General features: G+C 40.4%; 1 pseudogene; it reads left to right on the top strand.

The window, feature by feature from the left end:
- Positions 1-45,258: 45,258 nt before the first annotated feature.
- Positions 45,259-45,846, top strand: LOC147465872 (uncharacterized; annotated as a pseudogene).
- Positions 45,847-72,089: the final 26,243 nt, after the last annotated feature.

Here is a 72,089-nt window from a genome sequence, read left to right as displayed (position 1 = left end):
TGAATTGACAATTTCCATGCAAAAATGTTGCAAAAGTAAATAATCGCGATTATTTACTACAGTGACAAAAACTTTGCATTTCATATAAATTCTGACCTAAACATGTTTCATACACCTAATACAAGTCCTAAATTGAATTTAGTCAAGTTTGGTCATGCTTGCATCACTTTGTGCTCTGTTGACTTTGAAATCACTGTTTTTTTGTGACTACTCTGTCTGTTGGGTTGGTCGGTCAACTTTGAGGCTTTGGACTTGTCCGTAACATCATCGTGAAGTTACCTATCCAATTCTGGCTTTACTTGATGGATTTCTCCAAACCAATCATATACATTGTATATGAACCTTATTAGCAGGCATCTGTGGAGTCAGGTCGAAATTCTGGCCTTTCCCAAAAAACCCTAATTCTTTACTGAGGACCCCCTTGACCCCAACCGAATGATCATCTGATGGTATGGAATGGTTCTATTATGTTAGGGAATGCTATGGTTCAAATCCCACCCGATTTGGTCAAGCTGGCAGGCCGCTATGGTCACTTTTAGGTCGTAGGTCTTCGTGCACTGCTCGGCTTCTAGGGTCTTTTCTAGGGCTTTAGACTAGCTATCGGCCGTACAAAATGAATCATTGATTAGTAAGGAACTTACCCCTCATGTCTCGTGTGAGACGGTGCTGAAAAAGGTCAACTGTGAGCTCCGGAAATGACGCGCGAAAGAAGCCGAAATGCTCTCTCTACAAAGCTCCAAGTGGAAATGAGGTGGTTTTAGCCTACTCTGGCTATCTATACCCGGACTTCCCGAACCAAATTTCCCTAGATTCCCCCATTAGTCCTATAAGACCGTGAAATCTATGTTACGCTCAAAAATTTTCCAAATCGGTTTCCTGTAGCTCATTCTGCAAGAATTTTGCAAAAGTAGGCTTGGCCGCCTAATTTACGCTTCCCGCTTTCATCTTTTGATTTCGTTGAAAATTTTTGTGCTTGTCCGACTCGTCTTTCTAATCACCATCTTATCTTCCATTTTTCCATCTGAGCTTTCCTGCTAATTATTATTAATTTTTGACCTTTTTATTGAAAAAATCGAAGAAAATAGAAAAATGCTCTAAAAAGGCAAAGTGAAAATCCAATAATTAAGAAAATCCCTTGAAAAACACAGCTTTATTGTTTTTTGTCAGATTTCTCCATTTTTAGGCCTTCCTATCAGCAAAAATGATGAAAAATACCCAAAAAAGGACTATTTTTTAATGATTTTCTGATAGTATATACACTATTTACACTCATCGGGAAGATATTATCAGTGACTTTTTCCCAGATGATGAATTTTAAGGGCATTATTAGGTAATTTTGCAAAAAATCACACGTTAACATTAAACTTTTTCCTCCCTCTTCAAACATTGCCCTTAATTACTTAGTATTTAGTAGTATCCTTCCACCCCTCCTAGATGGCATTCTCTGGGACGACTGTGTGCATGGGTTGAACAATTGTGTCTATGCATAGCCGTGATTGGCTCTACCATGATATGAAGATCCATGCAATTCAACTCAATATGCTGTGCAAGAGTTGGATCTTGAGTAAATAACTCGAGGGTTTCCGATGTCCAGGTTTGTTGTTGGTGTCTTCCAAAGAGAAAATCCTATAGCCTTTGTGCTCTCTGCTTGATAGTACCACCAGGGTGTTTAATCACGCTGATTGCTTGAGCTGTTGGTAGCACTTTAGACGGTTGTCGAGCTTTTTCTCGCCATCGGTAGCTCGGTTTGCTTGGTGCATAGTGTTTGAGAGTCTGTTGAGTCTTAACTCGCCACTATTTGATTGGTTTTACGTTGTGTGGGGAAGATAAGTGCTCCTTTTTCTTCCAAACTTTTTTCATGTTAGGTTCCTTATTCATAGATGCTCGATTTTGTGCTTGAATCCTTGGAACCGTCTTCTGTTTCTTTGGTGAAGTTTTAGGTACCCAGATCTGATTTGGTTTATCCACAAGTTGTAAGGTTTCCAGTTTCCGAAACCTTCAAAATTGTACTAAGCTTGAAAAACTTAATGAAAAATGCTATTGCAGGACTCCAAACACTAATTATTTTGGTAAATTAGTAAATTGATTTCAATTGCTATAATATATTTATCAGTGGTTAATTGAGTGCTAAGGAACCCGTGATAATTAGGAAAAACACAGATAATGAATCTAGCTAATTAATTATGCAGAATTACTCTGTTTTTTGAGCTATTTAAATAGGGGAAATTAGTAAATTGATTTCAATTGCTATAATATATTTATCAGTGGTTAATTGGGTGCTAAGGAACCCGTGATAATTAGGAAAAACTCAGATAATGAATCTAGCTAATTAAGTATGCAAAATTACTCTGTTTTTTGAGCTATTTAAATAGGGGAAATTAGTAAATTGATTTCAATTGCTATAATATATTTCTCAGTGGTTAATTGGGTGCTAAGGAACCCGTGATAATTAGGAAAAACTCAGATAATGAATCTAGCTAATTAATTATGCAGAATTACTCTGTTTTTTGAGCTATTTAAATAGGAGAAATTAGTAAATTGATTTAAATTGCTATAATATATTTATCAGTGGTTAATTGGGTGCTAAGAAACCCGTGATATTTAGGAAAAACTCAGATAATGAATCTAGCTAATTAATTATACAGAATTACTCTGTTTTTTGAGCTATTTAAATAGGGGAAATTAGTAAATTGATTTCAATTGCTATAATATATTTATCAGTGGTTAATTGGGTGCTAAGGAACCCGTGATAATTAGGAAAAACTCAGATAATGAATCTAGATAATTAATTATGCAGAATTACTCTGTTTTTTGAGCTATTTAAATAGGAGAAATTAGTAAATTGATTTCAATTGCTATAATATATTTATCAGTGGTCAATTGAGTGCTAAGGAACCCGTGATAATTAGAAAAAACACATATAATGAATCTAGCTAATTAATTATGCAGAATTACTCTGTTTTTTGAGCTATTTAAATAGGGGAAATTAGTAAATTGATTTCAATTGCTATAATATATTTATCAGTGGTTAATTGGGTACTAAGGAACCTGTGATAATTAGGAAAAACACAGATAATGAATCTAGCTAATTAATTATGCAGAATTACTCTGTTTTTTGAGCTGTTTAAATAGGGGAAATTAGTAAATTGATTGCAATCGAATCGAGAACTTTGTCAAAGGTTTATTAGACCTCAAGTAACCTGTGATAATTATGCTACCTTTAGGAAATTAGTTTAATGATATATTCCAATAAAATTACTCCAATTTTGGGAAAAATAAAAAAGGGAAATATAGTAAAGTAAATAGAAAACCTTTGATATCAATATCAGAGAAGGAATAGACCTTGGAAAATCTATTATAATTATCCTAACCTTAGATAAATAGTTTAGGTACATATTTTGGTCAAAAGTAACCAATTTGTATATAATGGATAAGAAAACTGAAGAAATAAAATTATCTAAGCACCAGAGAATTAAACAAGGTCCAAAACCCTTATTTTTGGATAAACAAGGAAAAATAAATGTTATTCAATAAATCCTCTAATGGATTAAGTCTTTTTATAAGGCCGCCGAGATGGCCCCCAAGAGAACCAGGGGAAACCCATTGACGGAAGATGAAGATACTAGTAACAAACGCAACAAAGCCAATAACGACCATGAAGCAGGGCCTAGCCATAGGCCCACAGAGGAGAGTTTACAGGCACCTGGCCCACAGCAGATGGACGACCAGTCCCAGGTGGTTTTCAATTATGCTACTAATAAGCTTTTAGGATTCAATTTAAGTTAAGCATTGCATACGAAGGTTTAAGAAGGAAAACACTGGCTGAAAAAGGAAGGTAACTTCCACGAAACCCACGATCAATAAGTGTAATTAGGAAAGGAATGATTGGGTTATTACTGGTTGAAATAGGAAAGAAATGTTTGACCATTCTTAAGACAACTTGTCTCAAGACACCTCTGATTCCTTGGAAATATTTTTACTCCAGGTAATGAGTAATGATGGAGATACCATCATGGAGGAGTCGGTTACCTCTGCACGTGTGGAGTTTTTACCCCGTGCTTGTTTATGTTTATGGATAGTACTTTTAAGTTTATCCTAGAGGAACCGCCCGGTTGTATGGGCAACTGGTTTTTGGCGTATGGGCGCCCGGACTTTGGGTGAAGACTTTTTCCACCCCGGTTATATGAATAAGGAATGGGTGTCGTTTTTCACCCTTGTATAGGTGGGCTTGAGACAAGTTAGTACTGGTCAGTGATACTTTAAAATGACAGTACCTTGTCTTAAGTATAAAGATGTCTGTTTTCTGAAAGAATGCTTTCAATGCTGTCTTCAAGGAATTACTGTGATGGAACATTAAAAGAAACCATTATTTTAAATGTTAAAACAATGTAATAATAAGATAAATGAATCTTGTGTGAGTGCGGGGTGGTAAGTGGGGATTGACTCAGGTTGTCAATCATGGACGGGTGGACCTGATTAGTCAGGTAACTATCCATTCCCGCGCACTAAAACGTGTAGAAACTTCACTTGGATGAGGAATCCACCAACGGCTGTGCCCTCACATATGTTAGAGGGAAAAAAGCGTTGGTTAAGGAGACCTTAATCTAAAGGATGAAGATTTAGGGCCGGAAATGTTGTTTTGGGTCCCGTTTCCATTGCGAGACAGGACTAGGTCTCTTCTAGGGCTATAAACCTAAACCATTGCCAATGGTAAGGGGGAATTCCCTGGAATTTTTCTTGTTAAGGACTTCGACTTTAGTAGGCCTAGAGACCTGTCAACGGTTCCATCCCGCTTTTGGGTGTCGGCGGGTTTGGAGACCTTACAAGTGGTATCAGAGCATGGTTTAATAAGGTCCTGACCTTAGAAGGGTAAAAGTTGGGAAATAGGCATAAGTTGTATTGCACTTTTAATTATAGTATATTGTGGAATGAGAATTTCCCTATCAATACAGGAAAATATCTGCCAAGCTTACCAAAAGTTTGTGATTTTCAACATCATGTTCGAGGCTGCTTGCAGCTCCAACAACTTTGTACTTCGCAAGAGCATCATGAAATTGTTAGATTTAATGTTTTCCCCTTCTCCTACATGGGGAATCAACTGGTCACAGTTTGGCGGAATTTTCCTGATTGATGGGAACAGTTAGAAGGGTTGACACTCAATCTAAAAAGACTCAAGTGGGCAGAAACACTTCGGACCATCGAAGTTTTCTTCTTTAGTGGGACTGAAGATCCAGATCAAACCATTGTGGTAGATGGGGTAGAAGTGTTACAAAATCAGTGGGTCTATGATCAGGTAGCCACAGTAATATACCCAGGTAGGATTAGGCCCATGAGGGTAGGCCCAAGGTTTAGGGGACCAAAAGACGTCATCTTTTTTTATCCCCTGTCAGACCCACCAGTGGTAAAGAGGTTGTTGATTTAGGGAATCACACATTGTATATAACATGAGTCCATCTTGTATATAGTATGAGCCCATCTTGTACATAGTATGAGTCAGTGTTGTATCAACCTTTGTATATACCATGGTTTTATGACATGCTTGTGTAGTTAAATTGAAACGATGTTAATGATTGTCAGATTTCTGTTTTTATTATGTTAAAAAGTATACACATTAGAGAGCTGCATGACAAAACAAAAGTAGTATAAACACTAAAAACTCTTCATTAATTACAAACCCAGGGAATTGCCAAAAGTCTCTATACTCCCACCCAGGAAAAGAAACTACTGTTAAAACAAGTTCAACTCCGAACTTTCAAAGGAGAAGGAACCAATTTAGAGCGTGATGCCGAAGCATGGCTCGACGCCATGGATGATTATTTCTTGGCAGCAGGAACTGCTTCAGAGAATCAAGCAATGTTAGGAATGTTCCGGCTCACCGGAGACGCCAAACTTTGGTGGAAACAATACTGTAGAGATAATCCTTCCATTAGTCCCTCTTGGGAAAGAATGAAGCAGACAGTGAAAGAAAGATATCTTCCTCCAGCTCACCAAGCTATCAAGATGAATGAGTTCTTTGCCCTCAAACAGTTAGGGCTTACTTTGGAAGAGTATTATACCAAATATGTGTCTTTACGACGTTATGCCCCACCAATGACTATGGAACAACAGATTGCTCGTTTTTGTCAGGGTTTAAACAAACCCTTGAGTAACCGGCTGGAAGCTATGAGACCCACTTCTATTCAAGATGCTCTTCTAAGAGCTAAACCACTTGCAGCGGAAGGAAACCCTCCTGCCAGAAACTATTACAACTACAATAACTCTAGAGGAAGAGCAAGGGGAAATTATAATCAAGGAGGTCAGCGAAGGGCAGTGTCAGCTGCAGCCAATATAGAGCAGACTTTTCCCAACATCAGATGCTATGGATGCAATAGAATGGGACACTACAAAAGCCAATGTCCTAAGGGACAAAATCCTCAAACGGCTACCAGAGCCCCTTCTCAGACGCAAATAGGACAAGGGAATAATCAAAGAGGTAGAGGCAATGGAGGACGAGGCAGAGGAAGAGGTAGAGGAGCCAGAACTTATGCTGCATTAGGAGAACCTACATTGCAGGATGAGGAAGATGAAAGAGCTACTATTTTTGCTGCCATTGATAATCCTGGAGCTCGGCAACAGTACGCTGTCATCCAAACCACTGCAAACAGAGAAGGTGAACAATTTGAACTACTTATAGATTGTGGCAGCACACACTCTTTTCTCTCCCCTAATGTTTAAGAAAACTTAAATTGAACCAATATCCTACCAAGAAATTATTAGTAGAATTAGCAAATGGGAAAGAGGTTCTATCTCAATTTACAGCTGGGAAAGTTGAGTTTGAACTAGGGGGAACCCTGACTTCATCCTACTTCCGAACTCTTCCAGTAGGAATCTATGATGGTATCCTAGGAATGGATTGGCTAATCAAAAATCAAGCCCAAATTCACTGTGCTCAAGGGAACATAACCTTCAAAAATCACTTAGGTGAAGAAACCTTAGTACAGGGATTAAATGGGAAACCTAAGGCTCATATAGTCAAGGCTAGCCGACTTCTGAAGGGGTTACGAAAAGGGCAACAGATCTTTGTAGTAAAACTTAACAAGGCAGATGATTCAATGGACAACCCAATTCCAGAATGGCTTAAAGAATTTTCGGATATATTTTCGGAAGATCTTTCGAATTTACCTCCTCCCAGAGATATAGACCACGAAATTGAAACCTTCCCAGGTAGTGAACCAATTTCAAGAAGACCCTACAAAATGTCCCTCCCTGAAGCTATTGAATTAAAAGAACAGCTTCGTCAGCTTATTGAGCAGGGATTCATAAGACCAAGCATTTCACCTTGGGGAGCACCTGTTCTATTCCAAAAGAAGAAGGACGGATCCTTACGTCTCTGCATTGATTATAGGGGGCTTAACCAGGTATCAGTAAAGAATAAGTACCCTATTCCTCGCATCGATGAATTGCTTGACAGGTTACATGGAGCCAAGGTGTTCACAAAAATTGATCTCAGATCAGGTTACCACCAAATCCGGATTAAGGAGGCAGATATTTACAAAACTGCTTTCAACACCCGGTATGGGCATTATGAATTCATAGTGATGCCTTTTGGCCTTACGAATGCTCCAGCCACTTTGAACCGTCTCATGCAAGATATATTCAAAGAATATCTGGATGACTTTGTGTTGGTGTTTTTCGATGATATTCTGGTATATTCTGAGGATGAAAAAGATCATGAAGACCATGTACGTAAAGTACTCCATCTTCTACGCCAACATCAGTTATACGCCAAGATGAGTAAATGTGTGTTCTCCACACCAGAAGTTAGTTATCTTGGTTTTATAATCAATCCTGAAGGAATTTCAGTAGACCCCGCAAAGGTTAAAGATATAATAGATTGGCCACAACCCAAAACAGTCAGTGAGATTAGAGGATTTTTGGGCATTACAGGATGGTATAGAATCTTTGTCAAAGATTATGCAGTTATCGCCGCTCCCCTGGCACAGCTACTTAAAAAGACAGCCAAACTTACATGGGGGAAAGAACAGGAAGATTGTTTCTTCAAACTAAAACAAAATCTCACATCAGCTCCCGTACTCAAACTTCCTGACTTCACTCAAGAGTTTGAAGTAGTAACAGATGCCAGCGGTCTTGCTATAGGAGGAGTCTTAAACCAAGAAGGTAGACCAGTCGCCTTTACTTCGCGAAAATTAAGAATCCACGAGGTGAACTATCCAACTCATGATTTGGAACTTCTCGCTGTCATCCATGCTCTAAAACTATGGAGGCATTACCTTCTAGGAGGAAAATTTCAATTAATCACCGATCATCAGAGTTTAAAATGGATTTTCTCACGAGTAACACTCAACATGAGGCAGAGAAGATGGATTGAACTGTTACAGGAATATGACTTTGAGATAAAGTATAAACCAGGGAAAGAGAATGTGGTTGCTGACGCTCTTAGCCGTAAGGTTTTTCTTGGGGCTATTTCCACAATTGACAATCCCATCCTCTACAAGGTTAAAGAAGTTTCCCTGGAAGATAAGGATTATCAAAAACTTTTACAGGTTATCAATCAACCGGATCTAAAAGAAAAAGAGAAAGACAAGATCAAGGATTATTCACTTGAAGAGGGGCTTCTCTATTATAAGTATCGGCTTTACATTCCTAAAAATACAACGTTAAAGGATTTAATCCTTTATGAAGGACATAATGCTCCAGTTGCCGGCCATCCCGGCTATGCAAAGACCCTTAATGCCATAAGGAAAAGCTATTTCTGGCCAGGAATGAAAGGAGATATACTTCGCTACATCAGACAATGTCTTTCCTGTCAAAGGATTAAGGCTGAACGAGTCATGATGCCAAGAAAACTTCAACCTTTGGACATTCCTCAAATGAAGTGGGAACTCATAAGCATGGATTTTGTAACAGGACTTCCCACTGTTCAAGGGGGTTATGACTCCATTATGGTGGTAGTAGATATGTTGACTAAAGTCTCCCACTTGATGCCTGTAAAAACAACTTATACCGCATCAGACATAAGCCGTCTCTTTATCAAAGAAATCTTCAGATTGCACGGGCTTCCTAAGAGAATAGTCAGTGATAGAGATGCAAAATTCACCTCAAAATTTTGGAAAGCTTTATTTGAATCATTAGGAACTAAGTTATGTTTCAGTACATCCTATCACCCCCAGACAGACGGCCAGACAGAAAGAGTAAACCAAGTCATTGAAGACATCCTTAGAGCCTAATGTGGCAGAGAACCCCGGAAATGGATCCAATTTCTTCCTCTGGTGGAATTCGCCTATAACTCCGCTTTTTAGCAAAGCATTGGGATGTCCCCATTCAATGCTCTTTATGGGCATGAATGCATATCACCCCTAAATTTTTCCGACCCTACTACAAGGGTAGAAGCTTCAAAACAGATGTTAGAGGAAATGGATGCCCAAAGCAAAGCCATAAGGCAAGACATTCAGGCAGCCAAAGATCGCCAGAAACAATATGCTGATAAAAAACGGTCTGATCGGGTTTTCAAACAAGGAGATAAAGTGTTTCTAAGGGTTCGGCCAAAAAGAAGCACTCTATCCTTGGGAAAATACAAAAAACTAAGCCCCAGATATTGTGGACCATATGAAGTGATTAAAGTAATCAGTGATCAAGCTTATAAACTAAAATTACCTGAGCATCTCAAGGTCCATAATAGTCTTCTAAAACCTTACATCCCAAATCCAAATCATACCCTAGATGACGAACAAATTGTGATGCAAAAGCAAGGAATTCTTGAACTCCAACCAGATTGTATTCTCGATACCAGGGAAAGGAGTTTAAGAAACAGGGTTATCAAAGAATATTTGGTCAAATGGAAGGACTACCCTACAGAGGATGCCACTTGGGAGGATGAAGTATCCCTTCACAAGGATTTTCCCAATTTCGGTTGAGATGAGGACATCTCAAATCCTTAAGTTGGGGTGATTGTAAGGTTTCCAGTTTCCGAAACCTTCAAAATTGTACTAAGCTTGAAAAACTTAATGGAAAATGCTATTGCAGGACTCCAAACACTAATTATTTTGGTAAATTAGTAAATTGATTTCAATTGCTATAATATATTTATCAGTGGTTAATTGAGTGCTAAGGAACCCGTGATAATTAGGAAAAACACAGATAATGAATCTAGCTAATTAATTATGCAGAATTACTCTGTTTTTTGAGCTATTTAAATAGGGGAAATTAGTAAATTGATTTCAATTGCTATATTATATTTATCAGTGGTTAATTGGGTGCTAAGGAACCCGTGATAATTAGGAAAAACTCAGATAATGAATCTAGCTAATTAATTATGCAGAATTACTCTGTTTTTTGAGCTATTTAAATAGGGGAAATTAGTAAATTGATTTCAATTGCTATAATATATTTATCAGTGGTTAATTGGGTGCTAAGGAACCCGTGATAATTAGGAAAAACTCAGATAATGAATCTAGCTAATTAATTATGCAGAATTACTCTATTTTTTGAGCTATTTAAATAGGGGAAATTAGTAAATTGATTTCAATTGCTATAATATATTTATCAGTGGTTAATTGGGTGCTAAGGAACCCGTGATAATTAGAAAAAACTCAGATAATGAATCTAGCTAATTAATTATGCAGAATTACTCTGTTTTTTGAGCTATTTAAATAGGGGAAATTAGTAAATTGATTTCAATTGCTATAATATATTTATCAGTGGTTAATTGGATGCTAAGGAACCCGTCATAATTAGGAAAAACTCAGATAATGAATATAGCTAATTAATTATGCAGTATTACTCTGTTTTCTGAGCTATTTAAATAGGAGAAATTAGTAAATTGATTTCAATTGCTATAATATATTTATCAGTGGTCAATTGAGTGCTAAGGAACCCGTGATAATTCGGAAAAACACAGATAATGAATCTAGCTAATTAATTATGCAGAATTACTCTGATTTTTGAGCTATTTAAATAGGGGAAATTAGTAAATTGATTTTAATTGCTATAATATATTTATCAGTGGTTAATTGGGTGCTAAGGAACCTGTGATAATTAGGAAAAACATAGATAATGAATCTAGCTAATTAATTATGCAGAATTACTCTGTTTTTTGAGCTGTTGCTACCTTTAGGAAATTAGTTTAATGATATATTCCAGTAAAATTACTCCAATTTTGGAAAAAATAAAAAAGGGAAATATAGTAAAGTAAATAGAAAACCTTTGATATCAATATCAGAGAAGGAATAGACCTTGGAAAATCTATTATAATTATCCTAACCTTAGATAAATAGTTTAGGTACATATTTTGGTCAAAAGTAACCAATTTGTATATAATGGATAAGAAAACTGAAGAAATAAAATTATCTAAGCACCAGAGAATTAAACAAGGTCCAAAACCCTTATTTTTGGATAAACAAGGAAAAATAAATGTTATTCAATAAATCCTCTAATGGATTAAGTCTTTTTATAAGGCCGCCGAGATGGCCCCCAAGAGAACCAGGGGAAACCCATTGACGGAAGATGAAGATACTAGTAACAAACGCAACAAAGCCAATAACGACCATGAAGCAGGGCCTAGCCATAGGCCCACAGAGGAGAGTTTACAGGCACCTGGCCCACAGCAGATGGACGACCAGTCCCAGGTGGTTTTCAATTATGCTACTAATAAGCTTTTAGGATTCAATTTAAGTTAAGCATTGCATACGAAGGTTTAAGAAGGAAAACACTGGCTGAAAAAGGAAGGTAACTTCCACGAAACCCACGATCAATAAGTGTAATTAGGAAAGGAATGATTGGGTTATTACTGGTTGAAATAGGAAAGAAATGTTTGACCATTCTTAAGACAACTTGTCTCAAGACACCTCTGATTCCTTGGAAATATTTTTACTCCAGGTAATGAGTAATGATGGAGATACCATCATGGAGGAGTCGGTTACCTCTGCACGTGTGGAGTTTTTACCCCGTGCTTGTTTATGTTTATGGATAGTACTTTTAAGTTTATCCTAGAGGAACCGCCCGGTTGTATGGGCAACTGGTTTTTGGCGTATGGGCGCCCGGACTTTGGGTGAAGACTTTTTCCACCCCGGTTATATGAATAAGGAATGGGTGTCGTTTTTCACCCTTGTATAGGTGGTCTTGAGACAAGTTAGTACTGGTCAGTGATACTTTAAAATGACAGTACCTTGTCTTAAGTATAAAGATGTCTGTTTTCTGAAAGAATGCTTTCAATGCTGTCTTCAAGGAATTACTGTGATGGAACATTAAAAGAAACCATTATTTTAAATGTTAAAACAATGTAATAATAAGATAAATGAATCTTGTGTGAGTGCGGGGTGGTAAGTGGGGATTGACTCAGGTTGTCAATCATGGACAGGTGGACCTGATTAGTCAGGTAACTATCCATTCCCGCGCACTAAAACGTGTAGAAACTTCACTTGGATGAGGAATCCACCAACGGCTGTGCCCTCACATATGTTAGAGGGAAAAAAGCGTTGGTTAAGGAGACCTTAATCTAAAGGATGAAGATTTAGGGCCGGAAATGTTGTTTTGGGTCCCGTTTCCATTGCGAGACAGGACTAGGTCTCTTCTAGGGCTATAAACCTAAACCATTGCCAATGGTAAGGGGGAATTCCCTGGAATTTTTCTTGTTAAGGACTTCGACTTTAGTAGGCCTAGAGACCTGTCAACGGTTCCATCCCGCTTTTGGGTGTCGGCGGGTTTGGAGACCTTACACAAGTTGTGCTTTTGGTACCCAATTTTGCCTGACTCCTTGCATGCTACTTGTAGCATTTGTTTGTCGAGGGGATGGAGAAGATTTGCTTCGTAGATTGGTCCTCTGATTGCACCTTTTCCATTCCTCTTTGCTTGGTGCAATGGGAACAATGAGCTGCCCTCCTTTAAGTGATAGCTTTTAAGTTGATTTGTATCCCAATCTGGTACTTCTTTGTATGTTCGCATCCAAGGAATACCAAGAATCATAGTCTCATTCATGTATTCATCTGGCAAGCATACAAAATGATGCGGACATGAGCATCCATGTACTACCACGTTCAGGTTGACCACTCCCAATGTTGGAGTCGAATTCTTGTTGTATCCTTTGATTGTCGTTATCCTGCGGTCAATGCTTGACTTATTGCTTTCTTGTATGTGGAATAACTGACTGCATTCACTCTAGCTCATGTGTCTACCAAAGCATTGGTGCTATGATTATTGAGTTGTACTTTGATGCGCAGATCCATTCCATCTAACCAATCATCATCTGTTGAAACTGCATCTTTAGGTAATTCCTATTGTCGGTCATCTATTTCCAAAGTGTTGATGGGAATCGGTATCTGTTGATTCTTGAGAGCAGCTTTATGCTTGAGTACCCGAAGTCTAGCTTCCTCTTGGGCTTCATCAATAACCTACTTTCGCTTCATCTTCCTTAGTTTGGCTGCATGCATTCTCTCTAGCAATTCATTCGTTAGTGGTAAATTGTATTTCTTTAAACGACATCCACTAATCCAATTAGCCACTGGTTCACCATCTAAGGTTGACAATTTCACTGCTCCACTTGGAGATACATCTTCAATGATAAATGGTCCATGTCCCTTTTTCTTAGACTTGGGAATGTGTTGCTTAAGGCAATAGACTAGAACTAAGTCCCCTTTCTTGAAAATTTTGGTGATTAAGTGGGAATCAAAAAACTATTTTTGTTTTTGCTTTTGTGCATAGATATGAGCTACAACAGTTAGCCTTTACTCATCTAGCTTCTCCAACTCTTCAAGTCTGTATGACAATTCATGTCCAGTCCACTTGAGAGTCTGTGCTACCCTTAATGTCGGCAATAGAAATTCTATTGGTAGTATGGCATCAAGACCATAAACAAGGTTAAGGGTGTAGCATTTAAAGCTCTTTTGAATGAAACTCGATAAGCCCATAGAGCAACATGGAGATTCATTTCCCATTCGGTCCTTCCTAAACTAACCATTTTGGTCAGTACTGAGCTAAGAATTTTATTCGTATGCTCAGCTTGTCCGTTTGCTTGTGGGTGATAGGGAGCTGATTTGTTATGGATAACCTTACAAATACATACTCATATAAGAATGCAGCAGTGGTTCTGGCATCATTCTTTTGAGTCGCTTTAGCGTCGGCCCATTTGGTCAAATAGTCTGTAGCTACAATGATATATTGAGCTTGGGTTCTATAAGCAGGTGGTTGTATCGGTCCAACAAAATCTATACCCCATTTTGCAAAGGCTCTGGCCCCCATCATTGGTCTTAAGGGCATGTTGTCTACTCGTGTTGGCATTTTTTTCTCGTTGACAAGCATCACACCTTTGAACATATTCTTTGGCATCTGCAAAAAGTGTTGGCCACCATATGCCTACCATCAAGATTGCTCTTGTAGTGGTCTCACTAGAAAAGTGACCTCCAACTAATCCAGTATGTGCTTATTCTATAATTGGAATATACTCGTTTTCATTTGCACAAAGACTCAAATGTTGATCTTTACCTCTCCAATATAATTGGTTCCCAATGAGAGCATAGTCTCTTGCTTCCATTTCAATTGCTCTTTGATGGCGTTTACTCATATCCTCAGGAAATGTTCGGCTCGATAAGTGAGTAACCAAATAGTTACTCCACTTAGGAACAAGTGACATTTGAAACAATGTTACATGAGGAATGGGTTGTTGTTTCTGACACTGAGGGCAATCTCTTACAAAAGATCAAACATCTCTCCTCATAGTCGGCCAAAATACTCCAAGTCTTAAGATTCGTTGCATAGTTTGATCTTTCGCAAAGTGAAGTCCTACTACGGTAACATGTGCTTGAACTAGGTATTGATCCTTTTCCTCAGGGTTAATGCATAAAAGCAATATCTCGTCTCGATTTCTTTTATATAGCCTCCCAGCTAGCAATTGATACATAGCCGATTGCTCGATTAAATCAACTGTGATAGGGAGTGGTGAATCCACTTGAGCTATTGTCATCAATGACAATTTTTTCCGCCCATCTAGGTATCATTTCCACGGAGAACAAATAGGCATTTGGTAGATCATCATCTACCCCTTTAGGTGATTTCCCTAAAACAATCCTTGACAAATGATCTACTCGTTGATGTGTAGTGCCTTTTTACACAACCACAGTGAAATCAAATTCGAGAAGAATGATGAACCATCTCACTATTCTCCCTGTGCTGCATGTTTTGTTGACCAAATATAACAAGGCTTGGTGGTCCACAAAGAACACAAACTTGTTGGCCAATAGGTAATGTCTATACTTTTTAACGGCATAGATCATTCCTAGTCCTTCTCTTTCAGTGGTGGTGTAATTATTTTCTGCCATATTTAATTGCTGGCTAGCATAAGAAATAGGAAAGTCAATTTTCCCATCTCCTGGTTGGGCTAGTATACAACCAATAGCAAAGTTTGAAGCATCTACGTGTATGTGGAATACCCTATCCCAATCGGGTGCTTTCAATATTGGAGCTGAGGTGAGAGCTTGCTTAAGCTTCAGGAAGGATTCTTCACATGCCTCAGTCCATTCAAAGTGCGTAATCAAGCTATACATGGGTTTTGAAATTATAGTCGGTAATATCCACAATGTCCCATGAAGGCTTGTACCCCTTTGACTATTGTTGGTTTAGGCAAATCAACAATGACATGAATCTTTTCAATATCGGTAGCTATGCCATTTTTAGACACTATATGTCCAAGAATTTTCCCTTGTCTTCCCATGAATGTGCACTTTTTCGGGTTTAAGCAAATCCTGTAAAGTCTACACTTCTCGAATACCTTTTTAAGGTGTTCAAAATGATCAGCTCGGATTGACGAATGTACACATAAATCATCCATGTATACTTCCAAGAATTTTTGAAGATACTCTTTGAAATAATGGCTCATCAATCTCTGAAATGTGGCTAGGGCATTAGTTAACCCAAACGGCATAACCCGACAGGCAAATATACCCCATTCTGTTGCAAAAGCAGTTTTGTGATGATCTTTTGGGTCAACCAAAAGTTGATTGTATCCCAAAAACATGCTCCGTTATTGGAAGAGGAAACTTGTCTCTAATGGTAGCTGCATTCACTTTTTTGAGATTAACACACACTCGTAATTTCCCATTCTTCTTGGGTACTACCACAATTGGAGACACCCAATCAGTGTGTTCAATTTCTTAAATGAATTTAGCTTCCTTTAGTTTTTCAATCTCTTCTTTGATCTTCTTGGCGAATGTTTCGTTATAAGTGTATGGTCTCTGTCTACTTGGTTTTGCATCATCTCTCATGGGTATAGTATGTTGACAGATTTCTGGATCAACACCCTTGAGATCCTTGTAAGACCAACCAAAGATATCCCGGTATTCCTTTAACAAGCTTAGAAAAATCTTTTCTTCTTCTTCTGTTAGGTCATTCGTAATGTAAGCTGGTCTAGGATCTTCTCCTGGTTCAACCAAGTCTACCCTTTTAGCGTTTTCAGGTCCTTCGTAAGACTCACCTTGTTTTCGTAGTTCCCTAACAGGTTGTTCGATTATGATTTTCCAATCTTGGAGAGTATACTTTTTGTAATGGGATGGAACATGCATTACATCTTTCCCATCCTCTTCCGTGGTTTCCATTTCGGTGGTGTATATCTCCTTTAGAGCTTTTTTACACTCTTGATATTTCTTTTTCCCCTCGACTCGGGTCATGAGTGTGGTCTTTTATCTTGATGTTATTCTTGAGTACCCTTCCTTGTTTTTCTCAATGTCTGAGACATTTTTGAGTTTCCGTTTGAAGGATATCTGTCAGTTATTTTGTCCTTGGCACAATCATTAGCATCTAGCTGCATCAAGAATTGTGTTTTACTGGAGACTAATGGCATAGGTCGTGCTTTCACAATTTTAGTGTCCCTCTTTCTTCTATACCATTTTTGTCGTCTTGATTTCTGGTTTGGAAAGTCAAAAAAACTTTTCCTCCCTTCTCCTTAAGAGTAGTTGAGCTCTCGTATGTTCTTTTTCGGATCCCAAATCTTCAGAGGTAGCCGAGCGTTCATCCAACTCATCAGTTGCATTGTAATAGAGGTCAGAAAAGACTTGTTGAGCTTTCATCAAGTCCTTTGTTTCCTCATCCTTGTTTTCAATGTTAAGGACTGATATCATTTGGATGGGAATTATGTCGTAGCCATCCTCATTGCAAAATTGAGTAGGCATAGACGTATTCACACATACATCCATTATCGCTAAGATTTGAGTCCACTCGAATGGTTCAAATAAATGTTCTAGAAAGGGTTCAGGTATGTAGGCTTCGTCTGTATAGTCCCTTTCTAGGATACATTCCTCTCGTCTTAAGCTTCCATTTTCTGAATCTCCGCACATCCAAATAGGAGTGTCTTTGTTTAGCCAAGATGGGAGTTTAGTTTCAGCCAAAGAGACTGGGTCAAACTCTTGGATGGGTGTTTTCAAGACATCTCCATAGATGTGGTCTTTTAGATTGACTCTTGTTATAGATCCCACTTGCTTCAAGTATAGCTAGTCATTTCTCCAATCTTGGATAAGCCGTACCTGTCGCATGAAAGGTCTTCCCAATATGATTTCATAGTTGAGTTTTTTCCCAAAGTCTACTATGGCAAAAGAGTGTTGATATTCAATTCCACAGGAGTTGACTATCAATTTTTCTAGTAGCCCTAGTGGTCTTTCAATATGTCCGTCAGCCAATTGCAATTTCATTCTCGTTTGTCTAATGCCTGGCTGTCCCCAGGATTCCCATACTGCTTTAGTGGCTATGGCTATGCCCGCTCCACTATCCAATATTGCCATGGTTTCAATGTCAATATATTTCACTGGGAGGGTAGTGTTTCCTTCTTCTCCTTCATGATATTCTCAGACCTTGTTCATAGGAACTGATCTTATCTCTTTGTTTCCCGTTTTATTTTTCAAGTTTCCCAGATTCTTAGAGATTAACCACGTTATCCCCACCTTTTCTAGGGTTTTCTGTAAATCATTTCATAAGTATGGCTTGAGTTTCAATAGTTCTCCCAAAGTAAGAGTGCATTGGATAGGTGTAGACATGATTGAGTGAATGTTGTCCACTTCTAGGGTCTGTTTGGCTCTTTTTACTTGAGTGGTCTTGCAAATGATGGATTCATCTTCGTTATCTCCCAATTGAAGAAGGTAATGTTTTTAATGTCAAAGGTTTAGATATTCCTGAAGCCTTTGATCCGCAATCCCCATACAAGGACTGTAAATCCATGTTTATATCAGATGGTAGGTTATCTAACCAGACTTCCTCTATAGGAGCTGACTTTAAAGTTAGGCTCCCATCATTGATCTCCCTTACCTTTTCCCATAAGTGTCCTGGCCAGTCTTCCTCCACGAATGGAATTCCGTCTAAGGCATCTTCACTGTCCGGCACTATGAGCTCTGGTTCATTTGTTTCAAGGTGGGGTTCTGCCACCACATCGGATTTTGCTTTCGTTTCTTCTACCGCAAGCTCTTCCGATTTTGCATTAATTTCAAGCTTGTGTTTTTGTTTATCCAGCACTTCCTGTGTGATTCTTACCAAATTTTGATAAGCTTCCAGCTTAGCTGCTTCCATGTCTGGAGATGGATAGTTTTTTCATTTGTTTTCCATGTTTTGGCCTGTTTTAAGTCCGGCTTGGTAGGCTTCCAAGGCAGCATTGATAGGCTCAAAAATTTTATCAACCAGAATGGATCCTCCAGATTTCACGGTTGTTTCCTTGAATTCACTGCCAGTTTCTTTCGACTTGTCCTGGGCTAGAATTTTTGCTTTCTCTTCGTTTTCAACTCGTTGTTTTTGTTTTCTCATCTCATATCTTTTGCTTCTGCTCCTTTTGATTCTTTGATAAGAAACGTTCGTGTTCTTTGAATCATCAGAGGAATTGTGTTTTGTTTTCTTTTCTTGGGCTCTAGTGATTACCTTGATTGGAACAATCGGTTCTATCTTTGATGAGCTACTAGGCATCACTTGGACTACGTTGACTACAGTTTTTCCCTTGTTCAAAGGATTCTTAGGAAAATATTCCGGAAAGTGTCCTCACTTTTTGCAACATTTTATGCAATAGGCTTCAATTGGTTTGAGGTTTTTGTCAGGCTCGAGACATTCGTTCTTCCAATGGTCATCAACACCACAGTTATGACAGTTTCCTGTTCTAGGCTTCATTATGGGTCTTCCCATGGGAGGTCTGACACCTTGATTAGCTACATAATACATTGGTGCGAGCTCTGGTGGAGCATAAGTCATGGTTTCCTCCATTGGTGGTGGTTGTGGACCATACCAATCTCCCTCTACCATTACTGTAGATGGACTAGAATCTGCATAGGTTGTAACAGACACTAATGCTTGTTCATCTATGCCTCATTCTAAGTGCATGTACTTTACAAGCACCACATTATGTCCTGGATAAGGAGGTTGTTGTCCCAACACAGGTTGAAGTCTCTCCATACCCATTGGTGGTCTTTGAACTTGAGCCATATTAGGTTGTCCTTGTGGCCTCATGAGTACGTATTGAGCATTCCCATCATACTTTAGTCTGAAGTAGCACTCGTGGGTCTCGTGGTTGGTCCATTTACCCTCAATTGCACACCATTTTTGTGGCCTAATTGGTTGTCCTTGTGGGGATATCCCTTGTCTTGGTCCCCTCATAGGTGATTTTTGCATATTGTTCATCATGTCATTCATCCTTTTTAGCATATCTTCTATGGCAGAGAGTGGTGCCGCAGCAGCCATTCCCACTTGTACTGGTTTTGTGGATATAGTCTTCTCGCTTTGGTTTTCCTTAGGGACATCTTCTTCATTGAAGATCTCACAATTGTCTCCTAGGTCAATAGCATCCGACACACACGCCTCTAGGGTTGTATTCTTTTTACTATAGAGTATAGCATGAAGTTCTTTGTTTAGAAGTCCCTCCAAAAACAATGAGACAAGTCGCTCCTCTGCAGGTATCTCCATCTCTGGGCATCTGGCAATGTATTGTTTCATTCGAGTTGCACAATCCTTAACAGACTCACCATGTTTCTGTTTAAAGCTGTAGATTTGAGCTACCATATTATGTTTAATCCCCGTTTTAGAAAAAGCAGCTACAAATCCTTGAGCTAATGTGTTCAAATCCACAATTGACCTTGGTGGAATGTTTTGGAACCATGTCAAAGCTTTTTCTTCTAATGTCATTCCAAACCCCTCGAATTGAGTATGGAAATCGAATAAACGCTCTGCTCTTAGCACTTGCTTGAAGCTTGCTAAGTGGTCATATGGATCCCCAGATCCACTGTATTTTTTGACCCATTTTTGGAAATCAGCTGGTCTGACAGGTCTATTTGGTTCAACTCCCGGTCTTCTGGGAGTTGGTCCTGTTCCGAGTCCTTCAAACCAGTCTGTCGGAAATAGTGACTCATGTAGCCCTGGGTTGGCCTTAGTGTCACCCGTTTTTCTACGTGATGATGTGGTTTCTGGTTTCTTCACATTACTCTCAGATGATCTCTCATGATGTTTGTCTCTTGGAGTGATTTTTGGTCCTTGACCCAATATCCAATCCCGTATGGCATACCTCTGGTATTTGGTTTGTTCTACCTCCTTAGGAGTCATCATAACAAAGTGTTGTTATAACAACCCCTAAACAAGTAAGTTGGTAGATCCGCAGATCCCTTATCTTTGATTTTGAAGATATAGATGATCTTCATGGCCGTTAATTGCCCTGGTCTAGCATGAGAAGTCCACAAAAGATCTTTTATGTTTCTATCTTCCCAACAATAGACTCGGATCCTAGGATTATCTGTACTAAGCCGTTTCAAAAGCTTCAAGTCTACTTGATCGTATCCCTCGAATTTCAAGGTTGGTGGTCCTTCTTTTGCTGACATATCTGGGATTATAATGTTTACTTCTAATCCCCATTTGTCTATCACATCCGGGTTTTTGACTTGTACATATTGAGTTCCGTTTCGATCCATGTACATTTTTCCTTGTTTGTTTGCCATAACCTCTTCTTCGAACTCAATACCATGATCATCAATGCGAATAGCATACTCTTCTTTAGGATCCAAGTAAACCTGGGCTCCATGACGATTAGTCTTGTTAAAAGAGAGTATATGCTTATAGTGCATTGTCGTTCCGGTTTCAACGTGAGTTGAGTAAGAAGACATTTCGGATGTTGAATCTGAAAAAGTGTCCGAGACTTCTTCAGGAATTGTGTGCAAGGAATTGCCTTGATTCACGCTTTCTTCAGTGGATACTCTACTGGTGTTTTCCCCAAATAGGCCTTGATTTCCTAATACACGATCGGATCTAAGGTTCATATAGACGTATGAAGCCCTGGATAGAGTACTCACCTGGGATTGACTTGTCGTCAATGTCCACTTGATTCAATTGCAACTTTCTGTCAAGCCACTGATTCCTCGTCTGCAACCTAATTCATGTACAAAATTGATCGAATTAGCTATTTTTCTATAAGGACAGTAGAGCTCTTGAGAACTCCATTGATTGGTCTCTATATTTCACTTCAATTTGTGCTATGGAAGTCAAAATTTTGACAGCAAAATCAAAGGTTTAATCTGCAATCTATAAATTGAGTGTATATGTACCAATTTTGATCCGATTGAACCCAAAATTTCCCTATGGCCTCATATTATGCTGGTCTAACACTGTATAAGCCCAAAAGTCAAATTTGAAGTCTCTGGATAGCAGAAGTAAATAATCGCGATTATTTACTTTTGTCACTTTTTTCCACTTTTTGGATTGGTTTGGCAATTATACAACTTGTTATAGCCCTTGGGCAAGTTTCAACAAGTTTGGACAAAATTTGATCAAGTTTACCCACTGTTCAGTGTCCACAGACTCTGATTTCGAGAATCTATCTTAAGTCTCACTTTTGTGGTCCAAATTTCACCAAAATTGATTTGTGGGGTCTACTTGATGTGCTTGACCTTGTGGTATGCTCAAATTTGCAAAATCACCAAGTTTTGAAGCAAATGTAAATAATCGCGATTATTTACTCCTTACAATTTTTTACAAATTTTTATCGCAATTTTGACACAGATCTATTAAGCACCTTATGTTAAGGTCACTAGCCAATTTTCATCAAGTTTGGACAATTTTTTGTCAAGTGGTCATCATTTATCTGTCCACAGACTAACTTTGCAATTTTTGTCACAGTTTTTACTCCGGTGATCCAAATCTTACCAAATTTGGTTTGTGGCCTTATTACAACATGGTAAAGCTAGTGGTATGCCAACTTGGTTAAAAAATTTCAAAAACAGGGCAGAAGTAAATAATCGTGACTATTTACTTTTGTCAAAATTTTGTAAGTTTTTGATCAATTGAGCATATACACATCTTTATCACATCAATATAAGCCTATGAATCAATTTTCAACAAGTTTGGATAAAATTTTTCCCAATACACACTCAAGATTCAAAAAGTCAGTACAAACTTTAGTTTTCACCCAGTTTTTTGTCAGTTTAGTGATCCAAATCTCTTGGGCCTTTACAAAAGTTGTTTGTACACTTGCAATGAGTCAATGATATGAGTCTTGGCTAATTTAGAGCAAAAAGTTAATAATCGTGAGTATTAACTTGAGGCTTGAAATGAGCACTTTTTTGAAATTTTCTCAAGAACAGTCTTTTTATGATGGTTTTTTAAGCCCATAAATCAAGTCAAAACTTAATTTGGCCTAAAATATCAAAAAAAAGTAAATAATCTGAGTTTTGGTCAACTTCTTGAAATTTTTACCTCGAAGTGTCCTTGAGCTTACCCACTGGTTCGGACAACTCTTAGGCTTACTCCCCAGTTGGATTGAGTGAATTCGAGTCTTTTCGTGCTATTTCTAGCCGTAGACTTGAAATTCTACAACTTTACATAACAACTCACACTTGATTCTTTCAGAGAAAGCAATGCTATGAAATCCACCTCGGATCCTACTTACCCTACTCCTAGTTTCACATGCAATGGGGTTGTGGAAAGTGTCCACAAACACTCGTTTTCTTGTGTTTTTTATGTTTTTCAAATTCTTGATCTTAAGACTTGTCTCTTCTACCAATCATTCTCCATATCCTAATTTAAATCTGCAATCCTACAATCCTAAAGGTACTCAAGTACAATTACTTCCAAGCTACCTCTACACAGCAAAAAACGACAATCTTAAGCTACGCGGTTTCTAAAAGAGAGTTTTGAACTCTAGGAAAACATAGAGGAAGTTAAAGGACAATTACACAAGATGCTCATGTTTTCCCTAGTTTAGGTCTCTTCGATCCCCGGCAGCGACGCCAAATGTGGGACGCATGTCTAACCTCACCATCCATCTTATTGTAGTATTAGCGAGAACCACGATTAATTTGTCAAACCATGGGACGAAGATGACTCGACTAGTGCATAGAGGCTACAAGAGGTTGTCAATGTCCTAGAAAACATCTAACAACTCGCATCTATCTCAAGCTACACTTAAGTGACTGAAATCACCAAAAGCCAATTGCTCATCAGCAAGCAAATCACATCCGTTACAGCATCAAATGACATCCAAACGTAATGAAACTTCTAGGACAAGTTTATAAGACCTAAGCACACATGCCTATGGCCTCAAACCCCACTTTAGCTCAAATTCCAAAATCGCGATTATTAACAGTAGTGGATTTTTGACTTAGTCGTTTTCGACCCAGAATGCATCTAAATGCTTAGCAATGATGCCCCAATACCCGCCTATGCTTCGTTTTTGTTTTAAAAGTGTTAATTCCTAGTTATGATGAAATTAGGCCGTGGGTCGGCGACGCCAAAAGCTACGAAATATTGTGAATGGCTTATGTCAATGCCTAGAGCTCTTACCTGCGGTTGCAATGCAGCAAACGCATTCGCAATGTGACAATCGGAGAGGGAGTAGGAAGCGCGAGAAGGAGAGAAGTGAGCGCCGTTAGCTCACGCTGTGTATTTCTTATCCAAAAACTTACAAAAATTGGGTTTTATATCTTAGCCAAGGTTTTTGGGTGGTCAAAAGTAATGATCTAGAGTTCTACCAAAGCTGGGCATTGAATGGCTGATACAATCTAGAAGCTTGTAGCCCCAGCTCATTAATTACAAGGTTTACCAAAAAAACAGGAGTTACAATATTCCCAATTTATCAAAATAATAATTGTTTTACAAGGAGAACTCCGAAAAATGGTGTCCACGTTAGCTTGCTGCTAACAAGTCTAGAGTGAGGGTTTTGAAGGTAGAGGCTTTGGGAAAGGTGTATCCTAGTGAGGGGATGGTGTTCCTTAAGTTTCATACAATTCTTGCATGGTTTAGTGAGTTTCCTTCCGTTTGTGTGTATGTGGGTTAGGTGGTGTAGTTGAGAGTAGCGAGACTCTAGATTGTGGTTTAGTTGGCCTTCCAGAGAGTTAGATGTGTAGGCTAGTCTCAGCTTGACAAGATAAAGAGATTTCCTATGTGTGCCTATCGTGTCATTTTTGTCCTCGATTGACATTATATTGATCTACGTTGTGTTGCATACACTTTATGGGTGATTTGCTCCCACAACATGCCCCCCATGTTTGTTAATTATCATGTTACTAGGTTGCAACAAGCTATGGGCAACCCCACTTTGCAAGTCGAAGTTACTCAACAACTTTGTGCTTATGGGATGTCCTTTCCTCTCCCCAAGAAGAGAGAGCTCTTAGGAGGCCTCATGATGAGACCCCCAAAAGAAGACTGTCTCCCATACGAGAGGAGGAATCCAAACAACAAGAAAGTAATGAATCCCTAAGTTCCTCCAGAGATGTGGCTCCACGAAGACGGCGGGCTAAACGATCACCAACTCCTCCCAAGAGGAAATGGTCAACCCATAGTCCTTGTCCTCGTCACTCCAAAAGGGAAGAGAGGAAACAAAGGAAGAAAAGGGCAAGAAATAGGTCACCCTCTTCTTCTTCTTCTTCACCTTCCTCCTCTTCTGACGAAAGCTATGGCTATTCTTCTAGAGAATACAAGAGGAGAGGATATCGCAAATCTTACCCTGCATGGAAAAGGTCACAAAAGCTCAAGAAATTCAAAAAGGAAGGAAAGCCTTATCTCTTTTCTCACCTATGATGGCACCTTTGGTGCTTCCGATAAAGCATTGCCCTTCATCCAACAATTTGATGCGACCATTGGAGATGAGGCCTTCACGGAGTCCTCCAAGCTACACCATGTAGCTATGCACATCCAAAAATTGACTTGTCAAAGATGGGCTAGGCTTTGTGGCAATGGTGAAGCCCCAAAAACATGAAAAACTCTATGAGTTTCCATTCATGAAGCAATTCCTTGCAAGCGATACAAAGGACAAAGTGCTCACCGAATGGTGCAGTTTGAAGCTTCTCTCCCATCAGTCTATCACAAATACATATACAAGTTTTGGGACTTACATCTCAAGGATATTTTCTTCCAAAAGATAGATTTTTCCAAGAAAAAGAAACAGTTTTGTGCGGGATTATCTGAGGAGATGGCCGAGTATATTAACTCTCAACAGCCTGGTTCTATCACCAAAGTAATCCACCACACCATGGTTCCTTTTCGCATCAATTTCCAACAAGGGGCTAGACGAAATGTCAAGCCCATGGAAAATAAGGACAAAAGTGATGCCAAGGGAAAAATCAATGCCCAAAATTCTTCTCAAGGCCATTCCAACAACAATAGCAACAATTGGTCCAAGGAGAAGGGAGTTTACAAAGGGAAAAACAAACTCTCACCTAAAGAGCTTGAAGCTTTTTGCAAGGACCAAAAATGTTTAAAGTGTGGGGAGAAAGGACATGGCTATCATTCTTGCCCCAAGAGAAATGCTCGCAATGAGACTCCTAGAGCTTCCACCATTGAAGCTCCAAAAGAGGATGCTCATTGTAAACGTTCACCTCTCTTCTATGCTTGGGGAAAGGTAAGGGAGCATGATGCCTTTATCTTGTTTGAACATGGCTCTACTCACAACTTCATATCAACGGAGTTGGCCCACCAAGTTGGGCATTCAAGCTTTTGAGATGGGAGATGTTTAACGACCAACACCGCTTTCAAGGGATAGCAAGCCTCCGTTACTCCCTTGATCGGGAAGTTGAGGTTTCATGTCCAAATCTATGTCGACAAAGAAGACTTATTTATCTCTCCTCTCCAACATGAGGATGCTATCCTAGGGGCACCATGGTTCAACCGCATGGCTGCAAACATGAAGCTCCTAAAAGGAGAATCTACTTCACCTACAAGGGAAAGAATATGTATATAGATGCTAGTGATGTTGGTCGTACTATACCATTTGTAAATCCTCTTGCTCTTGATAAATCAATGAAGGGCTCAGTTTTTGTGTACATGATTTTTGTCAAAGAGTCCCTAAAAGTTTCTAATGTGTCATCAAATGTAAATGGTAGGAATCAAGAAGAGTTAGACTTGCCTAACTTTCTAAAAGGATTCCAAGATGTGTTCATTGATGATATCCCTATGGAATTACCTCCAAAATGAGCGGATGATGACCATCAAAATGAGCTCCTACCCAAAAGCTCACTGCCTAACAAGCCTCCTTATTGAGTTTCCCAAGCTCAACAAGAGGATATTATGAGGCAAGTACAAGAATTGGTAGACAAAGGGATGGTGAGGCCTAGCTCCTCTCCCTTTTGTTCTCCAGTCCTTTTAGTGCAAAAGAAAGATGGTACATACCGCATGTGTGTAGACTATCATGCACTAAACCATATCACTATCAAAAATAGATTTCTTGTAGCTTGGGTAGAAGATCTATTTGATAAGCTACAAGGCTCTACCTACTTCAGAAGGATTGACTTTAAAAGTGGCTACCATCAAATAAGGATAGTGAATGAAGATATCCTAAAAACCACGTTTCGTACAACGTTTGGCCTTTATGAATATTTAGTCATGTCTTTTGGCTTGACTAATGCACCAGCCACGTTCAATCGTTTAATGGAGAAAATATTTAGACCGTATTGCAAATTTATTGGGGTGTTCTTTGATGATATTATCATCTACTCCAAGTCCTTGGAGGAACACAAGGAACACCTTCAAGTGATTTTTCAAGCATTGAGGGAGAACAACCTTTTTCTCAATCAAAAGAAAAGTGAAGTTTTCCTTCAAGAGATTCAATACTTAGGTCATATTATCTCTTAAGATGGTATACGTATGGATCCATCAAAGTTGGAGGTAATAAAAGCATGGCCTAATCCAAGGAATCTACATGAGCTAAGAAGCTTTATTGGTATGTGTGCATGCTATAGACGCTTCATAGCAAAATTCTCTCAAATAGCAAGACCATTACATGACTTAACAAAGAAGAACATTAAGTATTCATGGACTCCTAAGGAGAAAAATGCTTTTGACAAGCTCAAAGAGAAGCTTACGTCCCAACTAGTTCTAATACTTCCGGATCTCTCAAAGCCATTTGAGGTCCAATGTGATGCTTGTCGTGATTGCCTTGGAGCAGTCTTGCTTCAATAAGGACATGCCATATCATATGAGAGCCGAAGGCTCAATACACATGAATGGGCCTTGGGTATTTATGAGAAAGAGCTTTTAGTTGTTCTACATGTCCTATACACATGGAAGCACTATCTATTGGGGACTCTTGTGAGGTCCCCAACCCCGAGAAGATTGGGGAAACTTGATAGATGGCCTTCCTTTATTCTCCTTTTTCCATTGAAGACACTCTACTCCATTTTCCCAAAGTAGAGATACGAGCAATAGAAGAGAGGAAGTCCTCTATCCATCATTTACGTAGTTATAAGGGTCATACGCCACAAGCCAGGTTGATAAATCTAGGATTCTAAGGAAGCTGTTTCTTAACATAAAGATGAAATCTCATTGACATATTTAGAATCCATAAACAACGCCTTTTTCCCCACGTTTAAGAGGCATGGCCGCCATCCATAAACCATAAATATGATATGAGACTTAGTCTAAACTAATTAGTAATTTTGTGTCACATAGATTTGGGTCATCTCGACTCTTGGCACAATGACTCTCTAATTTCACTTCTCTTAATAGGAGGGAGTGGAGAGTTTCTCGACTAATTGAGACCACCCATACTTGATTGGCAACCTGAGCCAGCCCCCACTTTCCACCCCACGCGCACACTTTTTACCGCCCTGTTATACATATACAACCAATATTCCTTAATTAATTCCAACAGAGGTTCTTTTATACAGCCCTTCAAACAATACCAAAGCAATTCAAACAAGGCCTAATGAAGACAGCCCTATTATGCAACAAAAATAACTTTTCCAATTTCTCATGAGTTGCCGCTACCCGCGGACTTTCTCTGCCTAACCAACAGAGCCTTTGCAAAGGATTTATTCGCTAACCGCGAATTGTGCAACCTTCCCATCTCGCTAACCGCAAGGCATCTTGCTAACCGCCAGGCATCCCACTATTCGCGAGGCATCCCGCTGATCGCGAGGCATCTTGCTAACCGCCGCCAGGCATCCCGCTACTCGCGAGGCATTATGCTAACCACCAGGCATCCCGCTACCCACGAGGAACAAAATATATTCTTTCGACAATTCTTCTCTTTAAATGATTCATCAAATATGATCAACCAATTCCTCATATCAATCAAAATCCACTTATCAAACAATAACAATTTGTTAAGCAATAACAATTCAATAAATAGTGACAATTTATCAAACAGTTCTTTCACTAATCTATGAAAACATATGCTTGTTTCCTGTGATAAATCATGTTTCTCGGAAAGTTTACGGGTTCCCTATGCTTAGCTTCCCAAGTCAAACATGAATAGCAATGCAAAATTATTAATCTGTCTTACCGGATTTGGAGCGCGTCGTTGCAAGAGAGCCTTCCTCCAGCGCGTCGTTGCAAGAGAGCTTCCGCTTCCGTAGGTGTGTGTGTTCAAAGTGAGAGGAGAAGGGTCCTTTATATAGACCATAGGGACCGTGCTAAGAATACTGAGAAGGTTTCAAGAATAGGAGAAGGAAAAGCTCACGCGTCCTCGTGTCTCTAAAATTAAAAAAAAAAAATTCATTTTTTTAATTTATTTTTTGGACGTTCGCGAATCCTATGCGCGATTTTTAAAGAGCTCTATACTTACAAGTTCCCATTCTATCTTGAGAGAGAGAAAGAAAGAAGTATCCTAATTTTGACTCACCTCTCTTTCTTTCTTAAAAATACTATCTCTAAGCTTTTTCTTCACACATAGATTAGGTTCCCACATAAACCAATTGTTCCACATAAAGGAAGATCATAAATAAATAGATTCTGAACCCGATTTTCAATCCAATTGCTCTGATAAACTCATGATGACTCACAAAATTGAGAATCTCAATTACTTTGCAACATAACTGAAATGACTTATATGGATAAATGTTGCGTACATTACAACTCCATTTATTTTTCCAACTAACCATCAAAGTTTCAAGTACTTCATGATCAAAGTACTTTCTGACAAACAAATGAGGTGGAAAATTTTTCTTTTGCAATTTAATTTCCATATTGCTCACATTGCGGGTAAGCACAATCAAGTGGCTGATGCACTTCCACGACGACCAAAAGTTATTGCGGTGTCTATAGAAACTCACAATGTTCTATCTTCTATGATAGATGAGTATGCTATTGACCCTAACTTTAAAGACATAATGTGAGCCCTTGCTTTGGGGAAGAAAGAGGAACCATTTACCTTGCAAGATGATTATCTTCTCCATGGCACTAGTCTATGTGTTACCCACTCCCTTCGTGAGAAATTCATGTATGAATCCCATGCTCCTCCCTATGCAGGGCATAGAGGCATTCAACATACTCTTTGAGGAGTAGAGATGTAATTCTATTGGCCTACCATGAAAGTGGATATTCAAGAGTATGTTTCAAATGTCTGGTATGCATAGAGGGAAGACCTAAAAGTCCCTTGCTACTTAAAGTACATGGGAAGATCTTCGTTGTCAATGAGTATATCCGTGACATCTTTTCAAAAGATTAAGGAAGATATACCCATCTCTCAACAAAGGCAAAAAGCTGCTGCTAATAAGCACAGAAGGGCCTTAACATTCAAAGAAAATGATTGGGTCTTACTTAAGTTTCCCAAGGCTTTATTGAGGCAAACGACGGTCAAAAATCCTACGGGCCATCAAAAGTATTATGTTAAACTAGCAAAAAGATACTATGGTCCTTTTCAAATTTTGAAGCCAATTAATTAGGTGGCTTATCAACTCAATTTTCTCACCCATTGGCTCATACACAATTCTTTTCATGTGAGCATACTTAAGCCCTACCAAGGAGAGCCACCAAGTGCACCAATTATTGAAGACCCTCCCAAAATCAAAGACCAAAAAGAGGTGTTGCAACCCAAAGCTATCCTTTGGCATGAAGACAAGGTACTATGACATGGTAAGGTTATCCGACGGTATCTTATTAAGTTCAAAAACTATCCTTTTGAAGATGCTAGATGGATGCAAGGAATACAACTTAAGGATAGTAAGAACCTTGTCAATGTTACAATGCTACATTAGAGTAAGCAAATGTACATGTTTATATTAAATGATCAATGTTTTTGTCTTCCAAAACTAATTCTCTTTTTATTGTGCACAAAGTTAAGTAGTATGCATACTTAGAATCATGTTTGTGATGACGACGTCTCTCAAACACCAAATAGAAATATTTTGTCACTCTATTTGGGAGGATGAAATGGAATAAAGAGCAGACATGCTTGCCATAGCTATGTCTCCCAAGCACCAAATGGATTAGTCATCCATCTTGGAATTATTTTGTAGAGTAAAAAGGGATCCTCTACCCGCTAAGAAAAATTAACTAATGACTAAGGATTTATCTTTTCTACCTCATAGTCGAGGATGACTATGATTTCAAGAGAGAGGTAATGTCATAAAATCTAATATCTAAAAAACCCAAATGATTTTCTCATACTAAACGGATCATTTAATGTGGGATAATAAATGGGAACAAGGGTTAGAATAAAGACATGTAGTTACGGATCTATCTCAACACGGGGCCAATGGTAAAGGGATCCAAATGAGAAATGGTCTATTAATTGAGAAAGGCTAGCTAATGGAGCTTAAAATACCTTAGGGTTATCTTCATTAAAGACCTCCAATGTTTGGTGTTAAAAGTCCTTTTACCTTAGGCAAGCTAGGGTTGAGCTTGAGGTGAGAACCCCACCTAAGCTTGAGGTGCTTGTCATGCTTGATGACTAAGGTGCTTGTCATGCTTGATGGCTAAGGTGCTTGCTTGAGGTTCTTGTCCTGCTTGATGACTAAGGTCCTTGAGGTGCATTTCATACTTGATGACTAAGGTGCTTGAGGTGCTTTTCATGCTTGATGAGGAAGGTGCTTGAGAAGCTTCCCATGCATGGGGGGTAAGGTGCTTGAGTCAAAAAGAGACCCTACAAAGGAGGGGGAAAGCTCCAAAGTTAGGGGAATCTTTAACATAACCTCCCACTCACCCAAAGGGCAATCTCTTTCTCAAGGGGCACATGGACACATGTCAGACTCTCCCTATGCTTAGCCACATGGTGTGCTTGAATCCTATTGGCTGGGCTAAAGAGGGTCCCATGAGCTTCTAGTTCAATTCAGTGAGGAACTATTTCTTCCTCCTATGGAATGTTTCTTCTTCCTCTTCCCTACCCTCATTCCCCACTAGCTCTCTCCACCTTCGAAGGTGTTTGAGGCCTTGGGACCGAGGCTTGGATAGTTAATGCTTTCTATACCGTTTATGTTATGCTCGTGATGCATGAAGCTTTCCATCTTCATTGCATCACCTAGATCACAAGGAACACAAAGATTTTATTGTACCAAGTCTCTCTTGATGGGAGAAACTATAATACAAATGCCTATTGGAGGGGGGACCAGCTTTGCATAAATCCGGTCCTCAACGGTTGTCATGTTCTTTAAACTCTCTCTCTCTTGCAAAAGTATTGTTCATGCCAAGTTAACTAAGTATCATGTTTATGTTTCTACCATCAATTAAGTTCACCCGCTATGCTCATAAAGTAATCTCACAAAAGTGCTTTATCTAATTTCCTGACTCCGCTACTCACAAAGTTCATAGGTCATTTCCATTACATGAGATTGTGCAACATATGATGCAGTTGAGAGTTGGAAGGACTGCCCACTCAATTTTAAATGACACATTGGTTCAATAATTTGTAAATCTTTGAAAAAAAAATTGAAGATAGTTGGTGTGCTTACAAGATGTTTTCAAAGAAAATCCTTAATCTAGAGGGAGTGTTTGAATCTTAATATGGAAAATAGAATTTTTCCCCCCAAAGGAGTGCAGTTAGAGCCGCGCTGGGGGGGGGGGGGGGGGGGGAGGGGGGTGTTCACTGGTAAATTCATAGGCAACTGTTGCAAAGCCACCTCCATACTCATCTGGAATGAGGAGACTAGATACTACAAAAATATACTCTACATTGATCTCCTTGGGGGGCCATTTTACAAGATTTTGTTCTTGATTTCCATTGGATAGAGATTGCAAGATGACTCAAAAACAAAGATTTTGGCACCTTAGCCTCTTTCTAAAACTATTGTGAAGGAGGGTGGTAGTCTCTAGAATGATTGAAAGAGGTCAATAGCATGTCCGTACAGGAAGAGGTCTTGTTGGTAGGATCTTGGATCTACTTTCCCACATCTTCCTCCCACCTTGCTCTATAGCAATTGAGTGGAAGGCATGGAATTGGCTTGGGGGGAAGTCATTTCTTTCTCCCTTGATAAAGAGCTTCTATGAGAAGCTTCAATCTATCCCACTTAAAATGGGAAAATCCCACTTACTTTGCGAAAATGACTGTTCAATATGTTTCAATCACTTATAGATTTCTTTTTTATTTAGAAGAGAGCCCACATCTCATATGGTATGTGGTGTTGATAAACACCTTAATCACCACAAACATCATAACAAGAGTGTTAATCTCATATGGTACACAAAATTTTAGAAAAATGACATGAAAATGGATTAGACCATTACATAAGCTGGCTTAAATTTAAAGGAATGTTTAATGGGTGCGCATTTCTCAGCGGCTCAAAAAAATCCATGATTATAATCTTATCCTTTTTTGAGAATGTTCATTGGATTCTTTGGTTTTCCTTGTCTCACCCATGCAAAGACAAGTGCATCAACATCCTCCCATACTTGTGGATCTCTTACATTAGGTCCCCATTGCTTATCCAAACAGTTTTCATAAACCTCGGTATCACTCGCACCCTTCTTCTTGCACATTGGTGCCCAATATTGAATGAGGACCTTCCTTAAGTTAGTTGAATTAGGATCAACATCAATGTCTGATTGAGAAACACCTAGCCATATTGGGTATACTACATCAAAAGGTCGTACCAACATGAAGTCCCATTTTTTGACATCAATCAATGGTGCAAATGATTCCTTGGGCCTTTGGTTCCGTGGACCACAATAATGGTCATCATACTCGTCATATCCCTCAAACTCAAAATCCTCTTCCATCTCCAAAGGCATCATGTAATGGGTTCCTTCTAATAGAGGCCACAATATTTCATACACATGTGCATTTGGCAAAGAAGGTTTCTACAATTTTCTTTCAATAATCAATCACAAGATTGATGTGCTTTTCATAACTTGACCCAGAACCCTTGATGCCCACCCATTTCTCCCAATATCTAATGTGGTCATTTATCCCTCGAACCACTTGGATATTGTCTTAACAAAATCTGCTAAGTGCAAGACCATCGGTGACCCTTGAGGAAGCATGACCTTACCTATATCATCCATCTTCCATAGCTCTATCCCTCCCTCTAGCGGTTTCCAATCAGGCATCTTTGGGTGCAGCTTGTATTGCATGACAGGTACATCATCTTGCATAAACAATCTAAATTGCAATGGTTTTGAGTGCCCCATTAGAGCATCTGGACCTTCACATAGATATCCAACCACAAAGCTCTTAAAGTTAGTCACCTGCCTCAGTAAAAATGGTGCTTGTGATAACTTCTCACATTGATGAAATATCTCCATCAAATGAGGGAGCGTGAAGGCACTAAGAACTTGCTAAACATGGCATCTATGTCTTCATGCGTGTGTCCCACCATTAAGAAACCCAATTGCACAGTCTTGAAGGCACCACAAGCTACAAGGAGAGAGAGATATGCAAACATATATATGTCCTTATTTTCAGCTACACAATTATCTAACTCCAATAGCAAGTTATTAGGTAGTGTTTTAAAAGCTCTCTAGGTTTTTCATGACCTTCACATTGGTTTGGTTGTATAACTTGATTAGGGTTTTTTGATATCTCTACATGGGGCATTATCTGAATGTTCTCATTGACTAAATCTCTTGAAGCACTAACACCATTCCTTTGAAGCAAAGCATTAAACAAGCTATTTCCACCAGCTTGTCCAAAATTTTATTCTCCTAAGTCACCCAAGTCATGTTTACCTCTCGTTTCTAGGTTGTGCAAGCAAAGACAAAGAAATCCAATTGTTGCATTTGGATCAGAGGGCCACAAACCTATCAATGCAAAGTGACCATATCTTGCATGACCATGCCCATGAGTTATCATGCCAATCAAGGACACTTGTAGCTGCCATGAGTTGTCCACATCCTTTGGCTTAGTCTTCAATCGAGGAATTCTTTTTTTTGTTTTATCCATTTTGTCATGGATGATACATACATAATACTGATTGGGAGACATCTCTGGGTACTTATGCCACCCATAGTACTAGTTTCTATAACTCTATTGTTGTTTCATGTGTTTCCTCCGCTCGTCCATGATCTTTTCACTCTCTTCCTGAGACTTTGTAGCACTCAACCACAATTTAATTCTACTACACAAGCTACACTTGGAGAATTCACTTGACTTTGACAATGACACATGCTTGGACTCATTGTTACATATCCTATTGAATGTAGACGATGATAAGCTCTTATATCCTGTGGCTACAAGCTTGGCATTGACCTCTCTAAGGATGTCAACATGTCTGTACATCTCTAGTATTACGAGTAAGGTCTCCCAGGTACCATCTTCTATTGTTCTACTTGTGAGGCATCTGTTCTGAATTGTTTTTGAAAAAATCTTGCATATTAGCTTTTACCATTCCAACATGATCCCTTGACCATCCCACATGGCCACTTCTCCCATGCAAGAATACCCATGCTCCTACTTCAAACTGTTTCTTGTACCTATAAAATGATGTCTTTGGAATCCCATGCATTTCATACCATCCCTTGCAACAGATTTCATTTCCATTCAATGAGAAAGTGTATTGCATCTTCCCATGTGGATCAACACGTTGAGATATCCCAAGGATATCGTATACATAGTTAGTGCGAGCATGTTGACATTGGCCCCAGAATTCCCTTTTTAGAGACATTAACATCCCGTGGTCTTCTAACTGACAACATTTCTTTCCTCAAGAATCAATAGTCGCCACTTGTTGCATAGACTCAATAGACATATTTCTGGATGTTGTTGGTTCTCTAGTCACATGTTTTGGTTTCCTATTGCTCATACTATATTTTCTTTTGTTGGATAACGGTGTCACAAGTTTTGGGTCATCATCCATAGCACCGCAATTGTCCCCATCTGACTCATTTTGCATAGCATCATCATTTCACAAATGGTGCATCATCCAAAAAAGTGACATGTGTAATTGGCTATGCAACAAGGCTAATATTCTCAACATTAACTGAGGTACTTGTTGTAGAATCACACATCCTCTGTACCACCACACCAACATTGTTTTCTCCAAGCAATTCAAAGTTAATTGCATCAAATGGCATGACACAAAGGAAAATACCTTCACCCATACACCTGGTCCTACCTTCATTCCAAAGTTGAACCCGCTTATCTTTCCATGATTCTCTGAAAGACATGGTATCTTAGATAGATGATTGGAGGTCTGGTTCACTTTCACATTCAACATCAGCAATGGGACTCATGGAATTGCTAATTGGATCAATGTCCATGTCAATTACATGTACACACTCTTGACTCCACTTCACTACACTATCAATTGCATCACCTATGGTAGATGCATCCATGGTTGGAAAGGGCAATGGGATTTCATGACAAACACAATCCTCTATAGAAACGGTGACATTTCCTTAACCAATAGTAACTCCATTGCACAAGTTATTGAAGCCAATAGAAACCACAAACCCTCATCCACACTTTCTTCAAACCCTCATCCACACTTTCTTGAAAATAATGAGTTCCACACTTGCACCTATAGAAAGGGCCATCTCTGGACCATGCAATACAAGAGTGAGTATGTAAAAAAGAAACAACATAGCAATTTCATCAGTATATATTAAAGAGGAACTAGTCACATGAGATATGTCCAATCGTCCAAACCTTGTACATATACTTTACTCCCTAATCATCATAACCCTCATATTGTTTGAGTTTGTCCACATAGATAAACTCTTAAATAGAGACACGTATATTGGGTGTAATCGCTAAATACATAATAACTACCTTGAACACTAAGATTTTTGTGATTTGGATGGCTAGACAAATATCTTGTTATCAATTTTTGATAGAAGAAATACACTATAATAGATTCTAATAAGAACTCATTTTTATTATAGTCCAATGAGATTTTTGCCAATAGTCCAATTCTCATACCTTAAACAATGAGTTTACATAGATTCTAGTGCACATACTCAAATACATTGGGAAACCACATGATACCATCTTGAAACCAGGCAAACAAACCTAGATATCACCAATTCTCCATAAGATTTGGCCATTCATCCAAATCTCACATGATCATTATCAAGTGCCATTAAGCTTTATTGTTTGTGAGGAGTGTCAAGGTAGTATGATTAACACGCATAATTGTACTCAAGATAACCATCCTTCTTTGAGCGTCAAGACAATTGAGATTTGGCTAGTCATCTAATTCTCAAAGAACTATTTTTTATAGAATCAAGCTACCTAACAATGTATTGCACCAGTGTCAACATGACCTCAAGTGTAATGAAAGATTTTCATTAGCATACCCAATCTTTGCAAGTAAACTCTTCAAGCTTCACAATATTTGGCATGTTGTTCAAAATTCATGTATAATTGTCAGTTTGTGCAATCAATCCTTTTTGCACAGAGTGAATGCATTCAAACTACTAGACATTGGCAAGGGGTTATATAAATCTCGCTTGAACTTACCAAAGTTTCCTTGATCATATATAGAGTTTCAACCATTGTGGATTAAAATAGTTATAGCACACATATTTATTATGTGTATTGGACCCATATGGTGGCATCATGAACCATTGCGATTCCTTTGAGATTTGGCCAATTGTCCAAATCTCACACAAATACACCACTAGGTGTAGTAGAAGCTTCACACTAACATATTTAGTCTTTCTAAGCAAGATCAAACAATTCTCAAGATACATGAGATTTTGGACAACTGTCCAAATCTTATGCATAGTTGTCACTTCATGTTGTCGATCATAACCCTTGCCAAAATCTATTACATCATGACTACCCAACCATGCCAGGTGCAATGTAAACTTAGCTTGAATAAACCATAGATTCTATAAGCATACTGATGTCTTCAACACATGGATTCCCATTAGTTCTAGTGCATATATATTATGACATAATTTGAAGATGCATGGCAACACTTTGACCTTTGCAAGTGGTCATAGGTATTGGTCAATTCCCCTAAGACTTGGCCAGTCGTCCAAAACTCACGCAACAAATATATTACAATGTGCTATTGACCTAACTTTAAATCCCAAGTTTGGAACGTTGGGCTGAGGGTCTACGATGTAGGCCTTTCAATTTAGAATTTATATGCTTATGTCTTATGATACTCGGATTTAGGGTAGAGTGTATATGATTTAATATTTAAGGTTTGGTGCTTGGAAGAAAGAACTTAGTGGTAAGGGTATTAGGGTTTAGCATGATAGGCTTCAAGGTTTAGGATTGAGGTTTGGGCTTGAGAAATGGATACCTAGAGGCACCTATGTGGGCCCTTGGTTGTAAGACACAAAAGACTTGAAAAATAGATACCTAGAGGCACCTATGTGGGCCCTTCGTTGTAAGACACACAAGAATGGTTTAATGTGGTGATGTTATAAGGCATGATCTCAAGGGCTATGTTCACTTTGCCTTGGCTAGAGTATGAATCAAGCCCTTATCTTCTAATTCAATTTGTGAGGTAGAGGAGAAAAGATTCCTATCCTTATTAAAAACAAACAAGCTACAAGAGAAGAATAGAAAGGTAAGCTAGGTCCACCGAATCATTTAGTCAAGCTTACTTTCTAGCATTGCTAATTCTCTTCATGGAGATGTTCATGGACATGGTTTTCTTGATTGACATGTGAAAAGAAGGGATAGCAACAACGGTTAGTAGATCAAGACAACTGTGAAGCAATTGCACAGTCTAGATGTGATTGTTGATAAATGGTTACAATGATCATGATTTGTACATGAGACCATCAACAAAAAAGTGATTGATCATTCCCTCATATGCATAGATTGCATTAGAGGTATTGCTACAAACCTTAAAAATATCAATTCAAACACGCATGAGAGCAACAGGTTCTGTCAAGAACTCTCATCCTTCCCAAAGTCTTGATGCACTCACAACAAGATCCAATCATCTAATCTAGATATACATCTTGATGCACTAGAATTTCATTCACTTAGGCATCACATCCACATCTCACTAATCTCTTATAGATTTCCAGATGCCAAAAAGTGACGATGTGGTAGGCCTTGCAGACTTGATGAACTTATGGAGCACTGGACAAGGGACCTAAGACGCAAATGCCAAAATCTTGAACTCTAATAGAGGCTATGGAGTTTTGCATGGAGCTTTTAAAGTAGATACATTTGCCCAAGGAATGTAGTGGAATTCCCGAAGAGAAGTTAGAGACACCTCCTTCTCTTGCCATTGTTATTGAAGATTTCTTCAAAACCCACTTTGGCATGTCCAGAGTTATGGTCTATGGAGCACATAGAGTGGGGAAGCAAGGAGCTCCTTGCTCGGGAGAACGGCCAATTGTATGCACCATGCCGGATGAGAACAAGCGAAAGATTATCCTTGATAATAGTTGGATCTATTTAAGGGAAACAAAATGTTTTGTATGTGAAGATCGCACTATTAAGCAACAAAATATGCGTCGCAAGGCATATGAGGAAAAGAATAATAAAAACAAGGAGATCTCTCATGAAGAAAATGTGCCCAAGGAGGAGGCAAGTCTCTCAAGCAAATAGGGATGCGTGACCTATGAGACCAAGTTACAATTGAAAATATGCTTTTGGAATTGTAATGGATACCCATGGAATGCGGGGGTTGGCATTGATGAACTAACAAGCAAAGCCGATGTTGTACTTCTTGTTGAAAGTACTTGGGAGCATGATACACAAAGGACTAACGGCTTGGAGGATTACAATGTACATTCATTGATGTGGTCAAAGAAACTCAAGCAACGAAGAGGACAAGGAGGGTTAGCATGTATGGTTAAGAAAGGATTGGAAGATTTTGTATCAATTGTGAAAGATGACAAGTACAAACGTTATGTATGGCTGAAAATTATGACACCAAAAAGAGCACCCATTTTTGTAGCCAGTTGCTACATTCCTCATCATGATTCTCCCTTTTATGCTTGCATGGATAGAGATCAACCATTTTTTGATTTGGAAGAGGACATTGCTTATTTCAAAGGTGAAGGTGATGTTATTGTATTTGGGGATATGAATGCTCGCACAAAAACATTGCAACATGATACTCAACAATTTGATATGCCATACATTTCAAGGGAGTTGGAGGAAGTTCACTTGTATGATCGTACTTCAATGGATGAGAAAGAGCTGGATCACTATGGAAAGTTACTTTTACACTTGTGTAATAGCACCGGTATGCTCATTGCCAATGGTGTATCTTTGTGGAGTGGAACCAATGGATTTACATGTAGGAGACATAATGGGGATAGTGTGATTGACTATATGCTACTCTCTGAAGCCATCATGTATCGCATAAAGAGTTTTATGTTTGGTCAATGGACCCCGGAATCCGACCATCGCACCTTATGTATTGACCTTTGATGTGGAGAAGCAACTAAGCATGATAATCTCAGCCAAAGGAAAGAGAAGTTATCACTATGTATGGATTTCAAACGGGCACCAATGTACATTGAAATGGTTGAGCAAAACTTATGGATGACAAAGCTTCAATGTGATGCACCATTGGAAACTAAATGGGAAGCTTTCAAGAAAGCTATTTTTTTTTGTGCGGAAGAATGCTTTGCTATAAAGCATCTGCATGGTATCAACAAAGATAGATCACGCAAAAGGTGGTTTGATAAAGAATGTCAAGATGCTCGAAAGTCCTTGATAAAGCTTGATGCAACTATGGACAAAGACAACTATCAAAGTCATTTGCGTACATACAACGCATTGATTCAAAAGAAGAGAAGAAGATGGGAAGTAAAGCAACAAGAATTTCAAGTCCAAGAAAAGGCACATGCATGTGGAAGATTTTGGAGAAACTTGAGAGGCAAGCGGGTTGAGAATTTTGGTAACTTGAGTCTAGTGGATATGTACACACATTGTAGGCAATTATATGAGCAAGAAAATACTGAAAAAATGCCATTTTATGGTTCACTCCCATGTATGCTGTCTTTTTTTACTATTGAGGATGTATGCGGTGGGCTTGAAAAGTTGGCCACTCACAAAGTGGGAGATCTTCAAGGTATCAAGCCGGAGATGATCAAATGGACAGGAGATTTTACCCATGAGTGGATGTGTGATATGTCCAACCTTGCACTTCAACATGGTATGCCTTATGATTGGAGTACTAATTGGGTTAAGCCTTTGCATAAAGGAGGGGATGTAAAGAATGTAAGCAACTACCGGACTATAATGATTGGGTCTCTTATGGCAAAGTTGTTTGGGTGCATAATGGAGATGAAATTGAGTGATTGGGCTGAAGAGAATGACAAGCGTGCAAAGGGACAAGCGGGTTTTTGTCGATGCCATAGCACCATTGATCATCTTGTCACTCTTCGTGTTCTCATGGAGGAAATTCAGTTGAAAGGTAAGCGATTGTATTGTTGTTTTGTGGACTTTAAGAAAGCCTTTGATATGATTCCACGTAACAATTTGTGGAGAAGGATGGAAGAACTCCAAGTGCCAAGTGAGTTTATGCTTGCGGTTTCTCGAATCTATGAGAAGGTGATTTGTCAATTGCGCATGGGAAGAGAAATTTCAGAAATTTTTGTAAGCACTATTGGGGTTAAACAAGGATGTCCACTGTCACCAACTCTCTTTGGTCTATGCATCGATCAATTGGAACAAATGGTACTTGAATTTATACAAGAATAATGCATTGAAGAGGTCACTATTTGCAATGCGGTAATCATGCTTTTGTTGTATGCGGATGATGTAGTGCTTCTAGCACACACTTTAGAAGATGCACAAAAGCTTATGGTTGTCCTTGAGAACTTTTGCTTGCATAGTGGGCTAATTGTAAATGAATCCAAAACAAAGGTTATGCTTGTGAAAACCAACCATAAGGAGAAGCCATGCATTGTGTACAACAACGAGACACTTGAAGTTGTTGAGAGCTTTAAGTACCTTGGCCTTGAGGTTCCATCCAATCACAAGTGGCATGAATGTGCTATGCGTCGTTTGGAAGCGGGAAAGAGAGCATATTATGCATTTGAGAACATGTGTAATGCGGGAAACATCAAGTGTTGGGTTCTCAAGAAGTATCTTTTTGATGCATTGGTGACACCGGTTCTTCTTTATGGAGTTGAAGTGTGGGGCGGGAGCATCTCAAAGTCTACTTGGAAAGAGTTTGAGAATGTCCAAAAGCGTTTTCTTACAAACTTTCTCCAAGTTAAGACACAAACACCATATATGCTCCTACTTCTTGAGTCGGGATCTCTTCCAATTGAGGTTATGGGCATGGAAAGGGTTGTGGAGTACATGATAAAGATGCATCAAAACCCCTCACATCGACTTCCTACAATTGCATGGGAAGCAAGCAAAAAAGTTCAAAAGACGCATAAAAGCAAGATCTTGAGCACGGGATGGATGCAAGACATAAAGAAGTGGTTTGGGAGATGGGATGCATTACACTTGCTACATGATGCTTCAATTGACTCTCAAGTGAATGAAGCTTTTCGACAACACCAATGTATTACGGCTTGGGAGAAATCCGGTGGGTCACGCTTCATACATTACACCACCTATATTGCCCCCAACTACAAAACCATGTTCTTCGCTGAGAGAGGAAACCGTACTCACACTTACATGCTTGACCCTATTCCCTTGTCCGCGATATGCACTATTGCAGCAATTCGGCTTAGCTCCCATTTCCTTCGATGCGAGATAGGGCGTTGGGGCAATGGAGAAGAGTCAAATCGATTGTGCACATTATGCTCACTGCAAGTTCGAGAGTCTGAGTACCACACACTACTAGAGTGCTCAGCTTTTGATCACATCCGAACTTGCTTCTCTCACATTTTCAGCCATAACTTAGACCTACACACTTTCCTCTCCCAACCAAAGTGTGGGCTCTCCATTGCGACTCTCATCACTACAATTTTGGAGCATCGAGAGTCACTCATCAGCCATACACATACTACATTACATGTAACTTTGGTCCCATAGGTCATATTTGACCTCCGAGGACGATAATAAAATCTCTCTCTCTCTCTCTCTCTCTCTCTCTCTCTCTCTCTCTCTCTCTCTCTCTCTCTCTCTCTCTCACCCCTCTCTCGTGTTGTCTTTCCTCTTTACGTGTGTCTCTCTCTCATTGTCTCCCCCTCCCACCCCCTACCCCCTCCCCTCCTCTCTCTCTCTCTCTCTCTCTCTCTCTCTCTCTCTCTCCACCCCTCTCTCGTGTTGTCTTCCCTCTTTGCGTGTGTCTCTCTCTCATTGTCTCCCCCTCCCACCCCCTACCCCCTCCCCTCCTCTCTCTCTCTCTCTCTCTCTCTCTCTCTCTCTCTCTCTCTCTCTCTCTCTCTCTCTCTCTCCCCCCCTTCCCTTCCCTCCCTTCCTGGAGTGAGCTCCACCCCTCTCTCCCCCATGTCTTCTCTCTCTCTCTCTCTCTCTCTCTCTCTCTCTCTCTCTCTCTCTCTCTCTCTCTCTCTCTCTACTTTTCAATAACGTTAAAATTCTCCTCTCTTTCCCTCTGTCTCTCTAAAAAAACCTAAAACATTAGCGATTTTGCTAGTGCCTTTGGTTTTTTTTTTTAAGCAGATCCTCTCACTGCTCCCCTTCTCTCCCTCTCATGATCCCTCCAACCCATTCCCTCTCTCTCTCTCTCTCTCTCTCTCTCTCTCTCTCTCTCTCTCTCTCTCTCTCTCTCTCTCTCTCTCTCTCTCTCACCCCTCTCTCGTGTTGTCTTCCCTCTTTGCGTGTGTCTCTCTCTCATTGTCTCCCCCTCCCACCCCCTACCCCCTCCCCTCCTCTCTCTCTCTCTCTCTCTCTCTCTCTCTCTCTCTCTCTCTCTCTCTCTCTTCCCTTCCCTCCCTTCCTGGAGTGAGCTCCACCCCTCTCTCCCCCATGTCTTCTCTCTCTCTCTCTCTCTCTCTCTCTCTCTCTCTCTCTCTCTCTCTCTCTCTCTACTTTTCAATAACGTTAAAATTCTCCTCTCTTTCCCTCTGTCTCTCTAAAAAAACCTAAAACATTAGCGATTTTGCTAGTGCCTTTGGTTTTTTTTTTAAAGCAGATCCTCTCACTGCTCCCCTTCTCTCCCTCTCATGATCCCTCCAACCCATTCCCTCTCTCTCTCTCTCTCTCTCTCTCCACCCCTCTCTTGTGTTGTCTTCCCTCTTTGCGTGTGTCTCTCTCTCATTGTCTCCCCCTCCCACCCCCTACCCCCTCCCCTCCTCTCTCTCTCTCTCTCTCTCTCTCTCTCTCTCTCTCTCTCTCTCTCTCTCTCCCTTCCCTCCCTTCCTGGAGTGAGCTCCACCCCTCTCTCCCCCATGTCTTCTCTCTCTCTCTCTCTCTCTCTCTCTCTCTCTCTCTCTCTCTCTCTCTCTCTCTCTCTCTCTCTCTCTCTCTCTCTCTCTACTTTTCAATAACGTTAAAATTCTCCTCTCTTTCCCTCTGTCTCTCTAAAAAAACCTAAAACATTAGCAATTTTGCTAGTGCCTTTGGTTTTTTTTTTAAAGCAGATCCTCTCACCGCTCCCCTTCTCTCCCTCTCATGATCCCTCCAACCCATTCCCTCTCTTGCCCCTTGCTCTCTCTCTCTCTCTCTCTCTCTCTCTCTCTCTCTCTCTCTCTCTCTCTCTCTCTCTCTCTCTCTCTCCAGCCCACCTCTTTCCTCTCTCTGGCCCCCACCTCTTGCTCTACGTCCGCCCCTCCCACTTCCCTAGCTTCGATCCTCTCTCCCTCTCTCCCTCTCTCTCTCTCTCTCTCTCTCTCTCTCTCTACTTTTCAATAACGTTAAAATTCTCCTCTCTTTCCCTCTGTCTCTCTAAAAAAAACCTAAAACATTAGCGATTTTGCTAGTGCCTTTGGTTTTTTTTTTTAAGCAGACCCTCTCACCGCTCCCCTTCTCTCCCTCTCATAATCCCTCCAACCCATTCCCTCTCTTGCCCCTTGTTCTCTCTCTCTCTCTCTCTCTCTCTCTCTCTCTCTCTCTCTCTCTCTCTCTCTCTCTCTCTCTCTCTCTCTCTTTCTTTGTAGCTCTCCAAGGGCACCACCCTAGATAAATCATTGTCTGCTAATAGTAATATGCGGAGCGAAGGACCACAGATCTTGCCAGGAATACTTCTTGTGAAGGCATTTGCACTAAGGTCAAGTACCCTTAACCTCTATATATATATAGATATATATCGCTATTGCTTTGGATGGCTTTTTTTTCTTTTTTTTTTGGGCCTAAGCAACCCCTAACACTCCATTTCCTTCCCTTAATTTAAAAAAAAAAAAACCTACGCTCCACTCTCCCCCTCTCACAACCCCCCCCCCCCCCCCCCCCGCGTGCCCAACCCTGCCCTTCCCTTGCGGACCCCTCTCCCCCCTTCTCTCTCTCTCTCTCTCTCTCTCTCTCTCTCTCTCTCTCTCTCTCTCTCTCTCTCTCTCTCTCTCTCTCTCTCTCTCTCTCTCTCTCTCTAACAGAGGAACCCTTCTCCTTCATGTTGGTCGACCTTCCCCTGGGCGAGGGGTATCCTCGAGGCAAGGTCCCGTCAACCACAGTGCAGCCCCCTCCTCTATCGCTAGACAGCATCTCGTAAGCCTCGACAGTCTGGTTTCCTCGACAGTCTGCTGAGCCTCTCAACCCCTCTCCATGACAGTCTGCTGAGCCTCTCAACCCCTCCTCGCGCTGCCTGCCGACTCAGCCCTCCCCGACACTTTGAAAACTTTCTCCAGGTTTGCCCACTAAGGTCTACCTCACATCCAAGGAGTCATTCCCACACGATGTAGCGAGAGAAGTCCTCCACACCAATCAAGCCGACACGCCTCTTTGTGCCCACTCCACAGGTGGATCCGACAGACCTCCTCCGAGTGCAACTCCGAGAACTCAGAGATGAAAACGCGGAACTCAAGGGGCGTCTCGAGGCCTTGGAGACCCGCCTCACCCTCTTGGAGTCACAAAAGCAAATCGACACGAAGCATATCCTTGCCCAAGCAAAGGAAGTTGAGCACACGCTCACCGCAAGTATGGCAAATCTTGCCACTCAAGTCAATGCAGCAACCACCGCCGTATCTTCCAAGATAGAAGAATGCATTCAAGAACGTCATCAACAAAAAGGATTGGCGCTATCCCTCCACATCGGGGGCTTACCCTCTACTTGGTGGGAGGACGATGATTGCACTTCCACCTTAGCCAATCTCAACCAAGCCATTCACCCGACTGAGTTAGATCCTAACACAATCGAGAAGGTCCATCATCACCACCACAACAACCAAGGTACCCTCATCTTCAAAAACAAAGAGGCTCGTAAAGCACTTTTACAGCAAGCTCAACTACTCAAAGGGCTCCAAAATTGGATCAGCAAGCCTTGACCCCCGCCCAACTCAAAATCAAGAAACAAGAACTCCAAAAGATGCGTGATGCTCGAGCAGCAGGTAAATGGGCCATCTATCGAGGTGGAAAGGCCATTACTGACAAATTTCGAGTTCTAAGGACTCCCATACCACCCTCCCCCCACTCCCTAAGTGACATAGGTCACAACTTTGTTGTATCCGCTTCTAGTCATATTCCAATGTACCCTCTTGGTAAGAGCCCCATGTATGTTTTCTTGGTCCCATAGGTCATATTTGACCTCCGAGGACGATAATGACATCTATCTATCTATCTCTCTGCCTCTCTCTCATTTTATTTTGTACTTAGACATTGTATTAGTTCCACCAAGAATGTATCAATTTGGTCACATGGGTCATTTTGGCCTTTTGAAGACAGTTAACATAGCATTTCATTTCATTTCTCATTGGGATTGGAGGGACTCAATCGACAGTGTGACAGGAGGCAAAGAAAGAAAAAAGGAAGATGCAGTGGGAGAGAGATCAATAAGGAGAGAGAGAGAGAGAGAGAGAGAGAGAGAGAGAGAGAGAGAGAGAGAAGGGGGCAACAAAATTGTGAGGGAGAGAGGTGAAGTGTATTGTTTTTTTTTTTAAAAGAAAGACGGGCTCACCTCCTGTGTGTGTGTGTGTGTGTGTGTGTGTGTGTGTGTGAGAGAGAGAGAGAGAGAGAGAGAGAGAGAGAGAGAGAGACATGGGGGAGAGAGGGGTGGAGCTCACTCCAAGAAGGGAGGGAAGGCAATGGGGAGAGACAGAGAGAGAGAGAGAGAGAGAGAGAGAGAGAGGGGGGGGGGGGGGGGGGGGGGGGATAGGGAGAGGGGTCATAGAGTGACTAAGAAGAAAGAGAGGAAGAAGGGAGTAGGAGATAGGAGGACTTTAGGGAAGGGATGGTGGTTTCTAGAGGAGGAGTTGGAGGAAGGGAAGGTGGTTAGAGGAGTAGATGGAGAGAGGAGGTGGAGGAGAGGAAGGATTTTTGAGGAGGAGGAGGAAGGGAAGAGGAGGAAGCACATGGGCGGCAAGAGAAGGAAGGGGAGGTAGGGAGGGCGGAACTCCAAAAAAAATAAAAAAAAGCTCGCTCCGTTGAGCTCGCTCGAAGACCTAACTCCTTGACTAAGAACTACCGTATCACTTTCCTTTCCTTGTGTCCTAGGACTTGTCGGAAGCCTGCTGACTAGCCTCCATTATCCATTCGCAAGTCAGTCCTCCCAATCATCGAGACCTTGAGACACACTATCATGTCACTTAGATAGACATCTTGATGCACTAGAAGTTCACTCACTTAGGCATCACATCTAGATCTCACTGATCTGTAAAAGATGTCTAGATGCACTAAGTTCAAATCATTCATCCTACAAACATTTCATCTTTCTCTATGTGTCTCTAGCAATAAACACATGAAAGAGCTTTGCATTTTGAATTTAATCAAGGAAGTTTCAAATTTAGTGCGCACAGTTCATAAATTCATACAACAAAATACTGTCAACCCATCATTGTCCCTAAAATCACAAAGGAAATGAGTGACTTTATTCCAATTGTCTAAATCTATGACAAAGGAGTGGGGTAACTCCCCTCTTGTGTAGTCTCGGCTACACTAGATTCAACCCACTGATCATCGAGAACACTTTGAATAGCTGAAACTAGACCAAAAGTCTCAAGGTAAAGTTCCAAAACTCAGGCGTATCTTCTAGGTCCTCCATCCACTTTGCAACCAATGCCGGATAGTTCTTGACTAAGAACTACCGTATCACTTTACCTTTCAATTTTCTTTCCTTGTGTCCAAGGATCTGTGGGCAGCCTCGCTAGCCTCCCTTGTCCATTCGCGAGTCAGTCCCAATCGTCTGGAACCCTGAGACACACTATCATGTCACTTAGATAGACATCTAGATGCACTAGAAGTTCACTCACGTAGGCATCACATCCAGATCTCAGTGATCTCTAAAAGATGTCTAGATGTAGTAAGGTTGAAAATCATTCATCTACAAACCTTTCATCTTTCTCTATGTGCCTCTAGCATTAGACACATGAAAGAGCTTTGCATTTTTAGTTCAATCAAGGAAATTTCAAATTTAGTGCGCATAGTTTGTGAAGTCATACAACAGAATATTGTCAACCCATCATTGTCCTTGAAATCACAAAAGAAATCAGTGACTTTTTTCCAATCGCCTAAATCTATGACAAGGAGCAGGATTACTCCCCTCTTGTATAGTCTCGGCTTAGTTAGTGATAAGATTTGAAGGGCTACCCCAAATGTCTAATGTCAAGCATGCACAACTTATGCCCTTCCACACTGAAGGGAAAAATTTACAATTGCCCTTCTAATGAACAAAATGAAAAGTTTGCACCCGGTTACATCGAAATACCAAAAAAATAATTCATGATATAACAAGTTAATATGTCACTTATCTCAAACATTAATATTTCACTTATCGCACACTCTTTCATACTACCTCTTTCATTATTAAACGAGACGTGTTTGCTACCTTTTTTATTGTAAAAAGAGACATAAATAACTTTTTGGTAAGAAATTATAGCTCAAGATAAGACACCCGGTCAAGCCATATGACCATGTGAAAAATTGAGACTATAGAATTTGTAACTACATAGAAAAATTACCATTTGGTAAGATAGCTCTAGATAACACACACAATCAAACCATATGACCATGTGAAAAATTGAAACTATTCTCATTGTAAATACATAAATCCATTCTAATTTTGGGTTGTCCAATAATCTCCATGTACATTTACAATAGAAAATTATTGTCAAAAGCAATGTACACTCAGAATGATCGCCTCTCCTACTTCAAAAACCTACTTCAAAAAAACTAGAAAAGAAAGGAATCTTTGAGTCTTTGAAAGAAAACCAACACCATCACACACCCGGCATGAGACTTAATATATATTCACTATTTTTTTGCCAAGTTCCAATTTTCCAAACCACCTCAAATAAGTATTCACTAATGAATGTCTATAATTAAAAATCATCATGATCAAGACAACAAAATTGTTAAAGAAGACCAATCTACTCCCCAAGACAAGTTTTTTTCTTTAAATCTAATTTTTGAGTAGTGAGCATTGAGCAAGACTCCCTCACGATGATTGATGGCCGAGGCTTGCGTGAACTGCTCTCTATCAAGACTCAAGCGTGAAGCAGCACACGTAGACCGCTCCAAAGTCCATGCACGAAAAATCGCAAGGCACGAGGCGTGAACTCATGATCATGAAGCAACATCACAATTTTAAGAGCTGTAATATACATAAACTAGTCGATGCTTGTTTTATTAACTAAACTTCTCAAAGAAGGTAAGGTTCTGTGAAGTTTAGAAATGCACCAAAAATTATAAAAGAGATTAAAAATGCTAAAAAGAATTCAACATTACCTCCCCAAAAACTTGTTCCCATCTAATGGGCAAGACAAGTTTGAGGGAGGCTTAATCATACTTTAGAAATCTATAGAAATTGTGAGGAACTTGGGCCAGCCTCCCCACTTCCCTGGTCAAATCTTAGAGGACTGTCGAGACATTTGTATCGTTGCCTGGACAGAGAACCCCTCAACTCACATAGGTCGGACATAGTGGACACCATTGCCATGCAGCTTTGAGCTCACGTAGGTCGGAGACTCAACCACAATAGGTTGACAATGCCGTGAATGCACTCGATAGTGGACAGATCTAAGATCATATCAGTAGCAGCAAGTCGGACGACGGTAGGTGTGACTCCTCACTGTGAGCATTGAGACTTTAGGAATGAAAGCCTAAAGGAGTCAATTTTTGGGATGTTTCTTTTCCCACGGTGATGGGGTCTGGACAAACCTCAAACTTCAAACTAAGTTCAAAGGTGACACTAATTTGTGGAAATTTCCAAAATACCCCTCAAATTTCAAAAATTCCCAAAATACCCTTGTATCTATTTTGGTTGGATTGTTCAAGATTTTCTTATCTTTATTCCTTTTTGACAATTGAGATCCATTTTTAGTGCTTGGCATGTAATTTGTCACAAATTACCTTGCAAAAAAGGCAATTATGTCTAAAAATAATGAAGCAATTCATATCCAAAGCCTACATAACCAACACAAATTCTAGTTTTAGCATCTTGTATGATAGACAATTAGTCTTCTTATGGAAAGCTTCAAGAAAAATTTAACTTTGGAGAAATTTACTCTCACAACCACCGGTATTTTGGGAAATTTGGAAAATTTGAAGGGCATTTTAAGAATTTATGACAAAATACTAGGGGTATTAAGGGTATTTTGGGAATTGCCACAAATTACAGGGGTATTTTGGTAATTTTCTCTAGAAATTATCATAAAATTGCAAGCCATAACTAAAGATCTTGTAAACTTTGAATTTGCATTTTGAAGGACAATTGGATGGCCGGCCCTTCTAATGATGGATTGCACAAATTTCCTTCCTTTGGAATTGAAGGGCATGTCAATTTGATCCCTTCAAATGTAGGGTTCGTCACGAGTCAACCCTTCCTACACAACGTTGACATCCATTTGAAGGGCAGAAGGGCATCAAAAACTATCACTAGTCGGCTACACTAGATTCAACCCGTGATCATCGGGAAATCTTTGAATAGTTGAAACTAGACCAAAAGTCTCAAGGTAAAGTTCTAAAACTCAGGAGTATCTGCTAGTTCCTCCTCCATCCACTTTGCAACCAATGTTGGATAGTTCTAGACTAATACAAGAATTGTCGTATCACTTTACCTTTCACTTTTCTTTCCTTGTGTCATAGGACCTGTGGGTAGCCTTGCTAGACTCCCTTGTCCATTTCCAAGTCAGTCCCAATTGTCAAAAACCTGAGACACGCTATCATCTCATCCCTTTTATTCTCTAGATTCCTTTGATAAACTTGTATATGTTTCCCCTATTTCGTCGAAACCCTTGGATGTGCTACCATCTGATTCTCTGATGAGTTTTCGTCTAGTTCCCTTGATTCATTCTCTTCACTACAAGACTCTTGCCATGGTAAGGTGGATACCATCCTATCTGTAGACTCTCGAATCACTTTTGGCAATACATAGCAAAACCAATCAATCTAGTCTCTCAAAGTAGTCTTCCGAAATGAAGGTAGTCGTAAGCAAGCCGTGGGATGGAGCTCTAGTTTTTAAAATTCAAATTATATAGGTCTCATGCAGCATTAATAGTTCATGCAGGGCCGCAGCTGATCGGCAGCGCCATTTATAGAAGGCTGCTTATAATAACTGGTCGCCGACTCGTGAGAAGAGAGAGAGAGAGAGAGAGAGAGAGAGAGAGAGAGAGAGAGATTCAAATTGTTGCAGTTTTTGCACCTCCCAAATTCGAGAGAGAGAGAGAGAGAGAGAGAGAGAGAGAGAGAGAGAGAGAGAGAGAGATATTCAAATTGTTGCAGTTTTTGCACCTCCAAAATTTGAAAGAGAGAGAGAGAGAGAGAAAGACAAAGACAAAGAAAGAGAGCATCCTTCGATCTGCACAGAGTGAGAGAAAGAGAGAGAGAGAGAGAGAGAGAGAGAGAGAGAGAGAGAGAGAGTTCTCCATCTTGTCCACTGCAGAGGTCTACACCACAGACACACACATAGGTAATTTCATTTCAAACTCTGTCTCTCTATTTTCTTACATAACATCTCTCTCTATCTCTTTCTCAAGCTCCCTTTTAGCAATCAATTATCTCCCCCCCTCTCTCTCTCTCTCTCTCTCTCTCTCTCTCTCATACACACAAACTTGTGCTTCCTTGTGTACTGATGTGAAGCCAAATCTTATGTTTCAACTTTTGGGACTATGTGTGCTCTTTAGAAGCTTATGTTTAAAATTTTGAAAATGTATGTCTGTGTCTATCCACTATAATGTGTGTGCATGTAGTATTAATCTCAAAGATTGAGCAAATAACTACTCAGTGTGAAAAATATTGAATACTTTTTGAGTGTGCATGCACGTGCGCATACGCAATAATATATTATGTAAAACTAAGCTAAACATTGTAATCTATTGTTGTGTAGCAGAGATTACGATAATGGCATCAAACACTCCAATCACCGCATTGGTTTTGGCAATAGCGACCTCAAGCTTGACACAAACTCCACACGGTGAGTGCTTAAACTTCTATCTAAAGTGCTTAATTACAGGCTACATTATTTGCTTAACCTTTTAGTTTAACAAATCATTACACTTCTAAAACATATTGTAGAGATCACAATAGATGTACTTACTTGTACAATGCTTGATTTACTTGCTTGAAAGGTAGCACAGACTTTTGTCCCCTAAAGCGAAGCTAATCACAATGTATACCTTGATGCTTGACAAAGAAGTGATTTTTAAGTATGAGAAACATCAAAATTCTAACCTTTAAAATTTGCAAAATAAAAGTACTAGCTCTTGAATTGTGCAAGGTCTCTCTAAAGAGATTTCGAGGACGACCGTCCAATTCTCAACCATAATAGTGAGACAAACCACAACATGTATTGCAATAAGTCAAAATTAAAAGAAGATATCACTTCATTACATGTCATAGTTATGATGCAAATGAACGGAGTTCTTGCACAAGCATTGCATACAGTTGCATGAGTTCTAAACGGTTGTCCAAATCTCATGAGCTTTACGATGGCAATTTATCATGCAATACTTTCAAACATGTATTATTGGGTCGAGATACTAGTGCGTGGAGATATAATTGTGACACTGATACCTATAGACCTTACATCCATTGTCCTATTTTCAAAACCCTTAAAAATTATTGCTGATATTTTAAGAAAGAATGATCAAATTTATTTTGTGAAAAAATCTAGAATATTCAATTATTTTAAAATGTTTGATGCTTCTTAATATTTTTTTAATGGATTTATATCAACTTTATGCATAGTGTAAGCTCACAACTAGAGGCATTTATGTCTAAAATGATGAACCATTTAATATTGTTTGTCATTAGAGATATTTCATAGGTTACTGAAGGGAATCTAAAAGAAATTGGATGACTGTTTTTAATGTTAGTCAAATCAGAGAAGTTTATTACGAAATTTTGAACTTTGAGGAGTATGTTGAGAATTTTCACAAACACATAAGTATTTTTGTACTTGTTTTATTTTTTAAATCTCTAATCCCTATAGAATCCCATGGATGAGATTTGGACAAGCGTCCTGATCTCAGCATCATTCTAGATCTAATGGAAAAGCTACAGCCAGATCCCTAACTATACGTCTATTAATTCTACCTAATAGGGAACTTCGACCATTACAGTCCATTGTTCTATTTTCAAGGCATTCAAATTTGAAAAACCCAAGTAAAAAATCATGTTATCGATTGATATGTAAACAGTTGTCCAAATCTTAGAGGCTTATCTCAATCACGAACTTAGAAAATTAGGTGGCTTCATCAAGAGTACCAAATTCTCTCTTGTTAAACAATTCTAAAACCCAAAGCAACAAATATGTTGTTGATTGAGATTTGGATGATTATCCAAATCTTAGAGACTTGTTTTAGTTATGAATCTAGGCCATGAGACTTCCTTGATGGTTTAAAATGGTGAAAGTAAGTGTGCACCTCCATACTTAAGTTAGTGGTTTGAATCCTACACCAGTTTCATGTTTTGAAAGAGATTTGGACAATTGTGTAAATCCCTTAGACTTGCCATCTCATAGTCTCTAATGAATCTCAAACCCCACATTCAAAGTCCATTGCTCAGATACATCTATTTATTTTTTAGTTCTCATTTCCAATTTGAAACCCAAATTAGTTTTTTGGACACCCATCCAATTCTTAAACCCCTAGCAGGAAACATGGTGTCAATTGAGTTTTGGACAATTGTCCAAATTTGAGAGACTTATATTAGTCATGAACCTAATCCATGTATCAGAGCTTCAAGGACCATCATATATATCATAGACTTGTTTCAAATAGGCTACCATTTTCTCTTGATATTGCTAACATCTGTAAGGAATGCAAAAATATATGCAATGATCAAATTTGAGCATTTTTCTAAATCTCAATTCCATACTAGATTTGGGCAATTTTCCAAACTTTAAACACCATCGTTAAATACCATTTTCCCCATTCGTTTACTACATCATAGATACAGGCTTGCAAGCCCTCAATTCCAAACAGAAGCTATGCTTTAGCGTGAGAATTAGATGGTTGTCCAAATCTCAGAGATTTTTTCCTAGCCATTTGGAAACCTGTTTAAATATCAATACTAAATGCCAAAATTCTCAAGTGCAGGCACCTATTTCAATTAATCATGAACCTAGGCCTTATGTTTGCTTTGTCAAAAATGCCAAATCATGTCTTGTTAAAACAAAAAATCCAACCCAAGCACTACATATGTTGTTGATTGAGATTTGGACCCCATAGACTTGTCATCCAGTCTACCAAACTATGTTTTTGTTAATTCTCATTTTTAATTTGAAACCCAAATCAATTTTGGACTCTCGTCCAAAACTCAAAGACTTATATTAGTCATGAACCTAAGCCATGGGTTGGACCTTCAAAGACCATCATATGTATCATAGACTTGTTGCAAATATTTTTACTTGATATTTCTAACATCTCTAAGGAATGCAAAAAATTATGCAATGATCATAGTTGAGAAATTGTCTAAATATCAATTCCATACCAGATTTGAACAACCGTCCAAACTTTAAACACAATTCTTAAATACCATTGTCCCCATCTGTTTACTGCGTCCAAGATACCGTCTTGCAAGCCGTCAGCCCCAAATAGAAATTATGCTCTAGTGTGAGAATTAGACGATTGTCCAAATCTCAAAGACTTATCTCAACCGTTTAAATCTCAATCCTAAATGCAAAAAATCTCAAATTGAAGCTTCAAGGAGCTATTTTAGTCACTAACCTAGGCCATATGCTTGCTTCATCAAAAATACCAAACTTTCTCTCGTTAAAAAAATCTAAAATCCCAAGCAAAAAATATGTTTTCTATTGAGACTTGGATGGATGTCCAAATCTCCGAGACTTTTCTCGTCCATTACACTACTAAAACAATTTCAAAATTGACCCCAAAAGCAAGCATGCACCACTATACTTGGCTAGTGATTTGAACCCCAAACCAACCTTCACGAGAGATTTAGACATGGCTGGTAGGAAAGATTTCATAGATTTCGGGATTGTGAGAGCTATTGAAGAATATGTGAGCTCTCAAGGTGAAGCTTCTGTGGCAGTCTATGCACATCTTGTCTCCTCTCAAAAAAACTAAGAAATGGCTCTTAGATCCTGGGTCCTATTACTTTGATGGTATGAACAATATCCCATCGGATAACATGGTCTCTCTTGGGTGGTTCTCTGAGCCAAATGATATGAGTGACATCTCTATTGGTGTTATGCTTGATCACTACTACAAGATTGCAGGTTCATTTGTCTCTATGACAGCCTCTAAAAAGAAATCAAGGTGTAGTCAAGATCAGATTGATGAAGGATCCCCTTCTAGGAAACAATCAATGTAGCAGATTGAGATTGTGGCCACCTCAAATCATGGCACGGTCCAGGAAAGACATGATGCTTTGACCTTGAGTCCCATTGAAAAATAGGTTACAAATGATGATCAAGCTATAGAGCCAGTTGCTAGTGAAAGCTCAATTCAAGTCAATGATGAAGAAACACCCAAGAAACATCATCTTCTAAATGTTGCATATCAAGAATGCATTTAGTAGAGTGTTGTGAAATCCTCACCTAACAATGACATGTGATAGAAGATCAATAAAAGTTTTGATAGAGTTTTGATGACAGAAGCCGTGTTGGGCTAGCTAGACTAGTTGTATATAAGAAGTATTATCCATTGGGTCTCTCATACACCAAGGAAATCCTTGTTACCTGATGCTTAAAAATGCCAACCATTGTCAGACAATGTAGTGATTGAGCTTGTTGAGGAGTTTGGGACAATGAAAAATCCATGTTCCTTTGCAGTAGATCTTATGCCATACAATTTAGAGACAAAGAAACCAATTATATTGGAAGAATTCAAGAAGGATAATCTTAACAAATACAAGTATTGGATTCTTGGGGGTCAACACTCAATCGTGGATGCAAAAATCTTCATAAGCATAAATGATCCTAAGTATGCAGCACGAAAGTCAATTTATCAGACATGTTTGGCAAGATTTGTGGTTGATTGTCCACCACAGTCTTGCGTCAAGATCTCTTCAATGGAAATTTTAGAAAATCAACGTGTGCTAAAGAAACAATCAACTCTAGAACAATTGAAGTGTGTAAGGAGGCAGTGGGAGAGTTTTGGATCACCCAAGAAACCATCACAAGGGTCTACAAATCAAGCTTTCCGCGGAAATTGAAATGTAAGTATCTTGTTTTTCTTTTCATACATTATTTCTTAATGGTTATCATTTTTATATATCTTGTTGCTCATATGCACATTGTGAGCGGGATGGAAACACACACAACGCCTCTATAATGACCCAACACACACTCTTGGGATGATACACACACACATTATGGGGCACAACTCGGCTTACACAACCAGCCTGGCCGAGACAGGAAACACACAGACGGAGTGAGAAGAGAGAGATTTCCCACTTGCCCACTCAACACTCACACATACACACTCACACACACACTCTCAATTCAGCTCAAAGGAGGCAAATTGCTGTTTTTTAGGCTCAATGAAGCTCAACCCAACACCAATGGGGCAAATAGTTTACACAGTATTGAGGAAATACACCAGATACAACCACAGAGTTAAGCAGAGGCTTCACTCACCGGAGAAGATTACACAGAAAAACAGCAAAAAATATGTGAGGAATTTGGCAAAATGGACAGTGCCATTGCGTCCGGAACGCCCAAAAACCCCACCCTACAATGTCACAGTGCTCAAATCCGACCTCGGCGGATGAGTTTTACCAAGCACCGAGCAAGTTTTTCCGAGCAAAGTAAATGTCGAGCAAATCTACCAAAGGAAATAATGGCAAGCAAGTAGATTGCAAGAAATGTTTTTAGTAAACTAAGTCTCAAATGCAGAGAAAGTCGCAAGTATGCAAATAAAATTTCAATGATGTTTGAGGCATCGGGGTTAGAATGGGTTGCCAATTGACTAATATGAAGATATCACTAGCAGTAGTAGGTGATCATAGAGGTCTTTCCCAAATCCATCGGGGTTAGAATGAGTTGCCAACTGACTAATAGAGGTCTTTCCAAAAGCCATTTATTCTCAACTAGCCTAATCTTTATGTTTGGGAGAGTGAGACATCTATGTAAAAAAAAAGGGAGCCAAGTGGACACTAATAGGCATTCTACAATTTAGTATTATAACTCAAAAATAATTGACATATTTAGTAGATTTATCATGGCACTACCCCAAAAAAAATGAGACGAAAAAAAAAATATAGTGACGTGAAGGAACTCAAAGAAAATGATGTTGGCAACATAAGATGCAAGAATGATGAGCTTGGTAAGTCTTTGTCCATGCATGAGGTACTCATAGTGGGTTTTTATCATGAATCTCCCAAAACAATGGGCACTAGTGTGGGTGGCTTTGAGTATATACATGTTCGATTCCTAGATAGGTGTAGAGACAAATGCATAAGAAACCTGAAAAGTGTTAAATGTGCTTCCATAAAAGATGAAACAAGAGTACCCCTTGCACATGTGCTTTTGATCATCATTTTTCAATCGTGAGTGTGGATGCAAGAGGTGGATGCTCATTGAAAATATCTCAAGTACTTGGCAATATGATTCATTGCAGGGTTACTTGGAGGGTGGAAGAAGTGCTTGATCGAGGTGGGAGGGATTGAAAGACTTTAGGCAGGGGGGGACAAATCTCATTGCTTCTATGACGTGGTTTCCAAATCCTCTTGTGAAGAGCCAATTACAAATGGCTCCGCGATTGGATACTAAGGATTTGCATGAGTTCCACAGCCTCTTGTGAACCCAGTTTAATATTGAGAAGTTGACACCCATTTTCTTCAAGAATTTCAATTTGGGGGTACCAACAAGAATTATTTCAAAAAAGAGAAATAAATAGGAGATGCTCTCAAATATTATAGGGAGTCCAAATTAGAACTTCAGATGCTCTCTTTTGGATGCCCAAAACATAGAGTGGCTTCATGGAATCTCTCTCTCTCTCTCTCTCTCTCTCTCTCTCTCTCTCTCTCTCTCTCTCTCTCTCTCTCTCTCTCTCTCTCTTTGTGTGTGTCTGTGCAAGGAGGCCCTTCAAAAGAAGAGGCGCATTTACTCTCTCTCTCTCTCTCTCTCTCTCTCTCTCTCTCTCTCTCTCTCTCTCTCTCTCTCTCTCTCTCTGTGCCTGTGAGGCCCTAGCTTTGGCTGCATTCTTGCCCTAGTCCAGATCATTGCTAGTACTACTATGGAAGAAAGATCATTTCAAAAATTGCAAAGGGTTGATCAAGACAAAGCTCTTTGCTACCTCCATCAGATGCAAAGGGATGGTGGCATGTGGCCTTGCCCAAGGCTTTGACATGGGTGGAGAGAGGAGAGTTAGTCGACACGAAGGCCCCACAGAGAAGGGAAGAGGGCTTTCCCATATGCACGTCTACGTGAGGTCTGCATGTTTGCTTTGCCATCAGTCCTACCTGTAGCTTCGAGAAGATTTGAGAGAATCTTTTGAACAAATCAAGTATTATTATTAACGTAGAGCCACAGGTGTCACAAATGATTTTGATGTGGTTAATTAAGGGAGTCTACCTAGATGCTCTCATGGGTTTCAGGAGAGAGGTGGCACATGGAAGGGGAAGAGATGACGAAATCACAGAGAAGGGAAGAGGGCTTTCCCATATGCACGTCTACATGAGGTCTGCATGTTTGCTTTGCCATCAATCCTACCTGTAGCTTCAAGAAGATTCGAGAGAATCTTTTGAACAAATCAAGTATTATTATTAACGTAGAGTCACAGGTGTCACAAATGATTTTGATGTGGTTAATTAAGGGAGTCTACCTAGATGCTCTCATGGGTTTGAGGAGAGAGGTGGCACATGGAAGGGGAAGAGATGACGAAATATAGATGCCATGTGTCAATGTGCACACACACACACACACACACACACACACACACACACACACACAAAGAAAGAGAGAGAGAGAGATTTTCTACAATGCGATTTGAAGGTCTGCAGATGATGTGTCAACCTTCTAGAGGAGTCTTGTGTCTAGCTTGGGCACATTACTCTCTCTCTCTCTCTCTCTCTCTCTCTCTCTCTCTCTCTCTCTCTCTCTCTCTCTCACACACACACACACACACACACACACACACACACACACACACACACACACACACACACACACACAGAGCTCAGGTGAAAACCAGTTGTAGTTGCCCCAAGTACCTCCACGTGGTGGTGAGGCAAGGCACATATCTTGCACGTGACTAGAATGATCGCCGTAGGTGCTTGGTATTTTGAAATAAAGCCCAAAAGGTGCAATTACCAATTACTGATAATTGTACCTCCTGTGACCATGCTCTTATATTGTCTATCATCTGTAGAACAGGGGAGGCACTGCTATTTTCCCAACAGTGAGGGTGCATAGTAGGGCAAGAGATGGGCTTATAGACCGCCGGCTCCGTGGACCCCATGATGGCATGGTCTTTTTCTTGAAATTTGCAGCTTTGCAAGAAATCAATCAAAATCAAAATAGACACCTCCAAATCAGTACGTGGCGCCGTGTCTTGATTTGGGAGTTTTTTATATTGTGACTTGGTGGACCTCACAACGAGAGAGAGAGAGAGAGAGAGAGAGAGAGAGAGAGAGAGAGAGTTGTAGCATACCATCTACATTGCTTGCAGAGAAGTTGAGGATGGAAGTCTCCAAGAAAGACGTGGTTCTTGAACTCTTGCTCTTGGCCCTTCTCGCCGCGGTGCGCGCCATTTACCAAGGACTTCGTTCGCCTTCATTGATATATTCTCTTTGAGGAATGCAAATGCACCTGCTACTGCCTAAAAGCGTGTTTGATTTTGAGAGAGAGAGAGAGAGAGAGAGAGAGAGAGAGAGAGAGAGAGAGAGAGATCGCAACCAAATTGCCACTTATGCAGTGGGGCTGGCCTCCGAAGGAAGCTGTTGTCAGCGCCCTGAAACCCCCCCAAATCAAGACGCGGCGCCGCGTCCTGATTTCGGGCTTTTTCATATCCTGGAAAGGAGTTGCTTTGACTTGGCGGACCTCAATATGGACCTGAGAGAGAGAGAGAGAGAGAAGGAGAGAGAATTGTATCAGTGCGTGCTTGCAGCGCTTATAGCTCCATGCTCCATATTTTCTGAATTTTTGCAGCGTAAACGAGGTTCTTTTGCTAAAAACGACACTGTATGCTGTGGCGTCGTCCATTGAGAGCCTGTGCAATAGCTGGTCGTGCAGCCAATTGTCTCTCAGCCTCTCCAGCCCCCGCAACCCCTTGGCGAGACGGGGCTCACAGTTATACGTCCTGCATTGCCTACAAAGAAGTTGAAGTTGAGGATGGTGGGGTGCACGCCATCTGCCAAGGCCATCGCTGGCAACAATATTTTAGTAGTAAGTACATTAAACCTCTCCAAATCAGGGCGCGGCGCCGCGTTCTGGTCTGGAGGATTTTCATTCTACGAGAACCTTTTGGCTTGGCATCCGGACCTCAATTTGTACCCCCCACAGAGAGAGAGAGAGAGAGAGAGAGAGAGAGAGAGAGAGAGAGACTCATGCTCTTGGCCATTCTGGCTGTGGTGTGCATGCCATCGCCGTCCGTGGACTGACTTCAAGAGGACATGGAAGCTGTCAAGCACCACTTTCTCTCCTATGCTCCTTACTACGCCAAGTGGTATGGTGGAAAGAACTAGGTTGGCCTCCCGCCCCCCTCCTTTCATCCGTCTCCCACGTCGGTTTGTGTTATATCTCATCATCAGCCTCCATTTTCCTCTTTATGCGTTGGTTGTCCATGATTTTCTATGTTGTAGCTCTTATTTGGTATATTATGGCATTGTTTTCAAAGGGAGGGAGAGAGAGAGAGAGAGAGAGAGAGAGAGAGAGAGAGAGAGTCTAGTATGTGGCACCACATATTGATTTGGGATTTTTCAAATTCTCAAAAGGCATCGCAAGAAATGTTAGACTGGACAAACCACGATACGCGCCCGGGCGCGCGCGCGCGAGAGAGAGAGAGAGAGAGAGAGAGAGAGAGAGAGAGAGAGAGGGGCATCAAGAATTGATGCAGATGTTCAAGGTGATGAAATGATCAAGCAGAGATCATGAGACATAAAGAGAGAGAGAGAGAGAGAGAGAGAGAGAGAGAGAGAGGTTAATTTAGTAGGTTGGTGATGGTGGGTATCCTATCTCACTTTTTTGTCACAATCTCCATGCTTGTTGCCCATGGTCGATCTTGCTCAAGGCTAGCAAGCGTTGCAAAAGAGACTCATGCTTTGATAAACATACATGCAAGACAAGTAGCCGGTGAGTTTGTCCTAGTTGACCATGGAACCTGTAAAAATTGATCAACCCATTCGTTGCTGGCCTTTGGATCCCTGCATTATACATGATGGGCAGTTGTGGAAGGAAAGATTGCATGCACTGTCTAGGTATTTAGAGATGCAAGGGGCTTCCTTTCATGAGGGAAGCAGGCATGGAGAATACTCACATAAGAAGCACACAAATAAGCATTCTATACCTTTGTACATGAGTGCTCTAACAGACACAATTCTAAAACTTTTGGAAACATAGACCGTGCTATTAATGTGGGATCTATACACAAAGATGGTTGTTTATAATAAAAAGATCCAAAGAGTTCTCTATGCAATAGATATTTGGGGTATATTTACTATACAAGAATGTTTTGATTGAGAGAGAGAGAGAGAGAGAGAGAGAGAGAGAGAGAGAGAGATTGATGGTTAAATGTGAGCTAATATTATAGAAGTATTAATAGGAGGGGGTACCGACTCCATTGATTGTGGCCTCCTCAAAAGCAATCAAGAGTGCCGCTCATTAACATCAAGACTCCATGTTTGAAGAGTGTAGCTACTCTTAACATATTGTATATTCTATAAGGTGATATACTGCAAGCAATCATTTTCATCAACTTTTAGTGCTACTTATGCAAATGGTAACTTAGATTCCATAATTCCTACTTATGGCTCAGCTTCCTCCCGTAGCCGACACCACTACCTTCTGCATCACCTCCTCGTCCTTGTCCACCAGTTGAAACCAATGTCGTAGATGCCCTCTAGGCTATGATGTACCAAGATTCACCAAATATTGTCAGATTCCATGTAGGCAACACCATCTACCACCTTTCCTTTCACCGCTTGTAGGTATGTACATGGGTATAAAGTAAAGCGTGATGATGATGGCCTAACGAATTGCAACTACGTGACCACCTACTCTCATATTGGCGATCTCTTGCTTGATTATAAGTTGGGTTGAATAGCTCGAGTTTCACGAAGCATTTTTTTCCTTTATTTTTAGAGTGTCTCTATTGAACGTGCATTTCCCTTTTAGAGAGAGAGAGAGAGAGAGAGAGAGAGAGAGAGAGGAAGAATTAGAAGAAGAAGAAGGTGAACAAGAGAATTGTTCATTTGATCATGAATAGTTGACAGTCATGGATTTCTCTTTACTTGCAAGCTAAAAATCTTGCATTAATATTGGTTTACTTGATGACCTTCCTTAGAAGCTTTTTTTTTTGAAAACAAAAACTCTATGCTCAATTTCATACTCAATTGAAAGGAACATTCAACTTAGACAACATAAAGATCTTCCTATCAACAGATGTGGCCCTAAACAAAAACCTTAGATAACATAAAGATCTTTCTAACAGAACCATGTACATATATTACGATGCTCCATCACTATCTTGTATAGTACACACATTTTTAGACTTTGGTATTGTCTATATTATATCAAAAAGTCAACTGTGTTTTCTAATTTTTGGAAATCTTGAGCGACACTTCGTATTATATAAATGTATACAAAGTTAATAATAACGTTTTAGTTGTTCTCTTTGAAACATTGGATTTTCTCGGTTTTTTATTCGCTCGAATAATTTTGCTCGATCTTTGGAAATCCTCCGGATGAGCAGTTTAGGGCCAAAAAATGCTCCAAAAACAGCAAAAACACACTTGCGGCTGTTCTTCCTCTCTTCTCCACATTTTTTTTTGGTCTTCCCTCTCTTTTTTCAGTTCCCACACTTAGCTTTATTAGTTGGGCACCCGTGGCCTTTTAGATGACCTCAAACGGACCCCGAACAGGCCAAAAACTGACCTCGCAGTGCATAGTTGTCACCTTTTTTGCATCATCCGCACACCTGGCACTCAGTTTTTCCAAATAATGCATCCCGCAACCACGTGAAGTGGCCCCAAAAAGTGGTCCTCATGATGACCTTTCTGCATAAGTATCACAAGAAAACACCCACGTCGTGTCCATACTTCTCTGCGTGCAAGTATTGACCCCGTTCGACCTCCTGACGCCACTCGATGCCATCTGACGCACCTGCTTACCTCATGTCGTCGGCCCGCGTATATCTTCCTCGAGAAGTTTTACGTGCTACCAACTCCTCCTTATTGTAGAAAAAACACACTGGTATTGATAATAGTGAAAATCGATGCACTCAGTGTACACCCTGTCCTACCTGTACACACGTGGGCCCCACGTAACCACCTGGCTATGGAAATTGGGTAATCCTTTATTCGATGCACCATGCATGTGTATGTACATATGCACAATCCCTTGCTCAAAAAAACTCCTGACATAATTTGCCCATCCCCTAGCCTGCTAGATCATTCATGATCAGCAGCAACAAAGAGAGATATGAGACTCGCCGCATCACAGGTCTCCTCATCCTTCACCAACATTGCTTGCTCCACAAACAGCTCATCTTGCTCCACCATCATTAACCTAGCATGATATAATTTAAGACGCAATCCATTTACCCTTGACTTATGTAGAATCCCATCCAGGTTAGCCAACTGATATGTACCATTTGGAAAACACTCCACTACCTTGAAAGGGCCTTCCCACTTAATCTGAAACTTCTTTTGGAAGGTGTTGTCCAGCTTACTGTTGTAACGCAAAACTAAGTCATGCTTCTTGATACCCTTACTTTTGACCTTTTCATTTATCTTTGCCAAAGCCTTATCCTGCATCTCCCCATAATGCTCCAATGCGCTCATCCTATCCAACTGAACCTCTTGTAACTGTAAGAGCCTCTCTTTGAATGCATTACTAGACGGCCCAAGCAACTTCTCTAACATCTTGACCAGAGGAAACTCTACTTCCACAGGCAATAGTGCTTCTTTTCCATACACCAAATGAAATGGAGTAAACCCTGTAACTGTCTTCACCGAAGTACGGTAAGCCCATAATGCACTAGGCAATTCCAAATCCCAATTCTTTTTTTGGTGCTCTGTCACTTTCGAAAGAATCTGTACCAACTCACCATTGAATCTTTCATTTAAGCCATTACACTGTGGGTAATAAGGAGTGGTATGCTGGTGCCTAATCTTCATCTTTGCGCATAAGAAGTCTAGCAGTTTAGCTCTAAATCCTGGCCCCTTATCTAAAAGTAGCTCTAATGGCACCCCAAACTTGCAACATATTTCATCATACACAAATTTTGCCACATCCTTTGCAGTGATCTGTTTTACTGCTATAGCCTCTGCCCATCTAGAAAGATAGTCCACTACCGTCAAAATATAGCTTTTGCCCCTGCTTGTGATAGGTAACGGGCCTATTGCATCAATCCCACACTTTTCAAACACATCAAACGCCATAATGGTTTTTCGTAGCTCTGGCTTCAACACTCTCTTCCCAAATGCTTGACACCTATTGCAAGACCTACACCAATGGTGAACATCCTTGTGCAAACTAGGCCATACATACCCCTCTTGAAAAATCTTATGCAAGGTGATCTTTAGAGCAAAATGGCCACCACATGCGCCTTCGTGATTCTCTTCCAACACTCTATAAATCTCCTCTCGCCAAGGTACACGTCTCAGCACGAGATCAGCCCCTTTCATGTAAAAGACATCACCAATCAATTTGTACCTGTATGCTCTACGCACAAAGCCATACTTCTTAGACTTCTGAATCTCCTTTGGAATGATTCCTGTTAGCAAAAACTCCTCTTCTTGAGCCAAACTTTCCCGGCCATGATAAAGAGGTAAAGTGGTCCTCAACACAAATAGCTCCCCAATCATGCCTTGAGCTGCTTCATGTGCCTCTCCATTTAGAGCACGTTCAATGTGTCTGATGCTCCATGCTTCGAACTTTTTTAACATGCCTTTAATTCTGAAGCACATTTTCTTCAATGAGGTGTTCTTGCTCTTCCACACACCCACCACTTGCTTCACCACTAACAAGGCATCACCTTTTATGCTCAACCTTCGAACCCCATGCTTCAAACAAATGTGTAATCCGGCTTCCAGAGTAGCATATTCAGCCTCATTGTTACTATGATCATCCAATTTGAACCCTCTCTTGCATACTAGCTTCCCCTCTGGATCATAAAGTGCTATACCCCTTGAAGCCGCATCATGTCTCTTTCTGTATGAACCATCAAAGAACAACACATGTGCATTGCTGATCTGTGGCACTTCTTCAACTACCTTTGTCACCACCTCTTCCTTAACAATAAGGGGATTCTCCTTGTAGGTCAACAAATCAGCTAGGGTAGCCCTTGTACTATCTTCCACTAGAAAAGAGAACTCAAACTCTTGCAGCTCAATTACCCATTTCTTCACCACATTTGACATGTTAGTACCATTAATTAACTGTGGCAAAAAGGCATAACTCGTCAAGAAAACAAAAGGTCGTGGTAGCAAGTAATGACGAAATCGTCGACAAGCAAATATTACACTGGCCATCACTAGCTCTACTTCCGATAATTTTCTCTCTGCTACCAGCTTCACACGGCTTACACAATACACTGGCCTCATATAATGGCTGCCCTTCCCCTTTTGCAATAGCATGTCTCCAATGGCATCCTCCCCTACTAATGGATTTACATAAAACACTTGCTCCCAATCAGGAGCCTGCATGGCTGACAACCCCCCTAACACATCTTTCACCTCTTGAAACACTTCTTCACAGTTGCCATCCCATTGCAATGGATCATGCTTTGCCACTTGTTGTAATGGATAAAGAATCTGAGAAGACAATGGAATAAACCTTGCCATGTACTTCACTTTGTGTATAAAGGTTGCCAATTGCTTCGTACTCGTAGGTGATGGAAGAAGAATAATAGACTTAACCTTGTCTGGATCAGCCTCAATGCCATTTTCTGACACCATGTGGCCCAATAACTTCACCCTTGGCCGTGCTAGATGACATTTCTTTGGATTTAGTTGTCCTCCACATTCATCACATCGATCCAATACCATCCGCAGCTTCTCATGGTGTTCAGCCCTATTGCTATAAACAAAGAAGTCATCCATAAAAGCTTTAACACAACTATCAATGAATGGTTCCAACACCCAATTTGCTCTCTCTTTGATAGAAGGAAGGTCCATTTGACAACCCAAATGGAAATACTGTGTAGCAATAGCAGCCCCACGGCATAATAAAAGTGGTCTTTGTGCGGTCTTTAAGAGCAATCTTCAATTGAAAATAGCCTGAAAAACCATCACACACACTATACCTCTCATAACCTACCACTGAATCCAAGATCTGATCGATGAATGGAAGAGGATATGGGTTCTTCTTACTCGCTGCGATTAAGGGTTTAAAATCTACATAAATTCTCCACTTCCCATCCTTCTTTGGACTGACTACAACTGGACTCACCCATTGTGTGGTCTCCACAGGGACTATGAACCCTGCCTTCAATAACTTGTCCACCTCTTCTCGCAAGGCTTCCATTTGATCTTGACCCATCCTTCTTAGCCTTTGCCGCATTGGCTTAGCACCTTCTTTCAGCTCTATATGCATCTCTTTGCCCTTGAACCCTCTGATCTCTTCATATGAAGTAATGAACAAATTAGGAAAACTAGACAGCATGTGCAAATATATATCCTTCTCCATAGCTGAGAGGTCTCCACTGATCATTTGTGTCATCAATTCCTGCTTCTTTGACAACTCAACCTTGGTTTGCATCAGCCCTTCAATCACTTCATAAGGCCCTTCACTTTCATCTTCAACCTCATTTGCAAATGCAACTAAACCAAACTCTTGGATTTCTTTGTCCATCAAAAGAAATGCAACATCAGCATCCTCATCACTGCTGGTAGTGCTATCACTATCCTCATCTGCCACCGTGGAAGAGTCTTCATCACTAGACTCATCCTCATCTTCATAAAGATCCTCTAATAGTTTCCTTGTGTCCATATTATAAAGCTTCTTCGTACCTATCTTTCCATAGAGGCTAATCGTACCATGTCGCCAATCTTGAACAGCTCCCGCTGCTCGTAACCATGGTCTACCCAGTATAATAGGATATGCTCCCAACCCTGCTGGCATCACATGAAAATCAATCACTGCCTTTGCATCATATGCCTCCACTTCTAAGCTCTTTACAACACCCAAGCATTTTACTTTTGATGGTTTGCCAATCTAATCCGGAAACCTGACACCCCAGCCACTGTGAGACCCATCTTCTCAACGCATGAGTGTGTTCTGACGCATATTTGGGCTCCGCCATCCACATAACCTTGTCCCAAATTTTTCCTTTTATGCCACACATCTACTATTGGACAAATGTATGGTAGCTCATCCATTGCCAACACCTTTACTGAACCTCTCTCTGCCTCTTTCTCCATTGGGTTAACCATCCTCTTCCACTGTCACTTTAGCTTAGGCACCATCTCTATAAGCTGCCCAAAAGTAACATCTGCCTTCCTGCTCGTCAGATCCTCCTTCAAGTCATAGCTTAATTGCCCATCCCCTAGTGGAAAATCTAAAACATGAAACTTTCGACGAGCTCTCCTTTTCCTCTTGGCCTTGACATCCTCACCTTCATGGCTCTTTCCTTTCTTCTTACTAGGACCTGGGGCACTTCTTCCTTCCTTATCCTTTGTGGTCCTCTTCCCAATAGGCATCACTAATTTATCCTCTAGCTTTGATGCCTTCTCCAAGGTGACTACACTTAGCACTTAATTTGTCTTTCCCTTTTCCTCTTGGGTTAATCCACTGGTTCCTTCATCTCCCTTAATTTCGATGCCATAATCATTTGACCTAGTTAACACCTATCTTGGCAATGGATACATGTCTCCCCCCATCCTTGGTGGCTTATCACATTGCGGGCTGATGTGACCCAACTCTCCATAATTGTAACATGTGGGCGTCTGCCTCCAAAACCTACCATTGCTTTGTCCAACACCATTCCTAGGTCTTTCTTCACCTCCTGGCTGATTTGCATACCTCCCTCGACCTCGATTATTTCCCACTTGACCTAGCATGTTTAGGCTGAGATTCTTCATCAAATCTACCACTTGCCTCATGTCTTGCCTTAGCCCATCATCTTGCACCGATGTAGTGACCACTGCTGGCATAACCTGAGTAGTAACAGGAACCACCGGTTCATGATGAACCCCTGACATGCGACCTTGTAAAGACTCTAGAGGCTGAAATTCAGACCTCATGGGCAAAGACTCCACCCCTAACTGGCTCATTTTCCTCAACTTCCACTCTTTGTTCCTTGCTACCTCTAGTGCATCTTCATATGTTCTAGGCTTCTTTAGCTCCACTCTCCAACGTATATTCTTCCAAAGACCAGCCAAGAACCTGTCCTTCTTCATCATGTCAAGTGGGGGTACTTGTGGTGTTAAGGCCTTGCACATCCGCTCCCATGACAATGAGAACTTACGTATGTACGCATCTACTGGCTCACCTTTCTTTTGCACTAAAGCCTGTACTTCTTGTCACACTTTGTCAAGATCTTCTATCTTCACAAACTCCACTTCCAACCCATGCTGTAGATTGTCCCAACTCAATCTTACACGTGGATCAGCCACATGCAACTCCTCTTCAAATGCTTTAGACCAAACTCGTGCATCACTCTTCAAACAAATTTGGAGAAGATGTAACATTTGCGCAGGGTCATGAATCTAGTTGCTAATGCAGGCAACCTCCATCTTTTCCAAAAAGTCTTCCACATCTTCATCACTTCTTCCATGAAACTCCGGATAAGAGAAAGCCATGGCTACCCAAATTATGATGCTTTGAGAACCCCTTTGAACACACGTGCAAGAACCCAAAACTTTTGACTGACTCAATTCCCACAAACTTCAATGGAGCTCAACTTTAGATAAGGACAAACACATGCACATCAAATGAGTTTTCATAGTTAATCATCGGAATTACAACAGGCAAAGGACATTCCAGGATCTCTCTTAATCTTCTCGGCCCGAACATAAAGACTGTGCGCTGCTGGAAAAAAATCTTCCTGAACACATGAACATTTATCTGGATTCTCTAAGTTAAATGAAAAGGAGTGAATTGAGGGCCATTTTGATCATCCATTAAAGCCAACCATGAAGCTCCCAAGAAGGCACACCTGACTTAACCTCTGATTTTGCCAAAATTTCAGCAGCATAACAGCATAAATGGCTCAAAAGACCAAGAAACCAGCCATCATAACTTGGAAAAATTTTGACAGAGTTTCCCCAGAAGTAGAGCAGTAGGAACCCAAAATATAGAGTGTATATATATGCATAAATTGTCAACAATAGAACCCGAGCATCAAATAGGACTCACTAGTACATAGCCTATGGCGAGGTCACGAAAAGGGTGCTCCAGCTACCTGTATCACCGAAAGGATCTCCATATTTGAGAATCCCCCAGCTCAATAAAAACCTCACGCTATCGACCCTCACATGAAGGCTAATGCAAATCGCGTATAGTCAAGTCTCAGAAATGACTATCTTCCAGACCAAGTCTCAGAAATGGCTGGGACTGCCAAATACAACCAAGTATGGCTCCACAAATGCGTACAATCCAGCAGACAATGCGCTCAAATAGGCGCCAAGTGATTCATACCCACAACAACTGCAAGTGACACCAATACTAGTATATCACTGTACTCCAGCTACCTGTACCTGTGTGAATCACTTGTACCTGTACCTGTCCCTATAACCTGTAACCTGTAGCCCCGAATCTCGAAGCTTGAAGCTCGAAGCATAACGTACTCGAAGAAGATCCTCCGTGGGGACGTCAAAAGAATGTGAGCGGGATGGAAACACACACAACGCCTCTATAATGACCCGACACACACTCTTGGGATGATACACACACACATTATGGGGCACCACTCGGCTTACACAACCAGCCTGGCCGAGACAGGAAACACACAGACGGAGTGAGAAGAGAGAGATTTTCCACTTGCCCACTCAACACTCACACATACACACTCACACACACACTCTCAATTCAGCTCAAAGGAGGCAAATTGCTGTTTTTTAGGCTAAATGAAGCTCAGCCCAACACCAATGGGGCAAATAGTTTACACAGTATTGAGGAAATACACCAGATACAACCACAAAGTTAAGCAGAGGCTTCACTCACCGAACAAGATTACACAGAAAAAAAGCAGAAAATCTGTGAGGAAGTTGGCAAAATGGACAGTGCCATTGCGTCCGGAACACCCAAAAACCCCACCCTACAATGTCACAGTGCTCAAATCCGACCTCGGATGAGCAGTTTAGGGCCAAAAAATGCTCCAAAAACAGCAAAAACACACTTGCGGCTGTTCCTCCTCTCTTCTCCACATTTTCTTTTGGTCTTCCCTCTCTTTTTTCAGTTCCCACACTTAGCTTTATTAGTTGGGCACCCGTGGCCTTTTAGATGACCTCAAACGGACCCCGAACAGGCCAAAAACTGACCTCGCAGTGCATAGTTGTCACCTTTTTTGCATCATCCGCACACCTGGCACTCAGTTTTTCCAAATAATGCATCCCGCAACCACGTGAAGTGGCCCCAAAAAGTGGTCCTCATGATGACCTTTCTGCATAAGTATCACAAGAAAACACCCACGTCGTGTCCATACTTCTCTGCGTGCAAGTATTGACCCCGTTCGACCTCCTGACGCCACTCGATGCCATCTGACGCACCTGCTTACCTCATGTCGTTGGCCCGCGTATATCTTCCTCGAGAAGTTTTACGTGCTACCAACTCCTCCTTATTGTAGAAAAAACACACTGGTATTGATAATAGTGAAAATCGATGCACTCAGTGTACACCCTGTCCTACCTGTACACACGTGGGCCCCACGTAACCACCTGGCTATGGAAATTGGGTAATCCTTTATTCGATGCACCATGCATGTGTATGTACATATGCACAATCCCTTGCTCAAAAAAACTCCTGACATAATTTGCCCATCCCCTAGCCTGCTAGATCATTCATGATCAGCAGCAACAAAGAGAGATATGAGACTCGCCGCATCACAGGTCTCCTCATCCTTCACCAACATTGCTTGCTCCACAAACAGCTCATCTTGCTCCACCATCATTAACCTAGCATGATATAATTTAAGACGCAATCCATTTACCCTTGACTTATGTAGAATCCCATCCAGGTTAGCCAACTGATATGTACCATTTGGAAAACACTCCACTACCTTGAAAGGGCCTTCCCACTTAATCTGAAACTTCTTTTGGAAGGTGTTGTCCAGCTTACTGTTGTAACGCAAAACTAAGTCATGCTTCTTGATACCCTTACTTTTGACCTTTTCATTTATCTTTGCCAAAGCCTTATCCTGCATCTCCCCATAATGCTCCAATGCGCTCATCCTATCCAACTGAACCTCTTGTAACTGTAAGAGCCTCTCTTTGAATGCATTACTAGACGGCCCAAGCAACTTCTCTAACATCTTGACCAGAGGAAACTCTACTTCCACAGGCAATAGTGCTTCTTTTCCATACACCAAATGAAATGGAGTAAACCCTGTAACTGTCTTCACCGAAGTACGGTAAGCCCATAATGCACTAGGCAATTCCAAATCCCAATTCTTTTTTTGGTGCTCTGTCACTTTCGAAAGAATCTGTACCAACTCACCATTGAATCTTTCATTTAAGCCATTACACTGTGGGTAATAAGGAGTGGTATGCTGGTGCCTAATCTTCATCTTTGCGCATAAGAAGTCTAGCAGTTTAGCTCTAAATCCTGGCCCCTTATCTAAAAGTAGCTCTAATGGCACCCCAAACTTGCAACATATTTCATCATACACAAATTTTGCCACATCCTTTGCAGTGATCTGTTTTACTGCTATAGCCTCTGCCCATCTAGAAAGATAGTCCACTACCGTCAAAATATAGCTTTTGCCCCTGCTTGTGATAGGTAACGGGCCTATTGCATCAATCCCACACTTTTCAAACACATCAAACGCCATAATGGTTTTTCGTAGCTCTG

The sequence above is a fragment of the Adiantum capillus-veneris genome, chromosome 1 (assembly GCF_014529385.1).
Source record: "Adiantum capillus-veneris isolate H3 chromosome 1, ASM1452938v2, whole genome shotgun sequence".
NCBI classification, from domain to species: Eukaryota; Viridiplantae; Streptophyta; class Polypodiopsida; order Polypodiales; family Pteridaceae; genus Adiantum; species Adiantum capillus-veneris.
This window is presented reverse-complemented; position numbering and strand designations above follow the sequence as displayed.